Source organism: Arachis stenosperma, chromosome 3 (genome assembly GCF_014773155.1).
Source record: "Arachis stenosperma cultivar V10309 chromosome 3, arast.V10309.gnm1.PFL2, whole genome shotgun sequence".
Lineage (NCBI taxonomy): Eukaryota > Viridiplantae > Streptophyta > Magnoliopsida > Fabales > Fabaceae > Arachis > Arachis stenosperma.
In genome coordinates this window covers 151,823,044-151,895,132 of record NC_080379.1, presented here as the reverse complement: position 1 = coordinate 151,895,132, position 72,089 = coordinate 151,823,044, and the positions used below count along the sequence as shown (strand labels likewise).

General features: G+C 39.1%; 1 protein-coding gene and 1 non-coding gene across 2 annotated transcripts; both read right to left on the bottom strand.

Moving 5' to 3' along the window:
• Positions 1 to 42,822: 42,822 nt before the first annotated feature.
• On the bottom strand, positions 42,823 to 42,930 carry LOC130972540 (small nucleolar RNA R71). Its single transcript, XR_009083702.1, has one exon. It is a non-coding gene; the product is annotated as a small nucleolar RNA R71 (small nucleolar RNA).
• An 11,544-nt stretch (positions 42,931 to 54,474) lies between these two features.
• LOC130966903 (uncharacterized mitochondrial protein AtMg00810-like) lies at positions 54,475 to 55,509 on the bottom strand. The gene has a single exon (XM_057891723.1). It carries the CDS (start codon positions 55,507 to 55,509, stop codon positions 54,475 to 54,477), a length of 1,035 nt encoding a protein of 344 aa, XP_057747706.1.
• Positions 55,510 to 72,089: the final 16,580 nt, after the last annotated feature.

Here is a 72,089-nt window from a genome sequence, read left to right as displayed (position 1 = left end):
ACTCAAAGATTCAATTTATAGCTCACTTAGCCATACATATATCCTCACCCTTGCCTTGACCCCATTACAACCTTGAAAAGACCTCATGATGTGTGCATGGGTATACTAAATATTTGTTGATTGGTTAGATGAAGAACAAAGTTTAGAAAGCATGATTAGGGAAGAATAGAGTGATTGACCCTAGACACTTGAGAGATTAGAGTGATGTACACTACCAGTGAGGGTTCAGTACTTGATTCTATGTTCCCTGCTTTCATGAGCTATCTTCTTACAAGTTTACTTGTTTTCACTGAATGATTTGAATTAGTGGAATTTGAATTATTTTTGTCTTGGAGAACTTATTTAATTTTAACCAAGTAGGTAGAAACATCTTTGCATGTAGTTGCATTCATATAGATAGGTTGCATTTCATACATTCTATCATTCCTCTTCACTCTTTTAGTTCTCTTGAGCTTAGCCTGAGGATATGCTAATGTTTAAGTGTGGGAAGATTGATAAGCCACTATTTTATGGTTTATCTTGTGCTTAATTGAGTGGATTTTATCAATCTTTCATACACTTATTCATACTAAATGCATGGGTTTACATTCTCCTTCCTGATTTTGTGCTATGATTGAAAACATGCTTCTTTGGCCTTATATTTGCTAATATTAATCCTCTCTTATTACCATTAGATGCCGTGATATGTGTGTTAAGTGATTTCAGAGATTACAGGGCAGGAATGACTTAGAGGATGGAAAGGAAGCATGCAAAAGTGGAAGGAATACAAGAAGTTGAAGAAATTGCTAAGCTGTCCAGCCTGACCTCTTCGCACTCAAATGGCCATAACTTGAGCTATAGAGATCCAAATGATGCGGTTCTACTTGCGTTGGAAAGGTAACATCCGGGGCTTCGATTTGATATATAATTCGCCATAGTGGCCGTACAGATAGACGACGTGAACGCGCGCCCCACATGGACGCGTCGCATCTGCGAATCTCACTCCACGCAAATGCGTGGATGACGCCTCCGCGTCACTTTGCCGCGACCTGTATGGACCAGATTTCACAATCAGTGATTTCTGGGCTGTTTTTGACCTAGTTTTCAGCCCAGAGAATACAGATTAGAGGCTATAAAGTGGGGGAATGCATCCATTCATATTCATTCAATCATTACTCACAATTTTATGATTTAGATGTAGTTTTGAGGGAAAGGTTCTCTCCTCTCTCTTAGGTTTTAGGATTAGGATTCCTCTTAAAGGATTTAGGATTTCAACTCTTCATCAGGTTCAATATTTCTTTTACTTTATATTTCTCTTTTACTTTCAGAACTTTAATACTCTCATTTAATTACTTATGTTGCCAGATTGACTTATGAATTCTTTATGTTCAGATTGATTTTCTCTTATTAATGCAATTGAGGTATTTCAGATCTAAGATTCTTATTTAGCTTTTCATATTATTGGCTTTAATTGATTAACTGGAAGCTCTTAAGTTATCAACTATTCAGGATTGATTGTTATGTCGGCTGATTAATTGGAATTCCACTAACTCTAGTCTTTCCTTAGGAGTTGGCTAGGACTTGGGAAATCTAACCAATTGGTTCACTTTACTTTTCCTTGCTTACGCAAAGGTTAACTAAGTGGGATTAACTTCCATTCTCATAGGAGTAACTAGGATAGGACTTTCGAATTTTCATATCTTTCCAAGAGTTTATTTTACAGTTAATTATTTATTTTATTTGTCATTTAATTTACTTGTTCCTCACTTTCAAAACCCCAATTTACAAAACCCATAACCAATAATAAGAATATACCTCCCTGCAATTCCTTGAGAAGACAACCCGAGATTTGAATACTTGGTTATCATTTTAAAAAGGGTTTGTTACTTGTGACAACCAAAACATTTGTAAGAAAGGTTGATTGCTTGATTTAGTAACTATACTTACAATGAGAGTTTACTATAACTTCTAAACCATCAATCTTCATCTCTTCAGTGGTACAGAGTGGCCCATAGGTTTCTATCGCCGGATTCCTTGATTGCCGATCCTAAGGCCGAGGAGATTAGTCAGGATGTTGTTCAGAGAGGGTCGTCACAGGCGCCTTCTAGGGTTCCGATGCTAGACGTGCCTTATAACAGGCGCGTTGAGCGGCGACGACGCATTGGTACCCGGGCTACAGACCGTGAGTGGCGATGGCTGGATGACATGATTTAGGATGACAGATCTGGTGGCGACGGAGTCGGACATGCCGATCACCGTGTCCGGCGTGGCCATCCTCAGCGTCGGGGTGGTTCATCAGGGGTCGCATCCGGTGGTCCTGGTGATTGACCCACTGAGCAGGGAGGGGAAGAGACCCAGGAGGTTCCTCTTACACATGTTTCGAGCTCCCAGATATACCATGAGATCCATGGCCAGATGTATGATGACCTGGCGGGTCCGACTTTCACGATGGATATGGACCACGAGGTTGGGAGTTCACAGTTCTATTCTGAATTTGTAGATCTCATCCGGGATGACGACCCTCTGCATTTTTAGCAGTAGACCCCACAGGATCAGGTGTCTGAGATCCAGCCCTAGATGAACGTACGTTGCGCAGGGGTACCATCCAGATATGGAGGATATGCAGCGGTACCAGCCACAGATGTCTGAACCTCATGGGTTCCAGCCCCAGCTACATGTAGACCTGAATAAGCCTGCTGGCAACTCGTATGATAGTTGGTTGGGCATGGGAGGGACACCTCCATCTGCATATGACGTGGGCATGCCCGTCGATCCTCCAGCACAGCAGCGCCAGAGGCCAGCTAGAGTGAGACGGGCCGCTCGATGTGGTACAGGGTCGCTTCTCCTGGGCGCATTTGGACATGAATCTCACGAGGAGGATGAGGACAGGCAGGAGCCGTAGCTTACTATTTTATGTTTTCATTGATGATACCTATGTATGTCAAATTTGTCATGTACTTTTGTATTATGTGTTTGTACTTAGTTTATTTCCATTGAATTAGCTGTGTGTAATGTATGGTTTTGTTAACCATAGACATACTTTATTTTTTGTTTATGTAAATTGCTCACTAACCATAAACCGCTACACCCCGGTCGCGATTTATGTACATTATTCATCCACATGTAAACCGCGACACTCCTGTCGCGGTTTATGCTTATTTGCCCTAGCACGTAATCCGCGACACCCCTATAGAGAATTACGTGTATTGGTAAACCGCGGAACCCCTATCGCGATTTATATAGATTATAGAAAAAATGCATTTTAGTATCCATTTTTCATTTTATGCATTTTGGTAAATTTGGTTCCATATTATTTATTATAGTAAATTGCCCTCATTAGTAGGTCTTTTTATTCATATTTTTTCTTACTTATTTATCTTTATTTATTTGAAATTATACAATTTGAAAATATAACACATTCATATTCTTCTTACTCTAAGTATGTCTTTACAATTTTTTAGTATTTTTAAGAATCATGAATAAAATTTTTCCCATAAAAAATTACTTCTCTTAATCTTTGTATGTAATAACAATCATTGATTTATAATAAACAGTGACCTTAAATGGCCACATCAAGAGATCATTCTTAATTTTTTTTAATTGTAATATTAGAATTAAACATTTAAAGAAGTATAGTATCATATTCTTTATAATTGTTTTTAACGTTAATATAACTATTTCTAATAATATTCATGCTCCAGATTTAAATGAGATGCTCCATGAATATGATAATGAGAGGCACGGAAAGTGCAGCTAGAACAACTAATGAAGCTATTAATTGTAAATCCTTCTGACTGAGATTCTTATTGAAGCTCTTTTGCAATAGAAATAGCATGAACCATGTATATGCATGTGATATAAATGACTTGAGCAGATCCAAAATATTTATGTCAATTTAGCATAGTAAACAACCATCAAAGATGGCTTCGGCGTCTTTTTGACCAAGCACATCAATCTATGTATTTCTTTAACATATCTAAAAGCTTCCTACAAATGGGTAAGCAAATTATGATGTTATATTTGTTAACAACTTTTTGGTGTCAAACCTAGTAAAAATATAACTTGTGATTCACAACTAACCTACCAATGTTCGAGTTCGGTTGTAAGTTTTAGATGATCAAACCTTGTAACCAGATATAGTCGCAAGCTCTCAGGAGTTGAAAGATCTAGCCTGTCACGTTAATCACGACATTTATTAAGATGGATCAAATGGTTTCTTATAATTTCACATATATAATATGCGGAACTTGTTAGCTTATATTACTTACAAAATAAAAAAAGAACAAGAATACAATTTTCAAATCAGAGTTGTTAAAACTAGACCGAACCGACCGATTTGACTAGAAAATCAATAAATCGAATTTTAAATCGATTTGGTTCGTTGATTAAACCGAATAAAAAATAGAATTGATGTGAACCAGTCCGACCAAATTGCTAGAAGTTAAATTTTTTTAAAATGAGTGGGGTGGATTTCGAACCCCTGTCCTCAATGAAAAACGAATAAGTCAAAACTATTAGGTTGTAACCCTTTTAAATATATTTACAAATTATACTATATATATAGATATCTTTTATCAAATAATTTACTTCTATTTAATTTATTTTAATTTTAGTTATAAAATCATTTATTTTTAAATTAATTATATTTTATTTAACAATAATTATAAATTTACTTATTTTTTATTTTCATAATTATATAATATCTATTAATATTATTTTTTAATAAATACTTGTAGTATATAATAGTATAATAGATATAAATTAATTAATAAATTATTAAAATTTGAAAATAATTATTATTTTAATATAAAAACAAAATAAAATATTTATGATAGAGTAAAATTAATAAAATACTTATTATTCATGTTTTATATTATTTTAGAATAGTTAGATATTCTTAAAATATTAGTAAAAATATGTATTTTAAATTTTAATTTTAAATTTTTTACTATTTTTATTTTTTATTTACATAGGACCGGTTGAACCAATGACCCAATAACCCAGTAACTTGATCGGTTCGATCACCAGTTCGGTTCTGATAACTTTGCTTCAAATTTGTTAGAAATAATAGGCTAAATTGGAGAAAATATTTGTGTATTATTTGAGTTGTTGTTGAAAGTACAATGTACAAGGGATATATATAACAGCTAGAAGAATCAAATTAATAAAAGCATAGAACTATACAATTAATATACAGATATGCTATATAAATATAAGTAATACTAATTGATCTAAATTGATTCTAATAATTATCTAACTGATGAGCGGATAATTTATACACTTTTTGGCATTGTTTTTAGTATGTTTTTAGTATGATTTAGTTAGTTTTTAGTATATTTTTATTAGTTTTTAGTTAAAATTCACTTTTCTGGACTTTACTATGGGTTTGTGTGTTTTTCTGTGATTTCAGGTATTTTCTGGCTGAAATTGAGGGATCTGAGCAAAAATCTGATTTAGAGGCTGAAAAGGACTGCAGATGCTGTTGGATTCTGACCTCCCTGCACTCGAAGTGGATTTTCTGGAGCTACAGAAGCCCAATTGGCGCGCTCTCAACGGCATTGGAAAGTAGACATCCTGGGCTTTCCAGCAATGTATAATAGTTCATACTTTGCCCGAGATTTGATGGCCCAAACCGGCGTTGCAAATCAGCCTCAGAAATCCCAGCGTTTAACGCTGGAACTGGCATAAAAATTGGAGTTAAACGCCCAAACTGGCATGAAAGCTGGCGTTTAACTCCAGAAAAGGTCTCTACACATGAAAGCTTCAATGCTCAGCCCAAGCACACACCAAGTGGGCCCGGAAGTGGATTTTTCTGTCATTTACTCATTTCTGTAAACCTTAGGTTACTAGTTCACTACATATATATAGGATCTTTTGACATTGTATCTGTACCTCATGACACTTTACACGTTTCTTTGTGTACATTCCACGGCATGAGTCTCTAAACCCCATGGTTGGGGGTGAGGAGCTCTGCTGTGTCTTGATGGATTAATGCAATTACTACTGTTTCTTATTCAATCATGCTTGCTTCCATTCTAAGATATTACTTGTTCTTAAACCGGATGAATGTGATGATCCGTGACACTCATCATCATTCTCAACTATGAACGTGTGCCTGACAACCACCTCCGTTCTACCTTAGATTAAGTAGATATCTCTTGGATTCTTTAACCGGAATCTTCGTGGTATAAGCTAGAACTGATGGCGGCATTCAAGAGAATCCGGAAGGTCTAAACCTTGTCTGTGGTATTCTGAGTAGGATTCAATGATTGAATGACTGTGACGAGCTTCAAACTCCTGAAGGCGGGGCGTTAGTGACAGACGCAAAAGAATCACTGGATTCTATTCCGGCCTGATCGAGAACCGACAGATGGATAGCCGTGCCGTGACAGGGTGCGTTGAACATTTCCACTGAGAGGATGGGAGGTAGCCATTGACAACAGTGAAACCCTACATACAGCTTGCCATGGAAGGAGCCTTGCGTGCTTGAAGAAGGAGACAGTAGGAAAGCAGAGATTCAGAAGATGGAGCATCTCCAAAACCTCAACCTGTTCCCCATTACTGCAAAACAAGTACTTATTTCATGTTCTTTTGCTTTTCACAATCAATCCTGATAATTTCTGATATCCTGACTAAGATTTACAAGATAACCATAGCTTGCTTCAAGCCGACAATCTCCGTGGGATCGACCCTTACTCACGTAAGGTATTACTTGGACGACCCAGTGCACTTGTTGGTTAGTTGTGCGGGATTGCAAAAGTGTGATTGCAATTTCGTGCACCAAGTTTTTGGCGCCGTTGCCGGGGATTGTTCGAGTTTGGACAACTGACGGCTTATTGATGAGCGGATAATTTGTATGCTTTTTGGCATTGTTTTTAGTATGTTTTTAGTATCTTTTAGTTAGTTTTTAGTATATTTTTATTAGTTTTTAATTAAAATTCACTTTTCTGGACTTTACTATGAGTTTGTGTGTTTTTCTGTGATTTCAGGTATTTTCTGACTGAAATTGAGGGTCCTGAGCAAAAATCTGATCCAGAGACTGAAAAGGACTACAGATGCTGTTGGATTCTGACCTCCCTGCACTCGAAGTGGATTTTCTGGAGCTACAGAAGCCCAATTGGCGCGCTCTCAACGGCATTGGAAAGTAGACATCCTGGGCTTTCCAGAAATATATAATAGTCCATACTTTGTCCAAGATTTGATGGCCCAAACCCGCGTAGCAATTCGGCCTCAGAAATTCCAGCGTTAAACGCCGGAACTGGAATAAAAGTTGGAGTTAAACGCCCAAACTGGCATGAGAACTGGCGTTTAACTCCAGAAAAGGTCTCTACACGAATTTCCTTCATTGCTCAGCCCAAGCACACACCAAGTGGGCCAGGAAGTGGATTTTTCTGTCATTTACTCATTTCTGTAAACCTTAGGATACTAGTTTACTACTTATAGGATCTTTTGACATTGTATCCGTACCTTATGACCTCATAACATTTTGTACACGTTCTTTCCACAGTATGAGCCTCTAAACCCCATGGTTGGGGGTGAGGAGCTCTGCTGTGTCTTGATGGATTAATGCAATTACTACTGTTTCCTATTCAATCATGCTTGCTTCCATTCTAAGATAACACTTGTTCTTAATCCGGATGAATGTGATGAGCCGTGACAATCATCATCATTCTCAACCATGAACACGTGCCTGACAACCACCTCTGTTCTATCTTAGATTGAGTAGTTATCTCTTGGGTTCTTTAATCGGAATCTTCGTGGTATAGGCAGGACCTGATGGCAGCATTCAAGAGAATCCGGAAGGCCTAAACCTTGTCTGTGGTATTCTGAGTAGGATTCAATGATTGAATGACTGTGACGTGCTTCAAACCTGTAACCTACTGGGCGTTAGTGACAGACGCAAAAGAGTAATTCTATTCCGGTAGGGGAGGGAACCAAACGGTGATTGGCAGCACTGTGACAGAGTGTGTGCATTAGCTTTCACTGCGCGGATGGGAGGTAGCTGCTGACAACAGTGAGACCCTACACGAGCTTGCCATGGAAGGAGACATGCGTGTTTGATGAAGAAGACAGTAGGAAAGCAGAGATTCGGAAGATGGAGCATCTCCAAACCTCAACCCATTCTCCATTACTGCAGTACAAGTAACCATTACATGTTCTTTTGCTTCTTACAATCAATCCTGATAATTTCTGATATCCTGACTAAGATTTACAAGATAACCATAGCTTGCTTCAAGCCGACAATCTCCGTGGGATCGACCCTTGCTCACGCAAGGTATTACTTGGACGACCCAGTGCACTTGCTGGTTAGTTGTGCGGGATTGCAAAAGTGTTATTGCAATTTCGTGCACGAAGTTTTTGGCGCCGTTGCCGGGGATTGTTCGAGTTTGGACAACTGACGGCTTATCTTGTTGCTTAGATTAGGACCGTTTTATTTTTGTTGGTTTAGAGTCTTTTAGTTGAGTCTAGTTTCATATTCTAAGTTTGGTGTCAATTGCATGCTTTTGTTTTTCTTTTAAATTTTCGTTTTTGCATGTTCTTAGTCCCTTTTTGATTCATAAAGATTCTAAGTTTGGTGTCCTCTTTGTGTTTTTCTCTTAAAATTTTCGAAAAATTCAGTGTTTGATTTTCTAAAAATTTTAAGTTTGGTGTCTTTTTGCTGTTTTTCTCTTTCCTCTTTTTAAAAATCAAATCTTTTTCATAAAAATTTTTCAATCATATCTTCTTAATTACTGTTTTCAAAATCTTTTTCTTCACTAATTGATTCAGTTCTCAATTTGCTTTGATCTTATTTTATTTTTAATTTTCGAATTTTCTTTGATTCTCCTTTTATTTTATTTTATTGAATTTTATTTTTTTCGGTTACTTCAAAAAAAAAAAAATAAACAAAATTTATCTCTTTGCAATCATTCTCATTTCCCTTTTGTCCATTATGGACTTAAGTGGAATTAATCAGTCCAAAAGGACTCTGGGGTCTTATGCTAACCCCATTACAGCTGCATATGGGAGTAGCATCTGTATACCTCCCATCAAAGCAAGCAGCTTTGAGCTAAATCCTCAACTCATTATCATAGTGCAGCAAAATTGCCAGTATTCCGGTCTTCCACAGGAAGAACCTACTGAGTTTCTGGCACAGTTTTTACAAATTGCTGACACAGTACATGATAAAGAGGTAGATCAGGACGTCTATAGACTATTACTGTTTCCATTTGCTGTAAAAGATCAAGCTAAAAGGTGGTTAAATAACCAACCTACAGCAAGCATAAAGACATGGAAACAGTTATCAGACAAATTCCTGAATCATTTTTACCCTCCAAAAAGGATGACACAGCTAAGGCTGGACATCCAAGGCTTTAAACAAGAGGATCATGAATCCCTTTATAATGCCTGGGAGAGGTATAGAGGTATGCTAAGAAAATGTCCCTCTGAAATGTTTTCAGAGTGGGTACAGCTAGACATTTTCTACTATGGACTTACAGAAAAAGCTCAGATGTCTTTAGACCACTCAGCTGGTGGATCTATACACATGAGGAAGACAATTGAAGAAGCTCAAGAGCTTATAGACACTGTTGCTAGAAACCAATATCTGTACTCTAGCAATGAGTTCTCTCCAGAAGAGGAAGTCATGACAGTAGTCACTGACTCTAATCCTCAAGAACAGGTAATGGAGCTTAATCAACAACTACTCCTGATGACAGAACAGTTAGCAGAATTTAAAGAGATGCTCAATGAAACTAAAGTTGCTAATAAAAGCATAGAACTACAGTTGAATCAAGCAAAACAGCAAATATCTAAACAGATAACAGAAGAGTGTCAAGCAGTTCAATTGAGGAGTGGAAAGACCTTGAATACACTGTTCAAAAGAGCAAAAAGCCAAATAAGGAACAAATGACAGAGGACAACCAAACCACTGTTCAAAATCCCTCTGAGGACAGTAAGAGCCCAGAGAGGAATATTGGCGTTCAAACGCCAGAAAGGGAAGGAAAGCTGGCGTTAAACGCCCATTCCTTGCCCAGTTCTGGCGTTCAAACGCCAGAAAAGGAAGGGAAGTTGGCGTTTAACGCCCAAACTTCACCCATTCCTGGCGTTCAAACGCCAAGGGAGGATCAGACACCTGAGAGTGCTGACAGTAATCCCTCTAACAAGGCTTCTTCAACCACTTCTGTAAGGAATAAACCTGCAGCATCTAAGGTTGAAGAATATCAAGCCAAGATGCCTTATCCTCAGAAACTCCGCAAAGCGGAACAGGATAAACAATTTGCCCGCTTTGCAGACTATTTAAGGACTCTTGAAATAAAGATTCCTTTTGCAGAGGCACTTGAGCAAATACCTTCTTATGCTAAGTTCATGAAAGAGATCTTAAGTCATAAGAAGGATTGGAGAGAAACTGAAAAAGTGTTTCTCACTGAAGAATGCAGTGCAGTCATTCTAAAAAGCTTACCAGAAAAGCTTCAAGATCCTGGAAGCTTTCTGATACCATGCACATTGGAAGGCACTTACACCAAGGTAGCCTTATGTGATCTTGGAGCAAGTATTAATTTAATACCTGCATCCACCATCAGAAAGCTTGGGTTGATTGGAGAAGTCAAACCAACCAGGATATGCCTCCAACTTGCTGATGGCTCCATTAAACACCCATCAGGCATAATAGAGGACATGATTGTCAAGGTTGGGCCGTTTGCCTTTCCAACTGACTTTGTGGTGCTGGAAATGGAGGAGCATAAAAATGCAACTCTCATTCTAGGAAGACCTTTCCTAGCAACTGGACGAACTCTCATTGATGTACAAAAGGGGGAAGTAACCTTGAGAGTCAATGAGGATGAGTTCAAGTTGAATGCTGTAAAAGCTATGCAGCATCCAGACACACCAGAGGACTGCATGGACGCTGACATTATTGACTCTCTGGTAGAAGAGATCAATATGGCTGAAAGCCTGGAATCAGAGCTTGAGGACATCTTTAAAGATGCTCAAACTGATCAGGAAGAGCCAGAGGAGGCAAAGGAATTTTCGAAAATTCCTCAGGAGGAGGATAAGCCTCCTAAGCCTGAACTCAAACCACTACCATCATCCCTGAAATATGCATTTCTGGGAGAGGGTGACACTTTTCCAGTGATTATAAGCTCTGCTTTAAATCCACAGGAAGAGGAAGCACTGATTAAAGTGCTAAGGACACACAAGACAGCTCTTGGGTGGTCCATAAGTGATCTCAAGGGTATTAGCCCAGCTAGATGCATGCACAAGATCCTGTTGGAGGATAATGCCAAACCAGTGGTCCAACCACAGAGGAGGCTAAATCCTGCCATGAAGGAGGTGGTGCAGAAAGAGGTCACTAAATTACTGGAGGCTGGGATTATTTATCCTATTTCTGATAGCCCCTGGGTGAGCCCTGTCCAAGTTGTTCCCAAAAAGGGAGGCATGACAGTGGTTCATAATGAAAAAAATGAACTGGTTCCTACAAGAACAGTCACAGGGTGGCGCATGTGTATTGACTACAGAAGACTCAATACAGCCACCAGAAAGGATCATTTTCCTTTACCATTCATAGACCAAATGCTAGAAAGACTAGCTGGCCATGACTATTACTGCTTTTTGGATGGCTACTCAGGCTACAACCAAATTGCAGTAGATCCTCAAGACCAAGAGAAAACAGCATTCACATGCCCTTCTGGCGTGTTTGCCTATAGGAGAATGCCTTTCGGTCTGTGCAATGCACCTGCAACCTTTCAGAGGTGCATGCTCTCTATCTTCTCAGATATGGTAGAGAAATTTCTGGAAGTCTTCATGGATGACTTCTCAGTGTATGGAGACTCATTCAGCTCCTGTCTTAACCACCTATCACTTGTCCTGAAAAGATGCCAAGAGACTAACCTGGTTTTAAACTGGGAGAAATGTCACTTTATGGTGACTGAAGGAATTGTCCTTGGGCACAAAATTTCAAGCAGGGGAATAGAGGTGGATAAGGCAAAGGTGGAGGTAATTGAAAATTACCACCACCTGCCAATGTTAAGGCAATCAGAAGCTTTCTGGGGCATGCAGGATTCTACAGAAGGTTTATTAAGGACTTTTCGAAAATTGCTAAACCTCTGAGTAACCTGTTAGCTGCTGACACACCATTTGTGTTTGACACACAGTGTTTGCAGGCATTTGAGACCCTGAAAGCTAAACTGGTCACAGCACCAGTCATCTCTGCACCAGATTGGGCATTACCATTTGAATTGATGTGTGATGCCAGTGATCATGCCATTGGTGCAGTGTTGGGACAGAGGCATAACAAACTTCTGCATGTCATTTATTATGCTAGCCGTGTTCTAAATGATGCACAGAAGAATTACACAACCACAGAAAAAGAATTACTTGCAGTGGTCTATGCCATTGACAAGTTTAGATCCTACTTAGTGGGATCAAAGGTGATTGTGTACACTGACCATGCTGCTCTTAAATACTTACTCACAAAGCAGGATTCAAAACCCAGGCTTATCAGATGGGTGTTGCTTCTGCAAGAGTTTGATATAGAAATAAGAGACAGAAAAGGGACAGAGAATCAAGTAGCTGATCATCTGTCCAGAATAGAACCAGTAGCTGGGGCGTCCCTCCCTTCTACTGAGATCTCTGAGACTTTCCCAGATGAGCAACTCTTTGCCATCCAGGAAGCTCCATGGTTTGCAGATATTGCAAACTATAAAGCTGTGAGGTTCATACCCAAAGAGTACAGTTATGTGCAGAGAAAAAAATTAATTTCAGATGCCAAATACTACCTTTGGGATGAACCATATCTCTTTAAGAGATGTGCTGACGGAGTGATCCGCAGGTGTGTACCCAGAGAGGAAGCACGAAGGATCCTATGGCACTGCCATGGATCACAGTATGGAGGACATTTTGGAAGTGAGCGAACAGCCACTAAAGTTCTCCAGTGCGGCTTCTACTGGCCTACTCTCTATAAAGATTCCCGAGAGTTTGTGCGTAACTGTGACAGTTGCCAAAGAGCTGGTAACCTGCCTCACGGATATGCCATGCCTCAACAAGGAATATTAGAGATAGAATTGTTTGATGTATGGGGAATTGATTTCATGGGACCATTCCCACCATCATACTCAAACACTTACATTCTGGTGGCAGTGGACTATGTATCTAAATGGGTAGAAGCAATTGCTACACCCACTAATGATACCAAGACTGTGCTGAAATTCCTCCAGAAAAACATTTCAGCAGGTTTGGCGTCCCCAGAGTGCTAATCAGTGATGGGGGCACTCATTTCTGCAATAAACAGCTATACTCTGCTATGGTTAGATATGGAATCAGCCATAAAGTGGCAACTCCGTATCATCCACAGACAAATGGGCAAGCTGAAGTCTCTAACAGAGAGCTAAAAAGAATCCTAGAACGGACTGTAATGTCCCGAAGAAAGGATTGGGCAAAGAGCTTGGATGATGCTCTGTGGGCATACAGAACAGCATTCAAGACTCCTATAGGGACCTCCCCATACCAACTGGTGTATGGGAAGGCCTGTCATTTGCCAGTGGAACTGGAACATAAAGCCTACTGGGCAACCAGATTCCTAAACATGGATGCACAGTTAGCTGGTGAAAAAAGATTGCTCCAGCTAAATGAGCTAGAGGAGTTCAGACTCAATGCCTTTGAAAATGCTAAGATCTATAAGGAAAAGGCAAAGAAGTGGCATGACAAGAGATTGTCAACCAGAGTCTTTGAGCCAGGACAAAAAGTTCTGCTCTTCAACTCTAGGCTCAGACTGTTTCCAGGAAAACTCAAATCCCGTTGGAGGGGTCCATATGTGATTACAGGAGTGTCACCATATGGATATGTTGAGCTTCAGGATATCGATTCTGACAGGAAGTTCATTGTTAATGGACAGAGAATCAAGCATTATCTTGAAGGAAATTTTGAGCAGGAATGCTCAAAACTGAGGCTTGAGTGATTCTCAGCAGAAGTCCAGCTAAAGACAGTAAAGAAGCGCTTACTGGGAGGCAACCCAGTCATTAGGAAGGTGTATGATTAGTTCTTACAGAGGCAAGTATCAAAAATGAAGGAATTCACAGAGTTACAGAAGGATTCAGCTCAAAAAGCAGAGAAAATGAGCTTACTGGCGAAAAAACGCCAGTAAGGGGCATTTTGGGCGTTAAACGCCAGAATGGGTACCATTCTGGGCGTTTAACGCCAGGAATGGTGCCATTTTGGGCGTTAAACGCCAGAATGGGCACCATTCTGGGCGTTTAACGCCAGGTGTGCAGCATCCTGGGCGTTTTAGAAAAACGCCCAGTGAGGAAGAATTTCTGGCGTTTAACGCCAGCCAGGGTACCTGGCTGGGCGTTAAACGCCCAAATAGGGCAACAAATGGGCGTTAAACGCCAGAATGGGTGCCATTCTGGGCGTTTAACGCCAGCTTGGTGGGGGGACCACAATTTTGTTTTCAAATCAGATTTTTTCAAACTTTCCTTTTCTCACCCATACTTTTCTACAAAATCACACTTCAATCATTCATCATTCACTTCCAAATCTTCAAAAATCAAAACTTTTTTTTCAAATTTATTTCAAATCAATTACAAACATTGTTCAAAAATTTCACCCTTTTCTCAATTTCTTCTCAAATCTTCTCAAATCTCCTTTCAAATTCCTCTTTGTTTTCGAAAAAACTCCCCTCCCCACCTTATAAATGCACGTTTGTTCCACTCTTCCAACCACACCATTCGAATTTTCTCTTCCTCCCCCTCTCTTCTCTCTTCTCTTTTGCTTGAGGACAAGCAAACCTCTAAGTTTGGTGTGCTTTTCCGTGATCACTAAGCCAAGATTCATCAATATCATGGCTCCTAAAGGAAAACAAACCAATTTAAGAGGCAAGAAAGAGAATAATCCAAAGAATCTTTGGAATGAAGAGAAGTTCTTAACCAAAGAACATGAAGACCATTATCATAAAATAATGGGTCTGAGGTCAGTGATCCCGGAAGTTAAATTTGATCTGAAAGAAGATGAATATCCGGGGATCCAAGAGCAAATTCGAAACAGAGGATGGGAAGTTCTAACCAATCCTGAGACAAAGGTTGGAAGGAACATGGTTCAGGAATTCTACTCAAATCTGTGGCTAACAGATAAGCAGAGAATGACTGGAACTGCTTACCATACCCATAGAACCATGGTCAGAGGGAAAGTTATATACTTCCATCTGGACAAAATAAGAGAAATCTTCAAGTTGCCTCAACTGCAAGATGATCCTGATTCCTTTAATAGGAGGATGGTGAGAGTAGATAAGGGGTTGGATCAGGTTCTAGAGGACATATGCCTCCCTGGAACTAAGTGGATAACCAATTCTAAGGGTGTCCCAAACCAACTCAAGAGGGGAGACCTCAAACCAATTGCAAGAGGTTGGCTAGACTTTATTGGGCATTCCATATTGCCCACTAGCAACCGTTCTGAGGTCACCATCAAGAGAGCAGTGATGATTCATTGCATTATGCTTGGAAAAGAAGTGGAGGTTCATCATGTGATTGCTTGTGAGATCTACACCATTGTAAATAAGAATTCCACTGAGGCCAAACTGGCTTACCCAAGCTTGATTTCCTTGCTCTGTAAAGAGGCTGGGGTGAAGATGGGAGTAGATGAGTTCATACCCATTGAACATCCAATCACCAAGAAGTCAATGGAAGGACAAGTGCAAGACAACTCTATCAAGAGGAGGGCGCATGAGTTCCTCCCTGAATTCCCTGAAATTGGCTACTGGGCCAGCCTGGAAGCATCCATCAACAAGCTGCAAGAGACTATGGAGCAACTGAAGGAAGAACAGCAGAATCAGAACTGCATGATCTGCAAATTGCTGAAGGAACAAGAGAAGCATGGGCGTGAAATCCAAGAGATGAAACGCCAAAAGCTCTCCTCTCAAGCTGAGGGAGCATCCACTTCTCAAAATCAAGGTTGTTGAGTTCTAACTCTGTGAAAACCTCTATCATTAGGAGCCTCTGTTTTTCGTTTTTTTTTATTTTCCTTTATTTTGTTTTTATTATTATTTTTTGTTTCATCTTATATCTATAATTAAGTCTTGTTCTTAATTAATAAAATTAATAAAGTTTATGCCTTAAAGCTATGAATGTCCTATGAATCCATCACCTCTCTTAAAAGAAAAATGCTTTAATCACAAAAGAACAAGAAGTACAGGATTTCAAAATTTATCTCTGAAACTAGTTGAATTAGTTTGATGTGGTGACAATACTTTTTGTTTTCTGAATGAATGCTTGAACAGTGCATATGTCTTTTGAATTTGTTGTTTTAAGAATGTTAAAATTGTTGGCTCTTGAAAGAATGAGGAGAAAGAGAACTGTTATTGAGGATCTGAAAAATCATCAAATTGATTCTTGAAGCAAGAAAAGCAGTGAAAAAAAAAAATTTCGGAAAAAAAAGAAAAAAAAAAGAGAAGGAAATAAAGTTGTGATCCAAGGCAACAAGAGTGTGCTTAAGAACCCTGGACACCTCTAATTGGGGACTTTAGCAAAGCTGAGTCACAATCTAAGAAGGTTCACCCAATTATGTGTCTGTGGCATGTATGTATCCGGTGGTAATACTGGAAGACAGAGTGCTTTGGGCCACAGCCAAGACTCATACACTGGCTATGTTCAAGAATCATCATACTTAACTAGGAGAATCAATAACACTATCTGAGTTCTGAGTTTTTATAGATGCCAATCATTCTGAACTTCAAAGGATAGGGTGAGATGCCAAAACTGTTCGGAGGCAAAAAGCTACTAGTCCCGCTCATCTAATTGGAGCTGTGTTTCTTTGATATTTTGGAGTCTATAGTATATTCTCTTCTTTTTATCCTATTTTGATTTTCAGTTGCTTGGGGACAAGCAACAATTTAAGTTTGGTGTTGTGATGAGCGGATAATTTGTATGCTTTTTGGCATTGTTTTTAGTATGTTTTTAGTATCTTTTAGTTAGTTTTTAGTATATTTTTATTAGTTTTTAATTAAAATTCACTTTTCTGGACTTTACTATGAGTTTGTGTGTTTTTCTGTGATTTCAGGTATTTTCTGACTGAAATTGAGGGTCCTGAGCAAAAATCTGATCCAGAGACTGAAAAGGACTACAGATGCTGTTGGATTCTGACCTCCCTGCACTCGAAGTGGATTTTCTGGAGCTACAGAAGCCCAATTGGCGCGCTCTCAACGGCATTGGAAAGTAGACATCCTGGGCTTTCCAGAAATATATAATAGTCCATACTTTGTCCAAGATTTGATGGCCCAAACCCGCATAGCAATCCGGCCTCAGAAATTCCAGCGTTAAACGCCGGAACTGGAATAAAAGTTGGAGTTAAACGCCCAAACTGGCATGAGAACTGGCGTTTAACTCCAGAAAAGGTCTCTACACGAATTTCCTTCATTGCTCAGCCCAAGCACACACCAAGTGGGCCAGGAAGTGGATTTTTCTGTCATTTACTCATTTCTGTAAACCTTAGGATACTAGTTTACTACTTATAGGATCTTTTGACATTGTATCCGTACCTTATGACCTCATAACATTTTGTACACGTTCTTTCCACAGTATGAGCCTCTAAACCCCATGGTTGGGGGTGAGGAGCTCTGCTGTGTCTTGATGGATTAATGCAATTACTACTGTTTCCTATTCAATCATGCTTGCTTCCATTCTAAGATAACACTTGTTCTTAATCCGGATGAATGTGATGAGCCGTGACAATCATCATCATTCTCAACCATGAACACGTGCCTGACAACCACCTCTGTTCTATCTTAGATTGAGTAGTTATCTCTTGGGTTCTTTAATCGGAATCTTCGTGGTATAGGCAGGACCTGATGGCAGCATTCAAGAGAATCCGGAAGGCCTAAACCTTGTCTGTGGTATTCTGAGTAGGATTCAATGATTGAATGACTGTGACGTGCTTCAAACCTGTAACCTACTGGGCGTTAGTGACAGACGCAAAAGAGTAATTCTATTCCGGTAGGGGAGGGAACCAAACCGGTGATTGGCAGCACTGTGACAGAGTGTGTGCATTAGCTTTCACTGCGCGGATGGGAGGTAGCTGCTGACAACAGTGAGACCCTACACGAGCTTGCCATGGAAGGAGACATGCGTGTTTGATGAAGAAGACAGTAGGAAAGCAGAGATTCGGAAGATGGAGCATCTCCAAACCTCAACCCATTCTCCATTACTGCAGTACAAGTAACCATTACATGTTCTTTTGCTTCTTACAATCAATCCTGATAATTTCTGATATCCTGACTAAGATTTACAAGATAACCATAGCTTGCTTCAAGCCGACAATCTCCGTGGGATCGACCCTTGCTCACGCAAGGTATTACTTGGACGACCCAGTGCACTTGCTGGTTAGTTGTGCGGGATTGCAAAAGTGTTATTTTTCGGTTAATTCAAAAAAAAAAAGAAAAAAAAAACAAAAAAAAAAACAAAATCTATCTATTTGCAATCCATATCAGTTCCCTTTATCCACTATGGACCTAAGTGGAATTAATCAGTCCAGAAGGACTCTGGGGTCATATGCTAACCCCATTACAGCTGTATATGGGAGTAGCATCTGTACACCTCCCATCAAAGCAAGCAGCTTTGAGCTAAACCCTCAACTCATTATCATAGTGCAGCAAAATTGCCAGTATTCCGGTCTTCCTCAGGAAGAGCCTACCGAATTTCTGGCACAGTTCTTACAAATTGCTGACACAGTATATGATAAAGAGGTGGATCAGGATGTCTACAGACTATTACTGTTTCCATTTGCTGTAAAAGATCAAGCTAAAAGGTGGTTGAATAACCAACCTACAGCAAGCATAAAGACATGGAAACAGTTATCAGACAAATTCCTGAATCACTTTTACCCTCCAAAGAGGATGACACAGCTAATGCTGGACATCCAAGGCTTTAAACAAGAGGATAATGAATCCCTTTATAATGCCTGGGAGAGGTATAGAGGTATGCTAAGAAAATGCCCCTCTGAAATGTTTTCAGAGTGGGTACAGTTAGACATCTTCTACTATGGGCTTACAGAAAAAGCTCAGATGTCCCTAGACCACTCAGCTGGTGGATCTATACACATGAGGAAGACAATTGAAGAGGCTCAAGAGCTTATAGACACTGTTGCTAGAAATCAATATTTGTACTCTAGCAATGAGTGCTCTCCAAAAGAGGAAATCATGACAGTAGTCACTGATCCTAATCCTCAAGAACAGATGATTGAGCTTAATCAACAAATGCTCCTGATGACAGAACAGTTAGCAGAATTTAAAGAGATGCTCCATGAAACTAAAGTTGCTAACAAGAACATAGAACTGCAGTTGAATCAAGCAAAACAGCAAATATCTAAACAGATAACAGAGGAATGTCAAGCAGTTCAACTGAGGAGTGGTAAGACACTGAATAACACTGCTCAAAAGAGCAAAAAGCCAAATAAGGAACAATTGACAGAGGATAACTAAACCACTGTTCAAAATCCCTCTGAGGACAGTAAGAGCCCAGAGAGGAATGCTATTGGCGTTCAAACGCCAGAAAGGGAAGGAAAGCTGGCGTTAAACGCCCATTCCTTGCCCAGTTCTGGCGTTCAAACGCCAGAAAAGGGAGAGAAGTTGGCGTTTAACGCCCAATCTTCACCCATTCCTGGCGTTCAGACGCCAAGGGAAGATCAGACACCTGAGAGTGCTGACAGTAATCCCTCTAAAAAGGCTTCTTCAACCACTTCTGTAAGGAATAAACCTGCAGCATCTAAGGTTGAAGAATATCAAGCCAAGATGCCTTATCCTCAGAAACTCCGCAAAGCGGAATAGGATAAGCAATTTGCCCGCTTTGCAGACTATTTAAGGACTCTTGAAATAAAGATTCCGTTTGCAGAGGCACTTGAGCAAATACCTTCTTATGCTAAGTTCATGAAAGAGATCCTAAGTCATAAGAAGGATTGGAGAGAAACTGAAAAAGTGTTTCTCACTGAAGAATGCAGTGCAGTCATTCTGAAAAGTTTACCAGAAAAGCTCCAAGATCCAGGAAGCTTTATGATACCATGCACATTAGAAGGTGCCTGCACCAAGACAGCCCTATGTGATCTTGGAGCAAGCATCAATCTAATACCTGCATCCACTATCAGAAAGCTTGGGTTGACTGGAGAAGTCAAACCAACCCGGATATGCCTCCAACTTGCTGATGGCTCCATTAAACACCCATTAGGCATAATAGAGGATATGATTGTTAAGGTTGGGCCATTTGCCTTTCCAACTGACTTTGTGGTGCTGGAAATGGAAGAGCACAAAAGTGCAACTCTCATTCTAGGAAGACCTTTCCTAGCAACTGGACGAACTCTCATTGATGTACACAAAGGGGAAGTAACCCTGAGAGTCAATGAGGATGAGTTCAAGTTGAATGCTGTAAAAGCTATGCAGCATCCAGACACACCAAATGACTGCATGGGCACTGACATTATTGACTCTCTGGTAGAAGAGATCAATATGACTGAAAGCCTAGAATCAGAGCTTGAAGACATCTTCAAGGATGTTCAACCTGATCAAGAAGAACCACAGGAAACAAAGGATTTTTCGAAAATTCCTCAGGAGGAGGACAAACCTCCCAAACCTGAACTCAAACCACTACCACCATCCCTGAAGTATGCTTTTCTGGGAGAGGGTGACACTTTTCCAGTGATTATAAGCTCTGCTTTAAATCCACAGGAAAAGGAAGCACTGATTCAAGTGCTAAGGACACACAAGACAGCTCTTGGGTGGTCCATAAGTGATCTTAGGGGCATTAGCCCAGCCAGATGCATGCACAAGATCCTGTTGGAGGATAATGCCAAACCAGTGGTCCAACCACAGAGGAGGCTAAATCCTGCCATGAAGGAGGTGGTGCAAAAAGAGGTCACTAAATTACTAGAGGCTGGGATTATTTATCCTATTTCTGATAGCCCCTGGGTGAGCCCTGTACAAGTTGTCCCCAAGAAGGGAGGCATGACAGTGGTTCATAATGAAAAAAATGAACTGGTTCCTACAAGAACAGTCACAGGGTGGCGTATGTGTATTGACTACAGAAGGCTCAATACAGCCACCAGAAATGATCATTTTCCTTTACCATTCATAGACCAAATGCTAGAAAGACTAGCTGGTCATGATTATTACTGCTTTTTGGATGGCTATTCAGGTTACAACCAAATTGCAGTAGATCCTCAGGACCAAGAGAAAACAGCATTTACTTGCCCTTCTGGCGTGTTTGCCTACAGGAGGATGCCTTTTGGTCTGTATAATGCTCCTGCAACCTGTCAGAGATGTATGTTATCCATCTTCTCTGATATGGTAGAGAAATTTCTGGAAGTCTGCATGGATGACTTCTCAGTATATGGAGACTCATTCAGCTCCTGTCTTAACCATCTATCACTTGTCCTGAAAAGGTGCCAAGAGACTAACCTGGTTTCAAACTGGGAAAAATGTCACTTTATGGTGACTGAAGGAATTGTCCTTGGGCACAAAATTTCAAGCAGGGGAATAGAGGTGGATAAGGCAAAGGTAGAGGTAATTGAAAAATTACCACCACCTGCCAATGTTAAGGCAATCAGAAGCTTTCTGGGGCATGCAGGATTTTACAGAAGGTTCATAAAGGATTTTTCGAAAATTGCAAAACCTTTGAGTAACCTGCTAGCTGCTGACACACCATTTGTGTTTGACACACAGTGTCAGCAGGCGTTTGAGACCCTGAAAGCTAAGCTGGTCACAGCACCAGTCATCTCTGCACCAGATTGGACATTGCCATTTGAATTAATGTGTGATGCCAGTGACCATGCCATTGGTGCAGTGTTGGGACAGAGGCATAACAAGCTTCTGCACGTCATTTATTATGCCAGCCGTGTTCTAAATGACGCACAGAAGAATTACACAACCACAGAAAAAGAGTTACTTGCAGTGGTCTATGCCATTGACAAGTTTAGATCCTATCTAGTGGGATCCAAAGTGATTGTGTACACTGACCATGCTGCTCTTAAATACTTACTCACAAAGCAGGATTCAAAACCCAGGCTAATAAGATGGGTGTTGCTTCTGCAAGAGTTTGATATAGAAATAAGAGACAGAAAAGGGACAGAGAACCAGGTAGCTGATCATCTGTCCCGAATAGAACCAGTAGCTGGGGCGTCCCTCCCTTCTACTGAGATCTCTGAGACTTTCCCAGATGAACAACTCTTTGCCATTCAGGAAGCTCCATGGTTTGCAGATATTGCAAACTATAAAGCTGTGAGGTTCATACCCCAGGAGTACAGCAGAGTGCAAAGAAAGAAATTAATTTCAGATGCCGAGTACTACCTATGGGATGAGCCATATCTCTTTAAGAGATGTGCAGACGGAATGATCCGTAGATGTGTACCCAGAGAAGAAGCACAAAGGATCCTGTGGCATTGCCATGGATCACAGTATGGAGGACATTTTGGGAGTGAGCGAACAGCCACTAAAGTCTTCCAATGTGGCTTCTACTGGCCTACTCTCTATAAAGATTTCCGAGAGTTTGTGCGTAACTGTGACAGTTGCCATAGAGCTGGTAACTTGCCTCACGGATATGCCATGCCTCAACAAGGGATATTAGAGATAGAATTGTTTGATGTATGGGGAATTGACTTCATGGGTCCATTCCCACCATCATACTCAAACACTTACATTCTGGTGGCAGTGGACTATGTATCTAAGTGGGTAGAAGCAATTGCTACACCCACTAATGATACCAAGACCGTGCTAAAATTCCTCCAGAAACACATCTTCAGCAGGTTTGGGGTTCCCAGAGTACTAATCAGTGACGGGGGCACTCATTTCTGCAATAGACAGCTATACTCTGCTATGGTCAGATATGGAATTAGCCACAAGGTGGCAACTCCTTATCATCCACAGACAAATGGGCAAGCTGAAGTCTCCAACAGAGAATTAAAAAGAATCCTAGAACGGACTGTGATAGCCCGAAGAAAGGATTGGGCAAAGAGTTTGGATGATGCTCTGTGGGCATATAGAACAGCATTCAAGACTCCTATAGGAACCTCTCCATACCAACTAGTGTATGGGAAGGCCTGTCATCTGCCCGTGGAACTGGAACATAAAGCCTACTGGGCAACCAGATTCCTAAACATGGTGATACGTAAAAATTTTATTTCACGTAATTACCGGCAAGTATACCGGGTCGTATCAAGTAATAAGACTCACTGAGAGTGAGGTCGATCCCACGAGGATTGGTAGATAAAGCAACTTTAGTTAAATGGTAGATTTAGTCAAGCAAATAAGATTTTGATTTTGTGAGTAATGTGACTTTTGAACATAAGTGCAGGAATTTAAATTGCAAGGAATTTAAGAGCAGGGCAATAGAAATAAAATGGAAGTAAATAACTGAAACTTAAATTGCAAGAAACTTAAATGACATCAAAGATAAATGGCAAGAAATTAAAGTGCTGAATTCTAAAGAACATAAGAGTAAATGACAAGAATTAAAGGAACAAAATGTAGAAGGGAGTTGGGTTGTGGGAAATTAAACAACTAGAAGCAACAGAGATAAGAATTGATGGTAGAGAGGATCATTAGGGATCAGAGATGCTAATGTTCATGAATTGATGTTAGTCAAATCCTTCTCAATCATGTGCTTAGATCCATGGCAAGTGGGTAATTGAATCCCAATCTCTTGGTGATTCAATTTCTCTCAACATAGCCAAATGCCACTCTCGTGATCTATTTGTTCATGAGAAGAGATGAAGCTTAATTCTAATCCAGCCATACAATTCCCATAATCTCAACCAAGGAGAGTTACATCTCACATACTAACCAAGGTGTATTGATTAAGGAAATCATGAGAGGATGAACTCTAAACTGAAGTATGTGGCTCATTCCTCAAATTCACCACATAATTCATATAGATTAACCCCTCTCTCGATGGTGGTTGAATCTTTGAAGAACAAGAGTTTCCTCCTTAGATCAACCACTAGAATTGAGGAGGACAAGATGAATTCACCAATTCATTCCAACAAGCAGAGCTCCTCCCCCTAATGAAAGTGGGGTTTAGTGAGTCATTGCTCCAATTTCAACAACAATTTCCATCAACAAAAATTAAACTAAGTGTCAAAGAAAGATGAAGAAGAATAAAGAAATGCTTAAAGCTTCAGAAAATGAAGAAGAGAAGTTCCAAGGAGAACCCCCCAAAATGCTCTCGGGTATACTCCCGGAAGTACCAAAAGAGTTCAAAAAAATAAAAGTCTAAGAGTCTAAAATTCTAATTGTCAAAAGTAAAAGTGAAAAGTGTAAAAAGTCTAAGTGTCAAAAAGTAAAGTAAAAGTCCTCTACAAGTACAAACTCAATCTCTATTTATACTAGTCCTAAAACTCTTTCATAGATCTTGAATTGGGTTAGCAATATGGGCTTCCTCTTTGTTGAATTCTTGGCTCAATTGGAAGAACTTGCTAGCCTTTGTAAGGAATAGAGGAGGCAGAGCAAGTTGGCACCAATTCTGGCCCATTGAGGGGCGTTATTGGCAACAACTCTAGGCTTAATGCACGTTGGCAACGTGCATGGCCTTTCCTGGAAGTGAAGTTTGAGACTTGGGCGTTGCTAGCCCAAGTTGTTGCTAACAACTTGCTATTCCTCTTCTTGGCTCTATTTTCATGCCAAATGTTGCCCAGAATTTGAGTGTCAATCCTCTGCTTCAATATGGACTATTATCCATCATTGGAAAGCTCTTGATGTCTTCTTTCTAATGCCACTGGAATCACCTCATTTGGACTTTCCTAGCTCAAGTTATGCTTCCTCAAAGAAGGTAAGGTCAAGCTGCCAAGTTGTTGCCAAAAACGCACCCACACTCCCAAGTTGGCAACGTGCTCGTGCCTAAGTTCCCAAGGCAGGGACTTGGGGCTGGCGTTGTTGCAAAACACGCCCCCTTTGCTAGCACGTTGGCAACGTGCTCGTGCCCCCCTCCAGGGCTCATCTCTAGCCTTCTTGAATTTTGACTTCATGATCTTGTTTTTAGGGCCTAAAGATGACTCTGGTTTGGCTTCAATTTTGTGCTCCCCCATAGACTATTATATATGGTTGGAAAGCTCTGAATGTTAGCTTTCCAACGCAACTGGAAGCACTCAATTTGGATCTCTGCAGCTCAAGTTATGCTAGTTTGAAGGAGACAGGGTCAGGCTGCCAAAATCGCACACGTTTTTGGTGAAAACGCCCTTGTTTCCAGCGTTGCCAACGTGCTCAGATTCTGAAGCTCTAAATGAAGCCATCTCTTGAAGCTTCAAATGAATGCCAATCCCATACTATGATATATGGTTGGAAAGCTCTGGATGTCTACTTTCAAATGCCGTTGGAATCACCTCATTTGGAGCTTTGTAGCTCAAGATATACTCCATTGAAGGAGGTAAGGTCAGGTTGTCCAGCTCTCCAGCGTTTTTGGCAAACACTCCTTTGTATTTCCAAGTTAGCAACGTGAATGGCACTCCTCCCTGGCGTTAGCAACGTGAATGGTGCCTTGATTGGCGTTAGCAACGTGAATGGTGCCTCTCCCTGGCGTTAGCAACGTGAATGGTGCCTAGCCAAGCATTCTTTCCTGGCGTTGCCTTGAAACACGCCAATGGTTCCTGGCGTTGGCAACGCCCTCGAGCTCCTCTCCAAGGCTTCATTCTTGTTGCTTGGCGTTGCCTAGGAACACGCCAGTGAAGTAGCACGTTGGCAACGTGCTCAAACTCCTCCATGGCCCAAGTTCCTCTGGCTTAGCGTTGCCTTGAACAACGCCCATAGTTCTTGGCGTTGGCAACGCCCTCGAAACTCCTTCATGGCCCAAGTTCCTTGCTTGTGTGCGTTGCCCATAACAACTCACTCCTTCTTCCAAGTTGGCAACGCCACTTCTCTTCCAAGGTTGCCTGGCGTTGCCTCCAATAACGCAGCCTATTCTTCAAGTTGGCAACGCCAACTTTGCTTCTCCAAGGCTGCCTAGCTTGCTTCACAAATTGGCGTTGGCAACGCCCTTCTAGAGTTGGCAACGCCCAAATTTGCTGCTCCAGGGCTGCCTGGCATTGCCCTCAACAACGCCCACTATCTCCAAGTTGGCAACGCCAACTTCTTCTTGCAAGGTTGCCTGGCGTTGTCATGAACAACGCCCACTATTTCCAAGTTGGCAACGCCGACTTCTTCTTGCCCAGCTTGCATCATTCTTGCTTCCATATTTTCTTGTTTCATCACCTATCATCAACAAAGGAAATAGCTTCGAAGTCTTACCCATTCATGCAATAAATTTCATGAGATTCATTCATACTCATTCATGTATGCATTCCTTAAATCATTTGCATGAATTTGGCTAGAATCAACATGTTCCTTGGTATTCTCATGCATGAAGACAAAACTCATAAAATAGCTTGTTTATTTAGAGAAAATGAGTGAAACTAAGCTAAAACCAACTAAACTAACTAGCTAATATAGTAAATATGCACATGCATCACAACACCAAACTTAAACATTGCTTGTCCTCAAGCAACAAAAGAACTATGCACAAAGATTTCTTTTAATTGGAATGAGTTGAGGAATAACTTGTAATACCTTGGTGAGTGAAGTGATTAAGTGATAGTGGGGTGAACTCTGAATTATGTGTTCATGCAAGGGTCCCAGTGCTTATCAGTCCTTACATTTTGGGAGTCTTAGATCTTAGGACTTTCATTCAAATGATATCATGGAAATCTCTCTATAGGTAATCACCTTGAAACAGCACATAGTTTATGTGTCTTGGCCTTGACTCTAAGTGTCATGTCTCAAAGCGGCTCTTTAGATAAGCTTTCAATCAATACTCCCAAACCAGTTGGTTTTAAGGTATTAGGTGTTGAAACACCCCTTAGGATTTACTTGCTCAAGCCTCTCTCTTTGACACAATTCTACCACAAGCATTTAACTAGGATAGTAACTCTTTGAGTTCTCATTTCCTTCTTTTTCTTCCTAGTAATTGATGCTCAGAGCCTTTTGCCATGTTCTTTTTTTTTTCTTTTTTTTGCTGCTTCTTGGATCAATAAGTGTTTGAGAATCTCCATAATACTTCTTTGAACTCTATTTCCTGCCTATGAGCTCCCATGCAAGTTTTCACAAACATGAAACCTCAATACACAATCATACAACTAGAACCACCACTTCTCTTAATCTTTTGCTTGCCTCAAAATAGATTTTTGACTCCTCAATCATTCTTTTCAAAGAAATGTTCTCTGTTTGCATTTTCATAGGTATTGAGTGCAAGCAATTTCAAGAGTATGGTGTTATGATATATCAAACATCTTAGTTATTGAACTACAAAGAAGTTATACTAAGCAGACAAACAGGGGGACAATATCACTTTCAATCATAGTAGTTTGAATACAAGACAATCACTCAACAATACAACCTTTTGGAGTTTACTTGCTTTACTCCTTATCATCATCATTGTTAGTCTTTATATCCCTCTTTGTCTCTTTGGTTGATGATGCTTGATCCTTTTCAAGATTGAAGTGATCGCCTACAATGAACTTTGAAAGTTGCTTGTCCCCAAGCACTTGAGAGATGGTTAGCATGCATGTATGCTTGTGATCTTCTAGACATAAGTTGGTGTGGGGACACCAAACTTAGTTCCTTGCTTACTTTTATATGCAGTGGAATGAATACATGTAAGAAACATCAAATGCTTCTATTAAGGAAATAAAATCTAAATTAAAAGTAGCAATTGTTAAGTAATTTTTCTGATTGTTTGGAGCTAGTGACTAATCATGCAAAGGGTTAAAATGTGTCTTTAATGAAACTTTTTGGTGGAACACCAAACTTAGCACCTCACATTCACCTTTGAATTCTGTTGGTGTGTAACACCAAACTTAGCTCCTTGCAATGCAGATAAATATACTTAACTCTTTTATTGAATTAACTAAGAAAAGAAGACTACCTTTGGTTGGGTTGCCTCCCAACAAGCGCTTTTTTTTCGTCATTAGCTTGACGGTTGTCCCTCTTTAGGGCGGATGATGATCATAGTGCCTTAATCCTTCCCCTCTCACCGTGAGCTTCCTTCCAGTATCATTCTTGATGATTTCCACATGTTCAAGTGAGAGGATTTTGTTCACTGTGTAGTATCCAGAAAAGTGTGGAGATGTCTCTTTTGGTTGGTAAGTTAGCATCACTTTATCCCCTGGTGAGAAGTCTTCAGTGGAGATTTTCTTGTTTCTCCATCCTCTTGGCATTTTCTTCTTGGGACTTTCTTCTTTTCCAGGAGATAGTTCAGGTTTTGGGATCTCAATTTTTGGACGGTCCTTGCTATGAATCTTAAATGCTGACTTTGATTGCAGCTTCTCCTCTATTCTTTGAGTTTGTTGCAGCACCTCCACCTCTTCATTTTCTTTCCTGCATGAGCTTGGAAGTGCCTCATCAGGTGCCTCTTTCAAGTTTGGATCTATGGAATCAATCTTCATACACTCTTCCTCTTGGGTGGAGTCTTGCAAATTCTTGAAGACATGGAACACTATATGCTCATCATGCACCCTTAGCATTAATTCTCCTTTTTCGACATCTATCAATGCCCTGGCAGTAGCTAAAAAGGGCCTCCCTAGAATAATGGGATTGTTGTCATCTTCCTCTATGTCTAGGATGACAAAGTCAACTGGGAGGAAAAATTTGTCCACCTTTACTAATACATTCTCTACAACCCCGAGTGCTTGCTGAATAGATTTATCCGCCATTTGAAGGGCTATCTTTGTAGGTTTCAATTCATGAATCTGAAGCTTCCTCATCAAAGATAGAGGCATCAGATTTATGCTTGCACCAAGATCACAAAATGCTCTCTCAATCATCATGTTGCCTATTGTGCAGGGGATGTGAAAGCTCCCTGGGTCTTTCATCTTCTTTGGCAACTTTTTCTGGATGATGGCACTACACTCCCTGGTCATCACAACCGTTTGTCCCTCTTTCAAGGATCTTTTCTTTGTCAACAATTCCTTCATGAACTTAGCATATAGGGGCATCTGTTCAAGTGCTTCAATGAAGGGGATGTTGATGTGTAGTGTCTTGAATATTTCCAAGAATTTGGAATATTGCTTCTCTTTGTTCTCTTCTTTAAACCTTTGAGGGTATGGGAGTATTGGTTGGTATGCTTTCACTGCCTCCTTCTTAGCTAATTTATCACTTTGTGTATAGGTTTCTTGCTCCTGCTTTTGTTCCTTCACCTCTTCTTTTAAGCCTTCTTTGATGTGCTCTTCCTGAGTAATGGCTTCTGTCTCCACTTTCTTCCCACTTCTCAGGGTGATTGCTTTACACTCCTCCCATTTTATGGCTTTTTCTGTGTCTCTTGGGTTGGGTATCGTATCACTTGGAAGAACATTGGTTGGCCGTTCAGCTTGTTTGGCTAATTGTCCCACTTGTCGCTCAATACTCTTCATGGTGGCCTTATGTTCCTTTTGTCCCTTAGCTAAGGCTTGAGTGGTTTGAGCAAGTGCTTGCAAGGTTGCTTCAAGACTTGAAATTCTGGTCTCATGATGGTCAATTGGGGATATGATGGGGGTTGATTGTTGTTGGAAGTTGTTGGGTGGATTAGTGTGGTAGTTTTGTGAGTTAGATGTTGGTGCAGGAAAGTTGTTTTGGTGAGTTTGTGAATTATTATGAGGTGGTTGATATGTGTTTTGTGTTTTTCTATATTGGTTAGTGTTGGTGGCATGGTGATTTTGGTTATTTGTGTTACAGGTGTGGTTGTGGCTGTTGTTCTTTTGCCAATGGTTTTCACCCCACCTTAGATTGGGATGATTTTTCCAAGAAGGGTTGTATGTATCACCATGAAATTCATCCTGAGAATTTGAAGTATTTTGCATGTATTGAATTTGTTCTTGTGGGTGTTCAACAGTGGTCCCTTCACCTTGGCTCCATTCAAGTGATGGTTGATTTGTTGTGTTCACTAATGCTAGCTGGAAACCATCCATTCTCTTTGTTATCATTTCCATTTGTTGTTGGATTTGTTGGTGCATTAACTTATTTTGTGCCAAGATAGCATCTACACCTTCAAGCTCCATTACACCTTTCTTTGGGGCCGGGTTATGTTGCCTCTCTGATGAGTAATAATACTGATTGTTTGCCACAATCTCAATGAGGTCTTGAGCCTCCTCAGCAGTTTTCATCATGTTGAGTGATCCCCCTGATGAGTAGTCTAGTCCCTTCCTTGCTTCTAAGCTTAAGCCTTCATAGAAGTTTTGGAGTTTGACCCAATCACTAAACATGTCAGGTGGACATCTTCTCATTAGTGCCTTATATCTTTCCCAGGCTTCATACAATGACTCCCCTTCCATTTGCCTGAAAGTTTGAACCTCTGTCTTCAACTTGATGATCTTTTGAGGTGGGTAGAACTTTGCTAGAAATCTGCTCATCACTTCATTCCAATCATTGAGGCTTTCCTTGGGGAATGATTCTAGCCATTGAGTGGCTTTATCCCTCAAAGAGAATGGAAATAGTAACAACTTGTAGACATCTGGATGCACTCCATTTGTCTTCACTGTGTTGCATATCCTCAGAAAAACAGATAGATGTTGATTTGGGTCTTCAAGAGGTCCCCCTCCATAAGAGCAATTGTTCTGTACCAAAGTGATGAGCTGAGGTTTCAACTCAAAGTTATTGGCCTGAACGGTTGGAGTGGCAATGCTGCTCCCACAATGTCTTGGGTCAGGGATGGTATAAGAAGATAGCACCCTTCTAGGTGGTCCATCATTGTTGTTGACTCCTCCAGGATTGTGCATCTCATCCTCCATGACTTGATCTTCTCCCTCTGAATCCTCTTCACCAACTATTCCCTTTCCTCTTTCTGCTCTTCTTCTCCTTCGGAGGGTTCTCTCATCCTCAGTATTAAGTCTATTAGCTCCTGACATACACAAACAAAACCAAGATCACAAGTGAAATATTCTAGAACTAGAGTGGAATTGGAGTTAGTGAAACAAAGTATCAAACAGTTAGTGGGCTTAACAAAAACACTAAAAAAAAATGCTTAATCTAAACCACCTTTCACTTAATCATTGTCAATCTTTTCCAATCCCCGGCAACGGCGCCAAAAACTTGATACGTAAAAATTTTATTTCACGTAATTACCGGCAAGTATACCGGGTCGTATCAAGTAATAAGACTCACTGAGAGTGAGGTCGATCCCACGAGGATTGGTAGATAAAGCAACTTTAGTTAAATGGTAGATTTAGTCAAGCAAATAAGATTTTGATTTTGTGAGTAATGTGACTTTTGAACATAAGTGCAGGAATTTAAATTGCAAGGAATTTAAGAGCAGGGCAATAGAAATAAAATGGAAGTAAATAACTGAAACTTAAATTGCAAGAAACTTAAATGACATCAAAGATAAATGGCAAGAAATTAAAGTGCTGAATTCTAAAGAACATAAGAGTAAATGACAAGAATTAAAGGAACAAAATGTAGAAGGGAGTTGGGTTGTGGGAAATTAAACAACTAGAAGCAACAGAGATAAGAATTGATGGTAGAGAGGATCATTAGGGATCAGAGATGCTAATGTTCATGAATTGATGTTAGTCAAATCCTTCTCAATCATGTGCTTAGATCCATGGCAAGTGGGTAATTGAATCCCAATCTCTTGGTGATTCAATTTCTCTCAACATAGCCAAATGCCACTCTCGTGATCTATTTGTTCATGAGAAGAGATGAAGCTTAATTCTAATCCAGCCACACAATTCCCATAATCTCAACCAAGGAGAGTTACATCTCACATACTAACCAAGGTGTATTGATTAAGGAAATCATGAGAGGATGAACTCTAAACTGAAGTATGTGGCTCATTCCTCAAATTCACCACATAATTCATATAGATTAACCCCTCTCTCGATGGTGGTTGAATCTTTGAAGAACAAGAGTTCCCTCCTTAGATCAACCACTAGAATTGAGGAGGACAAGATGAATTCACCAATTCATTCCAACAAGCAGAGCTCCTCCCCCTAATGAAAGTGGGGTTTAGTGAGTCATTGCTCCAATTTCAACAACAATTTCCATCAACAAAAATTAAACTAAGTGTCAAAGAAAGATGAAGAAGAATAAAGAAATGCTTAAAGCTTCAGAAAATGAAGAAGAGAAGTTCCAAGGAGAACCCCCCAAAATGCTCTCGGGTATACTCCCGGAAGTACCAAAAGAGTTCAAAAAAATAAAAGTCTAAGAGTCTAAAATTCTAATTGTCAAAAGTAAAAGTGAAAAGTGTAAAAAGTCTAAGTGTCAAAAAGTAAAGTAAAAGTCCTCTACAAGTACAAACTCAATCTCTATTTATACTAGTCCTAAAACTCTTTCATAGATCTTGAATTGGGTTAGCAATATGGGCTTCCTCTTTGTTGAATTCTTGGCTCAATTGGAAGAACTTGCTAGCCTTTGTAAGGAATAGAGGAGGCAGAGCAAGTTGGCACCAATTCTGGCCCATTGAGGGGCGTTATTGGCAACAACTCTAGGCTTAATGCACGTTGGCAACGTGCATGGCCTTTCCTGGAAGTGAAGTTTGAGACTTGGGCGTTGCTAGCCCAAGTTGTTGCTAACAACTTGCTATTCCTCTTCTTGGCTCTATTTTCATGCCAAATGTTGCCCAGAATTTGAGTATCAATCCTCTGCTTCAATATGGACTATTATACATCATTGGAAAGCTCTTGATGTCTTCTTTCTAATGCCACTGGAATCACCTCATTTGGACTTTCCTAGCTCAAGTTATGCTTCCTCAAAGAAGGTAAGGTCAAGCTGCCAAGTTGTTGCCAAAAACGCACCCACACTCCCAAGTTGGCAACGTGCTCGTGCCTAAGTTCCCAAGGCAGGGACTTGGGGCTGGCGTTGTTGCAAAACACGCCCCCTTTGCTAGCACGTTGGCAACGTGCTCGTGCCCCCCTCCAGGGCTCATCTCTAGCCTTCTTGAATTTCGACTTCATGATCTTGTTTTTAGGGCCTAAAGATGACTCTGGTTTGGCTTCAATTTTGTGCTCCCCCATAGACTATTATATATGGTTGGAAAGCTCTGAATGTTAGCTTTCCAACGCAACTGGAAGCACTCAATTTGGATCTCTGCAGCTCAAGTTATGCTAGTTTGAAGGAGACAGGGTCAGGCTGCCAAAATCGCACACGTTTTTGGTGAAAACGCCCTTGTTTCCAGCGTTGCCAACGTGCTCAGATTCTTAAGCTCTAAATGAAGCCATCTTTTGAAGCTTCAAATGAATGCCAATCCCATACTATGATATATGGTTGGAAAGCTCTGGATGTATACTTTCAAATGCCGTTGGAATCACCTCATTTGGAGCTTTGTAGCTCAAGATATACTCCATTGAAGGAGGTAAGGTCAGGCTGTCCAGCTCTCCAGCGTTTTTGGCAAACACTCCTTTGTATTTCCAAGTTAGCAACGTGAATGGCACTCCTCCCTGGCGTTAGCAACGTGAATGGTGCCTTGATTGGCGTTAGCAACGTGAATGGTGCCTCTCCCTGGCGTTAGCAACGTGAATGGTGCCTAGCCAAGCATTCTTTCCTGGCGTTGCCTTGAAACACGCCAATGGTTCCTGGCGTTGGCAACGCCCTCGAGCTCCTCTCCAAGGCTTCATTCTTGTTGCTTGGCGTTGCCTAGGAACACGCCAGTGAAGTAGCACGTTGGCAACGTGCTCAAACTCCTCCATGGCCCAAGTTCCTCTGGCTTAGCGTTGCCTTGAACAACGCCCATAGTTCTTGGCGTTGGCAACGCCCTCGAAACTCCTTCATGGCCCAAGTTCCTTGCTTGTGTGCGTTGCCCATAACAACTCACTCCTTCTTCCAAGTTGGCAACGCCACTTCTCTTCCAAGGTTGCCTGGCGTTGCCTCCAATAACGCAGCCTATTCTTCAAGTTGGCAACGCCAACTTTGCTTCTCCAAGGCTGCCTAGCTTGCTTCACAAATTGGCGTTGGCAACGCCCTTCTAGAGTTGGCAACGCCCAAATTTGCTGCTCCAGGGCTGCCTGGCGTTGCCCTCAACAACGCCCACTATCTCCAAGTTGGCAACGCCAACTTCTTCTTGCAAGGTTGCCTGGCGTTGTCATGAACAACGCCCACTATTTCCAAGTTGGCAACGCCGACTTCTTCTTGCCCAGCTTGCATCATTCTTGCTTCCATATTTTCTTGTTTCATCACCTATCATCAACAAAGGAAATAGCTTCGAAGTCTTACCCATTCATGCAATAAATTTCATGAGATTCATTCATACTCATTCATGTATGCATTCCTTAAATCATTTGCATGAATTTGGCTAGAATCAACATGTTCCTTGGTATTCTCATGCATGAAGACAAAACTCATAAAATAGCTTGTTTATTTAGAGAAAATGAGTGAAACTAAGCTAAAACCAACTAAACTAACTAGCTAATATAGTAAATATGCACATGCATCACATGGATGCTCAGTTAGCTGGTGAAAAAAGATTGCTCCAGCTAAATGAGCTAGAGGAGTTCAGACTCAATGCCTTTGAAAATGCAAAAATTTATAAGGAAAAGGCAAAGAAATGGCATGACAAGAAGTTGTCAACCAGAGTCTTTGAGCCAGGACAAAAAGTTTTGCTCTTCAACTCTAGGCTCAAGTTGTTTCCAGGAAAACTTAAATCCCGGTGGAGGGGTCCGTATGTGATCACAGGAGTGTCACCATATGGATATGTTGAGCTTCAGGATATTGATTCTGACAAAAAGTTCATTGTTAATGGACAAAGAATCAAGCATTATCTTGAAGGCAATTTTGAGCAGGAATGCTCAAAACTGAGACTTGAGTGATTCTCAGTAAAGGTCCAGCTAAAGACAGTAAAGAAACGCTTGCTGGGAGGCAACCCAGTCATTAGTAGGTCATATGTTTTGTTTTTACAGAGGCAAGTATCAAAAATGAAGGAATTCACAGAGTTACAGAAGGATTCAGCGCAAAAAGCAGAGAAAAAGAGCTTACTGGCGAAAAAACGCCAGTAAGGGGCATTTTGGGCGTTAAACGCCAGAATGGGCACCATTCTGGGCGTTTAACGCCAGTAAAGGTGCCATTTTGGGCGTTAAACGCCAGAATGGGCACCATTCTGGGCGTTTAACGCCAGGTGTGCAGCATCCTGGGCGTTTAGAAAAACGCCCAGTGACAAAGGGAATTCTGGCGTTTAACGCCAGCCAGGGCACCTGGCTGGGCGTTAAACGCCCAAAAGGGGCACCAAATGGGCGTTAAACGCCAGAATGGGTGCCATTCTGGGCGTTTAACGCCAGAAAGGTGGGGGACCAAGATTTTGTTTTCCAATCAAATTTTTTTCAAACTTTCCTTTTCTTACCCATACATTTCTACATAAACCCATCTCAACCTTTTATCATTCACTTTAAAATCCTCACAAATCAAAATCATTCTTCAAATCCCTCTCAAATCAATCCCAAATCTTATTCAAAAACTCACCCTTTTCTTAAATTCTCTCCATATCTTCTCAAATCTCTTTTCAATTTTTTCGAAATCTCCTTCCCCCCTTATAAAAACACGTTCGGCCTCACCATTCCCCCACACCATTCGAATTTGCTCTTCTCCTCTCTCTCTTCTTTCCTTTCTTTTGCTTGAGGACAAGCAAACCTCTAAGTTTGGTGTGCTTTTCCGTGATCACTAAGCCAAGATTCATCAAGATCATGGCTTCTAAGGGAAAACAAACCAATTTAAGAGGAAAGAAAGAGAATAATCGAAAGAATCTTTGGAATCAAGAGAAGTTCTTAACTAAAGAACATGAAGACCATTATCACAAAATAATGGGTCTGAGGTCAGTGATCCCGGAAGTTAAATTTGATCTGAAAGAAGATGAATATCCGGGGATCCAAGAGCAAATTGGAAACAGAGGATGGGAAGTTCTAACCAATCCTGAGATAAAGGTTGGAAGGAATATGGTTCAGGAATTCTACTCAAATCTGTGGCTAACAGATAAGCAGAGAATGACTGGAACTGCTTACCATACCTACAGAACCATGGTCAGAGGGAAAGTTATGTACTTTCATCTGGACAAAATAAGAGAGATCTTCAAGTTACCTCAACTGCAAGATGATCCTGAATCCTTTAATAGGAGGATGGTGAGAGCAGATAAAGGGTTGGATCAAGTTCTAGAGGACATATGCCTCCCTGGAACTAAGTGGATAACCAATTCAAAGGGTGTCCCAAACCAACTCAAGAGGGGAGACCTCAAACCAATTGCAAGAGGTTGGCTAGACTTTATTGGGCGTTCCATATTGCCCACTAGCAACCGTTCTGAGGTCACTATCAAGAGAGCAGTGATGATTCATTGCATTATGCTTGGAAAAGAAGTGGAGGTCCATCATGTGATTGCTTGTGAAATCTACACAATTGCAAATAAGAATTCCACTGAAGCCAAACTGGCTTACCCAAGCCTGATCTCCTTGCTCTGTAAAGAGGCTGGGGTAAAGATGGGAGTAGATGAATTCATACCCATTGAACATCCAATCACCAAGAAGTCAATGGAAGGACAAACACAAGACAACTCTATCAAAAGGAGGGCGCAGGAGTTCCTCCCTGAATTTCCTGAAATTGGCTACTGGGCCAGCCTGGAAGCATCTATCACCAAGTTGCAAGAGACTATGGAGCAACTTAAGGAAGAACAGCAGAATCAGAACTGCATGCTCTGCAAATTGCTGAAGGAACAAGAGAAGCAGGGGTGTGAGCTTCAAGAATGGAAACGCCAAAAGTTCTCCCCTCAATTTGAGGGAGCATCCACTTCTCAAAATCAAGGTTGTTGAGTCCTAACTCTGTGAAAACCTCTATCATTAGGAGCCTAGTTTAAATTTTTGTTTTCTATTTTTTTTTTCTATTTTTGGTTTCATTTTATATCTATTTTTGAGTCTTATTCTTAATTCATAATTAATAAAACTTAAAGTTTATGCCTTAAAGCTATGAATGTCCTATGAATCCATCACCTTTCTTAAATGAAAAATGCTTTAATCACAAAAGAACAAGAAGTACAGGATTTCGAATTTATCCTTGAAACTAGTTGAATTAGTTTGATGTGGTGACAATGATTTTTGTCTTTCCGAATGAATGCTTGAACAGTGCATATGTCTTTTGAACTTGTTGTTTTGAGAATGTTAAATTTGTTGGCTCTTGAAACAATGAGGAAAAAGGGGAACTGTTATTGAGGATCTGAAAAATCATCAAATTGATTCTTGAAGCAAGAAAAAGTAGTGAAAAAAAAAATTTTCGAAAAAAAAAGAAAAAAAAGGAGGAGAAGAAAAAGAAAAGGAAAGAAAAAGAAAGAAATAAAGTTGTGAACCAAGGCAAAAAGAGTGTGCTTAAGAACCCTGGACACCTCTAATTGGGGACTCTAGCAAAGCTGAGTCACAATCTGAAAAGGTTCACCCAATTATGTGTCTGTGGCATGTATGTATCTGGTGGTAATATTGGAAGACAGAGTGCTTTGGGCCACAGCCAAGACTCATACACTAGCTATGTTCAAGAATCATTATACTTAACTAGGAGAATCAATAACACTATCTGAGTTCTGAGTTCCTAAAGATGCTAATCATTCTGAACTTCAAAGGATAAAGTGAGATGCCAAAACTGTTCGGAAGCAAAAAGCTACTGGTCCCGCTCATCTAATTGGAACTATGTTTTTTTGATATTTTGGAGTCTATAGCATATTCTCTTCTTTTTATTCTATTTTGATTTTCAGTTGCTTGGGGACAAGCAACAATTTAAGTTTGGTGTTGTGATGAGCGGATAATTTATACGCTTTTTGGCATTGTTTTTAGTATGTTTTTAGTATGATTTAGTTAGTTTTTAGTATATTTTTATTAGTTTTTAGTTAAAATTCACTTTTCTGGACTTTACTATGGGTTTGTGTGTTTTTCTGTGATTTCAGGTATTTTCTGGCTGAAATTGAGGGATCTGAGCAAAAATCTGATTTAGAGGCTGAAAAGGACTGCAATGTATAATAGTCCATACTTTGCCCGAGATTTGATGGCCCAAACCGGCGTTGCAAATCAGCCTCAGAAATCCCAGCGTTTAACGCTGGAACTGGCATAAAAATTGGAGTTAAACGCCCAAACTGGCATGAAAGCTGGCGTTTAACTCCAGAAAAGGTCTCTACACATGAAAGCTTCAATGCTCAGCCCAAGCACACACCAAGTGGGCCCGGAAGTAGATTTTTCTGCCATTTACTCATTTCTGTAAACCTTAGGTTACTAGTTCACTACATATAGGATCTTTTGACATTGTATCTGTACCTCATGACACTTTACACGTTTCTTTGTGTACATTCCATGGCATGAGTCTCTAAACCCCATGGTTGGGGGTGAGGAGCTCTGCTGTGTCTTGATGGATTAATGCAATTACTACTATTTCTTATTCAATCATGCTTGCTTCCATTCTAAGATATTACTTGTTCTTAAACCGGATGAATGTGATGATCCGTGACACTCATCATCATTCTCAACTATGAACGTGTGCCTGACAACCACCTCCGTTCTACCTTAGATTAAGTAGATATCTCTTGGATTCTTTAACCGGAATCTTTGTGGTATAAGCTAGAACTGATGGCGGCATTCAAGAGAATCCGGAAGGTCTAAACCCTGTCTGTGGTATTCTGAGTAGGATTCAATGATTGAATGACTGTGACGAGCTTCAAACTCCTGAAGGCGGGGCGTTAGTGACAGACGCAAAAGAATCACTGGATTCTATACCGGCCTGATCGAGAGCCGACAGATGGATAGCCGTGCCGTGACAGGGTGCGTTGAACATTTCCACTGAGAGGATGGGAGGTAGCCATTGACAACGGTGAAACCCTACATACAGCTTGCCATGGAAGGAGCCTTGCGTGCTTGAAGAAGGAGACAGTAGGAAAGCAGAGATTCAGAAGATGGAGCATCTACAAAACCTCAACCTGTTCCCCATTACTGCAAAACAAGTACTTATTTCATGTTCTTTTGCTTTTCACAATCAATCCTGATAATTTCTGATATCCTGACTAAGATTTACAAGATAACTGATGAGCGGATAATTTGTACGCTTTTTGGCATTGTTTTTAGTATGTTTTTAGTAGTTTTAGTTGAGTTCTTAATATATTTTTATTAGTTTTTAGTTAAAATTCACTTTTCTGGACTTTACTATGAGTTTGTGTGTTTTTCTGTGATTTCAGGTATTTTCTGGCTGAAATTGAGGGACCTGAGCAAAAATCTGATTCAGAGACTGAAAAGGACTGCAGATGCTGTTGGATTCTGACCTCCCTGCACTCGAAGTGGATTTTCTGGAGCTACAGAAGCCCAATTGGCGCGCTCTCAACGGCGTTGGAAAGTAGACATCCTGGGCTTTCCAGCAATATATGATAGTCCATACTTTGCCCAATATTTGATGGCCCAAAATGGCATTCAAAGTCACCTACAGAAATTCCAGCGTTAAACGCCGGAACTGGCACCTAATTGGGAGTTAAACGCCCAAACTGGCATAAAAGCTGGCGTTTAACTCCAAGAGAAGTCTCTACACGAAAATGCTTCATTGTTCAGCCCAAGCACACACCAAGTGGGCCCGGAAGTGGATTTTTATGTCATTTACTCATCTTTGTACACCTTAGGCTACTAGTTTTCTATAAGTAGGACCTTTTACTATTGTAATAGATATAGAGAGTCTTTTGATCATGTTTTGATGATTGAACTCACTTTGGGAGGCTGGCCATCCGGCCATGCCTAGACCTTGTTCTTATGTATTTTCAACGGTGGAGTTTCTACACACCATAGATTAAGGTGTGGAGCTCTGCTGTACCTCGAGTATTAATGCAATTACTATTGTTCTTCTATTCAATTCCGCTTGTTCTTTGTCCAAGATATCACTTGTTATTCAACTTGATGAAGGTGATGATTGACACTCATCATCATTCTCACCTATGAACAAGGTGACTGACAACCATTCTTGTTCTACAAGCATTCGAGGCTTGGTGAATATCTCTTGGATTTCTGATTGCATGATGCATGGTTGATCGCCTGACAACCGAGTGCTCGCCTGACAAACGAGCCAGCCATTCCGTGAGATCAGAGTCTTCGTGGTATAGGCAAGAACTGATGGCGGCATTCAAGAGAATCCGGAAGGTCTAACCTTGTCTGTGGTATTCTGAGTAGGATTCAATGATTGAATGACTGTGACGTGCTTCAAACTCCGAAAGGCGGGGCGTTAGTGACAGACGCAAAAGAATCACTGGATTCTATTCCGGCCGGACCGAGAACCGACAGATGATTAGCCTATGCTATGACAGAGCATCAGGGACGTATTTTCACTGAGAGGATGGGAGGTAGTCATTGACAACGGTGAAACCCTACACGAGCTTGCCATGGAAAGGAGTAAGAAGGATTGGATGAAGACAGTAGGAAAGCAGAGAGACAGAAGGGAAGGCATCTTCATACGCTTGTCTGAAGCTCTTACACCAATGATATACATAAGTATCCCTATCTTTATCTTTTATGTTATTTTCGTTCATCACCATACCCATTTGAGTCTGCCTGACTAAGATTTACAAGGTGACCATAGCTTGCTTTATACCACCAATCTCCGTGGGATCGACCCTTACTCGCGTAAGGTTTATTACTTGGACGACCCAGTGCACTTGCTGGTTAGTTGTGCGAAGTTGTGTTTATGCCATGGTATTGAGCACCAAGTCTTTGGAGCCATTACTAGGGATTGTTTGTGTTTTGAAAAGTATTGATCACAATTTCGTGCACCAAGTTTTTGGCGCCGTTGCCGGGGATTGTTCTTGTGTATGGACAACTGACGGTTCATCTTGTTGCTTAGATTAGGCATTTATTTTTTTCGAAATTCTTGAAGATGAATTCTAGAGTTTCATGATGATTTGCTGAAATCTGGCTGGCTGTAAAGCCATGTCTAATTTCATTGGACCGAGGTTTCAACTTATCATCACAAGAGCTTGTTGATCTTGCTTTTGGAGCAGTGATCTGCTAAGGCTTGGCTGGCCTTTGGCCATGTCTAGTGTTTTGGACCGAAGCTTTCTTTGAAAGTTTGGCTGGCTGTGAGGCCATGTCTAATTCCTGGACCGGAGTCTTAGACTAGCATTGCACTGATTCCTGGAATTCTCATAAGAATTTTGATGTTTTCACTTAATTTTCGAAAAAAAAAAATTAGAAAATCATAAAAACCAAAAATATTTCTTGCTTGAGTCTAGTGTCTCATCTTAAGTTTGGTGTCAATTGCATGCATTCATTCTTGTGTCTTAAGGATCTTCAAGTAATTCTTGATGATTTCTTACTCTGATCTTTGAATTCTCTTGACTTGAGTGTTTATGTGTCTCATGTAGTGTCAATAGTATACAAACTGCTAAGTTTGGTGTCTTGCATGCATTGTTATTGATTCTTGTTGCATTTTGATTATTAAAAATCCAAAAATATTTTTAATTTGTGTCTTTTCAAGTCAATAATACAGAGAATTGAAGATTCAGAACATACTGCAGAGGAATTATACAGAAAAAGCTGGGCATTCGAAAATGCCCAGTGAAGAAGGCAGACTGGCGTTTAAACGCCAGCCAGGGTACCTGGTTGGGCGTTTAACGCCCAAAAAGGGTGCATTTTGGGCGTTAAACGCCAGAATGGATACCATTCTGGGCGTTTAACGCCAGGATGGTGCTAGGGGGAAGATTTTGTTTTCAAAATCAATTTTTTCAAGTTTTCAAAGTTTTTCAAAATCAAATCTTTTTCAAATCATATCTTTTCAATCAAATGTTTTCAAAATCAATTTCTTTCCTTCTTCAAAGATACTTACTAACAATTAATGATTTGATTGAACATCTCAAATTTGTTGCCTTTTCTGTTGAGAAAGGTTTAATGTTTGAATCATATCTTTTCTTGTTAGGCAAGTCATTAATTTTTAAAATCAAATCTTTTCAAAATAGTTTTCAAATCAAATCTTTTTAAAATGTTTTTCAAATCATATCTTCTCAATCACATTTTTTAAAACCAATCATATCTTCCTAATCACATCTTTTTTAAAATAAGTTTTCAATCAAATCTTTTTAACTTCTAATTTCAAAATCTTTTTCAAAAATCACTTTACTTCTTTCCCACTTTTGTTTTCGAAAATCAATTGGTGTTTTTCAAAAATGTTTTTCAAAATATTTTAATTAATTTCGAAAAAATTACTTCCCTCCTTCCCACATCCTTCTATTTATGGAGTACCACTCCTTCTCAATGCACAATTCGAACCTTAGTTAATTAAAGTTCGAATTCTCCTTCTCCTTCTTCTTTCTATTTCTCTTTTCCTCTGACACCTCAAGGAATCTCTATACTGTGACATAGAGGATTCCACATTTTCTTGTTCTCTTCTCTTTCATATGAGCAGGAGCAGAGACAAAGGCATTCTTGTTGAAGCTGACCCTGAACCCGAAAGGACCTTGAAGAGAAAGCTAAGAGAAGCCAAAGCACAACTCTCTTTAGAGGACCTGACCGAATTCTTCAAAGAAGAAGAAGACATGGCAGCCGAAAACAACAATAATGCAAACAATGCAAGGAAGGTGCTGGGTGACTTTACTGCACCTACTCCTGATTTTTATGGGAGAAGCATCTCTATCCCTGCCATTGGAGCAAACAACTTTGAGCTTAAGCCTCAATTAGTTTCTCTAATGCAACAGAATTGCAAGTTCCATGGACTTCCAATGGAAGATCTCATCAGTTCTTAGCTGAATTCTTGCAAATCTGTGACACAGTCAAGACTAATGGGGTTGACCCTGAGGTCTATAGACTGATGCTATTCCCTTTTGCTGTAAGAGACAGAGCTAGAATATGGTTGGACTCTCAACCTAAAGAAAGCCTGGACTCTTGGGAAAAGCTAGTCAATGCCTTCTTGGCAAAGTTCTTTCCACCCAAAGATGGAGTAAGCTTAGAGTGGAAGTCCAAACCTTCAGACAGAAGGATGGAGAATCCCTCTATGAAGCTTGGGAAAGATACAAACAATTAATCAGAAAATGTCCTTCTGACATGCTTCTGAATGGAGCATCATAGGTATTTTCTATGATGGTCTCTCTGAACTGTCCAAGATGTCTTTGGATAGCTCTGCTGGAGGATCTCTTCATCTGAAGAAGACGCCTACAGAAGCTCAAGAGCTCATTGAAATGGTTGCAAATAACCAATTCATGTACACTTCTGAAAGGAATCCTGTGAACAATGGGACAAGTCAGAAGAAAGGAGTTCTTGAGATTGATGCTCTGAATGCCATATTGGCTCAGAACAAATATTGACTCAACAAGTCAATTTGATTTCTCAAAGTCTGCTGGAATGCAAAATGCACCAAGCAGTACTAAGGAGGCTTCATCTGAGGAAGAAGCTTATGATCCTGAGAACCCTTCAATGGAAGAGGTGAATTACCTAGGAGAACCCTATGGTAACACCTATAATTCTTCATGGAGAAATCACCAAAATCTCTCATGGAAGAATCAAGAGAGACCTCAACAAGGTTTCAATAATAATGGTGGAAGAAACAGGTTAACAATGGCAAACCTTTTCCATCATCTTCTCAGCAACAGACAGAGAATCCTAAGCAGAACCCCTCTTAGCAACCATGGTCTCTGATCTAATTAAACCACTCAAAGTTTCATGAATGAAACAAGGTCCTCCATTAGAAATTTGGAAGGACAAGTGGGACAGCTGAGCAAGAAAGTTACTGAACTCCCTCCAAGTACTCTCCCAAGCAACACAGAAGAAAATCCAAAAGGAGAGTGCAAAGCCATCAATATGGCCGAATTTGGAGAGGATAGAGAGGAAGTGAACGCCACTGAGGAAGACCTCAATGGGTGTGCACTAGCCTCCAATGAGTTCCCCAATGAGGAACCATGGGAATCTGGGACTCAAAATGAGACCATAGAGATTCCATTGGACTTACTTCTGCCTTTCATGAGCTCTGATGAGTATTCTTCCTCTGAAGAGGATGAGTATGTCACTGAAGAGCAAGTTGCTAAATACCTTGGAGCAATCATGAAGCTAAATGACAAGTAATTTGGAAATGAGATTTGGGAGAATGAACCTCCTTTGCTCACCAAAGAGCTGGATGACTTGTCTAGGCAGAAATTACCTCAAAAGAGACAAGATCCTGGGAAGTTTTCCATACCTTGTACCATAGGCACCATGACCTTCAAGAAGGCTCTGTGTGACTTAGGGTCAAGTGTAAACCTCATGCCTCTCTCAGTAATGGAGAAGCTAAGGATCTTTAAGGTACAAGCTGCAAAAATCTCACTAGAGATGGCAGACAACTCAAGAAAACAAGCTTATGGACTTGTAGAGAATGTTCTGGTTAAGATTGAAGACCATTACATCCCTACTGATTTCATAGTCCTAGAGACTGGGAAGTGCATGGATGAAACCATCATCCTTGGCAGACCCTTCCTAGCCACAGCAAAAGCTGTGATTGATGTTGATGGAGGTGAATTGATCATTCAAGTGAATGAAGAATCCTATGTGTTTAAGGCTCAAGGATATCCCTCTGTCACCATAGAGATGAAGCATGAAGAGCTTCTCTCAATTCAGAGACAAAAAGAGCCCCCACAGTCAAACTCTAAGTTTGGTGTTGGGAGGCCACAACCAAACTCTAAGTTTGGTGTTGAACCCCCACATTCAAACTCTAAGTTTGGTGTTGGGAGGTTCCAACATTGCTCTGAGTATCTGTGAGGCTCCATAAGAGCCCTCTGTCAAGCTACTGACATTAAAGAAGCGCTTGTTGGGAGGCAACCCAATGATTATATTTTATATATTTCTCTTTTGTTATTTTATTTTATTTTGTAGGTTGATGATCATAAGAAGTCACAAAATTAATTGAAAAAGCAAAAACAGAATGAAAAAACAGGAAGAAAAATAGCACACCCTGGAGGAAGATGCTGCTGGCGTTCAAACGCCAGTAAGCCTAGCAGTTGGGCGTTTAACGCCCAGTCTGGCACCATTCTGGGCGTTTAACGCCAGAAAGGGGCACCAGACTGGCGTTAAACGCCAGAAAAGGGCAAGAACCTGGCGTTAAACGCAGGAATGGGCACAGCCGGCGTTTAACGCCAGCAATGGCTCAAAACGTGAATTTTGATGCCATTTGGTGCAGGGATGACTTTTTCTTGACACAGGATCTGTGGACCCACAGGACCCACCACCACTCTCTTTCTTCTTCCCCCATTCACCAATCACCTCAACACCTCTTCCCCAAAAACCCTTCACCTATCAAATCCCATCTTTCTCTTCACCACTCACATCCATCCTTCATAAAACCCCACCAACCTCACCCTTCAAATTCAAAACACTTACCCTCCCAAACCCACCCATAATGGCCGAACACCATCTCCCCTCTCTCCTATAAATACCCTTCTTCACTCCTTCATTTTCACACAACCAAAACACCACTTCTCCCCCTCTTTGGCCGAATACACCACCATCTCCCTCTTCCTCATTTCTTCTTCTTCTACTCTCTTCTTTATTCTTTTGCTCGAGGACGAGCAAACATTTTAAGTTTGGTGTGGTAAAAGCGTTGCTTTTTCATTTTTCCATAACCATTATGGCATCCAAGGCCGGAGAAACCTCTAGAAAGAGGAAAGGGAAGGCAAAAGCTTCCACCTCCGAGTCATGGGAGATGGATAGGTTCATCTCAAGGGTGCATCAAGACCACTTCTATGAAGTTGTGGCCTTGAAGAAGGTGATCCCCGAGGTCCCCTTTTTACTCAAAAAGGGTGAATATCCGGAGATCCGCCATGAGATCCAAAGAAGAGGTTGGGAAGTACTTACCAACCCCATTCAACAAGTTGGAATCTTGATGGTTCAAGAGTTCTATGCCAATGCATGGATCACCAAGAGCCATGATCAAAGTATGAACCCGGATCCAAAGAATTATCTTACTATGGTTCGGGGGAAATACTTGGATTTTAGTCGGAAAGTGTGAGGGTGGCGTTCAACTTGCCTATGATGCAAGGAGATGAACATCCTTACACAAGAAGGGTCAACTTGATCAAAGGTTGGACCAAGTCCTCACAATCATATGTGAAGAGGGCGCACAATGGAAGAGAGATTCAAGAGGCAAGCCGGTTCAATTGAGAAGGCATGACCTCAAACCCGTGGCTAGAGGATGGTTGGAGTTTATCCAACGCTCAATCATTCTCACTAGCAACCGGTCCGAAGTTACTTTAGACCGGGCCATCATGATCCATAGCATCATGATTGGAGAAGAAGTGGAAGTTCATGAGGTTATAGCCCAAGAACTCTACAAAGGTGGCAGATAAGTCCTACCTTGGCAAGGTTAGCCTTTCCTCACCTCATTTGTCACCTCTGTTATTCAGTTGGAGTTGACATAGAGGGAGACATCACCATTGATGAGGATAAGCCCATTACCAAGAAAAGGATGGAGCACACAAGAGACCCTCTCATCATGAGATCCCTGAGATGCCTCAAGGGATGCACTTCCTCCACAAAACTATTGGGAGCAACTAAACACCTCCCTAGGAGAATTGAGTTCCAACATGGGACAACTAAGGGTGGAGCACCAAGAACACTCCATTCTCCTCCATGAAATAAGAGAAGATCAAAGAATCATGAGAGAGGAGCAACAAAGGCAAGGAAGAGACATTGAGGAGCTCAAGCACTCCATAGGACCTTCAAGAGGAAGGAAGAGCCGCCATCACTAAAGGTGGACCCGTTCCTTGATTTCCTTGTTCTTTATTCTTCTGTTTTTCGAATTTTAGTGCTTATGTTTATCCATGTTTGTGTCTTATGATCATTAGTGTCTTAGTGTCTATGCCTTAAAGTTATGAATGTCCTATGAATCCATCACCTTTCTTAAATAAAAACGTGCTTAATTGAAAAGAAAAAGAATTGCATGAATTTTGAATTTTATAACAGTTTAATTATTTTGATGTGGTGGCAACACTTTTGTTCTCTGAATGTATGCTTGAACAGTGCATATGTCTTTTGAATTTGTGGTTCATGAATGTTGGCTCTTGAAAGAATGACGAAAAAGGAGACATGTTACTGAGGATCTGAAAAATCATAAAAATGATTCTTGAAGCAAGAAAAAGCAGTGAACACAAAAAAAAAAAGAGAAGCAAAAAGCAAACGAAAAAAAAAGGAGAAAAAAGAAAAGAGAAAGAGAAAGAAAGAAATAAAGTTGTGATCCAAGGCAATAAGAGTGTGCTTAAGAACCCTGGACACCTCTAATTGGGGACTTTAGCAAAGCTGAGTCACAATCTGAAAAGGGTTCACCCAATTATGTGTCTGTGGCATGTATGTATCCGGTGGTAATACTGGAAGACAGAGTGCTTTGGGCCACAGCCAAGACTCAATAAAGTAGCTGTGTTCAAGATCATACTTAACTAGGAGAATCAATAACACTATCTGGATTCTGAGTTCCTAAAGAAGCCAATCATTCTGAGTTCCAAAGGATAAAGTGAGATGCCAAAACTATTCAGAGGCAAAAAGCTAAAAGCCCCGCTCATCTAATTAATACTGATCTTCATAGATGTTTTGGAGTTCATTGCATATTCTCTTCTTTTTATCTTATTTGATCTTTAGTTGCTTGGGGACAAGCAACAATTTAAGTTTGTGTTGTGATGAGCGGATAATTTGTACGCTTTTTGGCATTGTTTTTAGTATGTTTTAGTAGTTTTAATTGAGTTCTTAATATATTTTTATTAGTTTTTAGTTAAAATTCACTTTTCTGGACTTTACTATGAGTTTGTGTGTTTTTCGTGATTTCAGGTATTTTCTGGCTGAAATTGAGGGACCTGAGCAAAAATCTGATTCAGAGACTGAAAAGGACTGCAGATGCTGTTGGATTCTGACCTCCCTGCACTCGAAGTGGATTTTCTGGAGCTACAGAAGCCCAATTGGCGCGCTCTCAACGGCGTTGGAAAGTAGACATCCTGGGCTTTCCAGCAATATATAATAGTCCATACTTTGCTCAAGATTGATGGCCCAAACCGGCGTTCAAAGTCACCTACAGAAATTCCAGCGTTAAACGCCGGAACTGGCACCTAATTGGAGTTAAACGCCCAAACTGGCATAAAAGCTGGCGTTTAACTCCAAGAGAAGTCTCTACACAAAATGCTTCATTGCTCAGCCCAAGCACACACCAAGTGGGCCCGGAAGTGGATTTTTATGTCATTTACTCATCTTTGTACACCTTAGCTACTAGTTTTCTATAAGTAGGACCTTTTACTATTGTAATAGATAAGAGAGTCTTTTGATCATGTTTTGATGATTGAACTCACTTTGGGAGGCTGGCCATCCGGCCATGCCTAGACCTTGTTCTTATGTATTTTCAACGGTGGAGTTTCTACACACCATAGATTAAGGTGTGGAGCTCTGCTGTACCTCGAGTATTAATGCAATTACTATTGTTCTCTATTCAATTCCGCTGTTCTTGTCCAGATATCACTTGTTATTCAACTTGATGAAGGTGATGATTGACACATCATCATTCTCACCTATGAACAAGGTGCTGACAACCATTCTTGTTCTACAAGCATTCGAGGCTTGGTGAATATCTCTTGGATTTCTGATTGCATGATGCATGGTTGATCGCCTGACAACGAGTGCTCGCCTGACAAACGAGCCAGCCATTCCGTGAGATCAGAGTCTTCGTGGTATAGGCAAGAACTGATGGCGGCATTCAAGAGAATCCGGAAGGTCTAACCTGTCTGTGGTATTCTGAGTAGGATTCAATGATTGAATGACTGTGACGTGCTTCAAACTCGAAAGGCGGGGCGTTAGTGACAGACGCAAAAGAATCACTGGATTCTATTCCGGCCGGACCGAGAACGACAGATGATTAGCCTATGCTGTGACAGAGCATCAGGGACGTATTTTCACTGAGAGGATGGGAGGTAGCCATTGACAACGGTGAAACCCTACACGAGCTTGCCATGGAAAGGAGTAAGAAGGATTGGATGAAGACAGTAGGAAAGCAGAGAGACAGAAGGGAAGGCATCTTCATACGCTTGTCTGAAGCTCTTACACCAATGATATACATAAGTATCCCTATCTTTATCTTTTATGTTATTTCGTTCATCACCATACCCATTTGAGTCTGCCTGACTAAGATTTACAAGGTGACCATAGCTTGCTTCATACCACCAATCTCCGTGGGATCGACCTTACGCGTAAGGTTTATTACTTGGACGACCAAGTGCACTTGCTGGTTAGTTGTGCGAAGTTGTGTTTATGCCATGTATTGAGCACCAAGTCTTTGGAGCCATTACTAGGGATTTGTTTGTGTTTTGAAAAGTATTGATCACAATTTCGTGCACCAAGTTTTGGCGCCGTTTGCCGGGATTGTTCTTGTGTATGGACAACTGACGGTTCATCTTGTTGCTTAGATTAGGCATTTATTTTTTTCGAAATTCTTGAGATGAATTCTAGAGTTTCATGATGATTTGCTGAATCTGGCTGGCTGTAAAGCCATGTCTAATTTCATTGGACCGAGGTTTCAACTTATCATCACAAGAGCTTGTTGATCTTGCTTTTGGAGCAGTGATCTGCTAAGGCTTGGCTGGCCTTTGGCCATGTCTAGTGTTTTGGACCGAAGCTTTCTTTGAAAGTTTGGCTGGCTGTGAGGCCATGTCTAATTCCTGGACCGGAGTCTTAGACTAGCATTGCACTGATTCCTGGAATTCTCATTAAGAATTTTGATGTTTTCACTTAATTTTCGAAAAAAAAAATTAGAAAATCATAAAAACCAAAAATATTTCTTGCTTGAGTCTAGTGTCTCATCTTAAGTTTGGTGTCAATTGCATGCATTCATTCTTGTGTCTTAAGGATCTTCAAGTAATTCTTGATGATTTCTTACTCTGATCTTTGAATTCTCTTGACTTGAGTGTTTATGTGTCTCATGTAGTGTCAGTAGTATACAAACTGCTAAGTTTGGTGTCTTGCATGCATTGTTATTTGATTCTTGTTGCATTTTGATTATTAAAAATCCAAAAATATTTTTAATTTGTGTCTTTTCAAGTCAATAATACAGAGAATTGAAGATTCAGAACATACTGCAGAGGAATTATACAGAAAAAGCTGGGCATTCGAAAATGCCCAGTGAAGAAGCAGACTGGCGTTTAACGCCAGCCAGGGTACCTGGTTGGGCGTTTAACGCCCAAAAAGGGTGCATTTTGGGCGTTAAACGCCAGAATGGATACCATCTGGGCGTTTAACGCCAGGATGGTGCTAGGGGGAAGATTTTGTTTTCAAAATCAATTTTTTCAGTTTTCAAAGTTTTTCAAATCAAATCTTTTTCAAATCATATCTTTTCAATCAAATGTTTTCAAAATCAATTTCTTTCCTTCTTCAAAGTACTTACTAACAATTAATGATTTGATTGAACATCTCAAATTTGTTGCCTTTTCTGTTGAGAAAGGTTTAATGTTTGAATCATATCTTTTCTTGTTAGGCAAGTCATTAATTTTTAAAATCAAATCTTTTCAAAATAGTTTTCAAATCAAATCTTTTTAAAATGTTTTTCAAATCATATCTTCTCAATCACATTTTTTAAAACCAATCATATCTTCCTAATCACATCTTTTTCAAAATAAGTTTTCAATCAAATCTTTTTAACTTCTAATTTCAAAATCTTTTTCAAAAATCACTTTACTTCTTTTCCACTTTTGTTTTCGAAAATCAATTGGTGTTTTTCAAAAATGTTTTTCAAAATATTTTAATTAATTTTTGAAAAAATTACTTCCCTCCTTCCCACATCCTTCTATTTATGGAGTACCACTCCTTCTCAATGCACAATTCGAACCTTAGTTAATTAAAGTTCGAATTCTCCTTCTCCTTCTTCTTTCTATTTCTTTTCCTCTGACACCTCAAGGAATCTCTATACTGTGACATACTTAATAGAAATCGCTGGGGGAGTTTTCTAGGCCTCCAGATCCCAATTTTTTGACTTTCTGAAGCTGATTCTTCCTATATCTAAGCGGGCCTCACTCCATGTGAAGGGGGGAGGAATTAGGGTTAGTTTAGCATTATGTAGGTTATTTTCTAGAGAGAAAAGCTCCCCCTTCTCTCTAGAAATGAGGGTTTTTAGTTTATTTTCTTTGTAACTCTCCTTTTTAATTCTTGTTTTAATCTAATTTATTTTACCTTTCCTTGTTTTCTTGTCTTAATTTCATTACTTTATCTTGTCATTTTCTCTATTCTCGCCATTTTTATGTATTTGCACTCTTATTACTTTAATTTACATTTAATGCAATTTTATGTTTCATGCCTCTTTTATTGCTTTATTGAGTTGCTATCTTTATTTTCCTTGCTTGGTAGTTGTAGTATTTACTATTTCCTGTCATTTACTATGCTTTCTTTTCATACCCACCAAGTGTTTGATAAAATGCTTGGTTGGGTTTTTACATAATTTTTCTCACTCTTGGTTGGGAAATTGTGTTGTTTGGGTGAACTTGAGTGGTGGATGTCCATTCCACATTGTGTGAGGGTTGTTAATTAACTTGGTTTCCACTAACGCTAGTCTTTCACTAAGTTAATTAGTGAGTTGGCTAGGACTTATGGATTGAGGTTAATTATGCCCTTTTGACTTATTCTCGATGTAGGGTTGACTAATTGTGATTAATCCACACACAATTACCATGTTTGTGATCCACAACTTTGATAGCAAGCCCTAATTGCCTGATTCTCACCAAGAGCCCTTTTTGCTATTTATTGCCCTTTTATCACTTTAGTTGCTTTTCCTTTAATTTCTTGCATGCTTATTTACATTCCTTGCCTCTCTTGCTTTCCCAATTCCTCACGCCCTCTCATAGCCAATAATTGTACATTTCATTGCAACTCCTAGGAAAGACGACCCGAGGTTTAAGTACTCTCGGTTAATTAGAAATTGTAAACATTTGATTGATGATTGACTGTTGGGTTTGGACTATACTTACAACGGACAAATTCTATTTTCTAGTGTGAAAATCCAAACCCATGCTTTCGGTCAGTATCTTTGTGGCTGAATTTTGTTCGGAGTGACCTTAGAGCTATGGAATTTTGAGGATCGGAGACCTTGAGTGTCTTTGGGCTATACGTGAAAATTGGCTAAGGTATGGTTCTGGTTTCTCGTATATAATATATAATATCTTGTAAAAACTTAGGCTAGATGACCATAGGATAAGTTTGGATTGACTGTTTGGTTATGGAGGTGATTAGAGGACTAATATGTATATGTGTGCAATGAATTTGAGAATTGATATATGTATGTGAATGTTGAAGATTGATTATGAGTTCTGTTGTGTTGGTTGAATGTAAAATATTGTTATGTAGGTTAATGATATGAATGTAGTGGATGTTTGATGAGATTAATGATTCATGATGTGAATACGGTTGTGGTTGATAAAAATGATTGATGAATGATAATTTTAATGATGACAAATGAGAACGAGGGTTATGGATATATGAATGTTAATATATTGATAAATGTGTTGGTATAATTGAGAATCTTGGTATGAAGTAGTTTATATTGAGGTGAGATTGATTATGAAAGGATGTGGGGCTGTGTTGGTTGTGATAGGATGCGTTTTATTTCAGGGTATGGCTTGTAAATGTGGTTAGTGAGTTATAAATTTGGTGGAAATACAGGTTTGAGGAACTTTGTGAAAAAACTGATTTTGGCCAAAATTCGGTGAGCCATAACTCTGCTTCTGAATCCCCAAATTCTTTCAAACTTATTTCATATGAAAATTGGATCCGTGAAGTTTACGCCGTTTGAAGAACGGATGAAAAATGTTTTAAAATGAAAAAGTTATATGCGTCGGAAGTTTGGAGTGCAAAGTTGAAAATTCTGCAGCATTAAGCATTTTTGCTGTTCTGCATAACTTGCGTACGCGACAACTGTACGTGACGCGACCAACCTATCCGGGTTGGGTTTCTCGCGTACACGAGCAGGGTGCTTGCGTACACGAGCATAGAAGATTTTACGCCCACGCGTGCGTGTGACCTTTCAGTAATGTACTCCCACTCGTACGCGTCGCCCAGGCATACGCGTCGCCCACGCGTACGCGTGACCCCTGTTTTCAGCAAACTTAAACTTATATTTTAAAACCTAAATTCGAATCTCTAAACGTCTATTTTTACTCTTTCAGCTCCTAGACCTTAGTGATATGCTTAGTAATGAGATGAAGTTAGGAAGGAGAAGTAACTTGGAGTTGAAGAAGGGGCTACTTAATTTGATGAGGGTGATGGAGTAAGGATGATTTGTAATTAAATGAGATATATGTGACTGTATAGTAGGCAGTGGCATTGTCCACTTGCTCTGGGTATGAGATGAAGGAGAAGAATTATGAACACCGAGTTTAATTATGGATTTTTGAATGAATATGAAATAATTCAAATGATAACGAAAATGACAATGAATGAATGTGATACCTGGGTAGTAGCAAGGATGGTGGTTCATCCCACTTGCTCCGGGTCTATGTCTGAGATGTGATAATAATTGATAATTGATTAAGAATGATTGAAAGTATGCTTGAGATACCTGGGCAGTAGCACGGATGGTGGTTCATCCCACTTGCTCCAGGTCGATGTTTAAAATTTAATAATAATAATGATGATTGATTTAGATTGAATGAATATGTTTTTGAGATACCTGGGTAGTAGTAAGGATGGTGGTTTGTCCCGCTTACTCTAGGTCAGTGATTGTAACGCCTGGTTAGTAGCAGCAGTAGTGGTTATTCCACTTGTTCCAGGTTGAGCTTTTAAACACCTGCGTGAGTAGTAGCCGTAGTGGTGGTTATTCCACTGGCTCTAGGTTAAGTGGGTAGTAGTAAGGGGGTTGTAGCTCAAACTCACTTGTTCTGCATGGGTGTTTCAGTCCATGGTTAGCTACCAGGACGTGTCAGGTTGGCTATATAACCGACAGATGATATCATCAGCTGTAGGACAGGCATGCATCATATGTATATGTTTGATTTGCTTGTTTGTGCATTGTCTTGACTTGCTTAATTGTTTATTCATGTTAATGGCTAACTGCCTACTTGTTATATATGCTTTCTATATGTGCTTGACTTTTCTGCTTATTTGTTTGTGGTTTAACCAGAGTAGGAAGATTGGAGGAAAGGCAGAGAATTGAGGGTTTTAGATAATATTTGGTTAAGTTTAGGAATCCTTAGAAAACCACCCCTTTTATAGTTGTTGTTTTAGTCCTTTAAGTTTTATAATCTGAGTGTCGGCATTCTAGGATTGCTTCTGGCATTCTCAGGAACTTATATCTTATGTGCGTGGCACCTTTACCATGCTGAGAACCTCCAGTTCTCATCCTATACTATGTTGTTGTTTTTCAGATGCAGGTCGAGAGGCACCTCGATAGGCGTCTGGAGCTTCTACAGCAAAGTGGATTCATTTTGGAGTTTTACTTTTGGTTCTTTTGCTATATATGTATAGACTCTCCTCATATATATACTTGTGTTATTTTGTACCTCTTAAAGGTTTATGGAGAACTAGGGCTTTACCCATTATTCAAGGCTCCTAGTATACTACATTCTTTCGACTTTTGTACGTATTTATATTTTAGTTTTAGAGGTCGTAAAACCACACCACCTATGTTTTATGGCTTAAGCGTAAAGCTCTATGTGGTAGGGTATTACAACTGCGGTTGTCACAAAAAACTTTAGTAGAGGATGACTGAGGAGCACCCAAATATTTGAGACGTGAACAAATCGAGACAACCTCAGTAGTGGTGTCAACGAAATCACGGTACACAGTTTCTGTGCTTGATCGAGCAGTGAACGTTTGCTTCTTAGCACGCCAAGAGATGAGAGCGTCACCAAGAAACAAATAGAAACCAGTAGTTGAGCGACGATAACTGGGATCATCAGCCCAATCAGCATCGGAGTATGCTTGAATGGATAAAGATGAATGTGTAGAAAAATAAAGGCCATGAAATAGGGTGCCTTTGATGTAGCGAAGAATGCGAAGAACTATCGCATAGTGAGTAGTACGAGGAGGTGATAAGAACTGGCTAAGTACATGAACTGGATAGGCAATGTCTGGTCGGGTGATAGTTAAGTAGACGAGACCTCCAACTAACTGTCGATAAAGAGTAGGATTATCCAAAACAGTACCATCCATAGGGGTAAATCGAACATTAGGCTCAAAGAGAGTAGACTTAGTGCGACTATCAGTAATCCCAGCGCAACCAAGAAGATCTAAAGCATACTTAGCCTGAGAGAGATAGATGCCATCATCTGTGGATATGACCTCGAGACCAAGAAAATAGCTGAGAGAACCAAGATATTTCATCTCAAAGGTACAGTGAAGGGAGGCTTTAAGATCAGAGATACCATCAACATCATCTCCAGTAATGATCATGTCATCAATATACAAAAGTAGAAGAACAACTCCACATTCACTTTTACGAATAAAAAGTGCATTCTCATGAGGGCTGTAAGTGAAACCGAGATTGCAAATAGTGGTGCTGAACTTATCAAACCATTCACGAGGAGCTGGCTTAAGACCATAAAGTGTCTTGCGAAGGAGACATACTTTGCTAGAAGGACAAGGATAACCCGGAGGTGGTTTCATATAGACCTTCTTTTTCAAATCTCCATTAAGAAATGCATTCTTCATGTCCATCTAACTAAGAGACCATTTTTTTACCGCAGCAATGGCAAGAAGAGCTTGAACAGATGTGAGACGAGCAACAAGAATAAAAGTCTCTTTATAGTCAATACCAAACTCTTGTGCACAACCTTGAGCAACTAAGCGTGCCTTATAACGGTACAGAGCGAGTCTTGATCTTGTATACCCATCTACTACCCACAACTTCCTGATTAGAAGGAGGATCAACCAAATACCAAGTGTGTGCTTTTCAAGTGCCTGTATTTCTTCCTGCATTGCTTGTTGCCAATTTGGATTTGTGGAGGCTTCTCAAATAAATTAGGTTCATGTTGATGAAGAATAGTAGAAAATCAATGATAATCAAGAAGATGAAGAGGTGAATTTCTTACCCTAGAAAAACGAGTGAAAGGAGGAGGCATGACGGTAGGATTTAGATTGTCGTCCGGTATGGAATCATCGGGAGATGGAGAAGGCGAAAGAGCAGGAAGCTGTAGAGAGTGACCTGAGATAGAACTTGTAGAATCATCACTAGAAAAAAGGTCAGCATTGGGCTTAGTAAAGAAAGGTGACTGAGTAGGAAGAATGGACTCAAAGGAGGAAAATCGAGAGAACATGTGATGCTCCCAAAATACAATATGACGAAATATACGAATACGTTTAGAGAGAGAATCCCAACAACGATAACCCCTATGTTCAGTGCCATAACAAAAAAAAACAACACATGCGAGCCCGAGGTTCAAGTTTATTGTGTTCATGAGGCTGAAGAAGAACAAAACAGACACAACCAAAAACTCGAAGAGAACTGTAATATGGAGAGGTATGATAATGACGCTCAAAGGGAGTAACATTACCAAGAACAAAAGAAGGAAGTCTGTTGATAACATGAACAACAGTAAGAACAGCTTCACCTCAAGTACGCTCAGGACATGAAGAGGAAAGAAGCATTGCACGAACAGAGTCAAGATTGTGACGGTGTTTGCGTTCAGCTCGGCCATTTTGTTGAGACGTACCAGGACAAGAAAACTCAGACAAAGTACCCTGCTCTGCAAGAAAGGTTAAAAGTTTGGAATCACGGTATTCCATAGCAATATTGCGGCGAAAAACCTTAATGACCTTGGAAAACTGAGTTTTAATCATAGTGGCAAAGTTAATATAAATTCATGGCGATTAATCATCAAATAAACCTAAGTAAAGCGTGAATAATCATCAATGAAAACGACAAAGTATCGAGCTCCTCCCATAGAAGTAGTAGGAGCGGGACCCCAAACATTAGAATGGATAAGATCAAAAGAAGAACAAGCAAGAAAGGAATTATTATAAAAAGATAAAGTAGGTTGTTTGATAGTTTGACAAAAAATGCAATCAAAAGACTCATTAAAAAGTGCAAGTGTATAATATGAAATGACAATCAAAATTATCATTCTTTATGGGCAAACGTACAATATGAAATGGCAATAATATCAAGTATCATCAATCAAGAACACTTCACGCTGTCAGATATACAAATTATTATTATAGATGAAGGTGTGTAAATACAAATTCAAATATAATAGAGAATAAAAAAAATATATTTATAAAATAAATAAATAAATTACTTAAAGATATATTTATTTTTTTTAAATTAGCTCTTTTCTCTAAATATTATAAAAATTAATTTTTTAAAATAATTTTCATATTAATAGTCCTTTTTAATAATTAACTATTTCTATGGGTCTTTTATAATAAATTTTTTTATTTATTTTAAGAATTTAATTTTGATGTACGGTCAGTATAAATAGTTTTACACGTGCATTTGGAATAATCTCAGCATACAAGCAATTAACACTTACAAGTGTTAGAAGTTCTTTACCCTCAAACGTGCCTCTTTTGGCATGTGTATTTCACGCGCCTCCTTAACAGACTTTTAAATCAATTAATGCGCGAATATATAACTTCCTTTTTTCAAAGGATTTGGTTTCCTTTTTCGAATTTCATGCCTTCTTTGTTCGATCTCATTCATGTGTTTCTCTTTGCCTTTTCATTCGTTGTTTACGTGCGTTTCTCACTGGTTTCTCCTTCGTCATTTACGTGCGTTTCTCTATCTGTTTTCTTGCTTCGTTTTTCTCGATTTTCATGGTTTCTGAAATCAAGCTTTGAAATTGTTTTGAAGATAATGGATGATTCAATTTCAGATTGTCAGGTGAACCCAGACGAAGTAGATTTTGAATTTGAATCGAATGAAATTCCTGAGCTGTGATTTAGTTTCAGTTAATTATTAAATCAAAATTTGATGCAGTTAGTCGTTTATGATTGTCTAGCTAAATAATGCGTGAACATTGATTGTGTATTGAATCTAATGTACTAGTTTTGATTAATTTTGTGCATTTTATACCAGACGTTCGGGTGTAGGTCAGAACTATTTGGGTGTATTTTAGGGAAGTTTAGGTGTATTTACAGTTTATGGATTTTCTTATTATTTTAGTTGAGTTATTATCGTTCGGGTGTAGATCAGGAATATTTGGGTGTATTTTAGTTGAATTGTTATTTTTTTACGACGTGCAGAAACTCTATAGTATATCCTTGTTTTTAACATGGTGTATTTTTGGGTGTATTTTGCAGCCCCTCTATGTTGTTGATGACCAGTTTGTTCCTAAGGTTGGAATGACTTTTAACACCCTTGAAGATACTGCAAAATTTTACAAGAACTATGTGAAGGCTGCAGGTTTTTCTACAAGAGTTCAGAGCACAAATAAGAAGGGAAACAAAATTAAGAATCAATTGATTACATGTAGCAGAGAGGAAAAACAAAAATCTAAAATATTTCCAACCGAGAAGACAAATCCCACAACTGGTTTAAATTGTCCTGCAAGAATTTATATACACACAATGAAGGATGTTGGTGCTTGGATCATTTCGATGGTCGTGTTGCATCATTCACATCCTTGCTGTCCAACTCAAGCAGAGATGCTTAAATAGCACAGGGAACTAAGCATGTCCATCTATCGTACAATAGAGAATAACGAGGAAGCCGGTATCAGACCAGGCAAAACTTACCAATCATTTGTTGCGGCAGCCGGGGGTCACCTTAAGTTAAATTTTATTGAAAAATATGTGAGGAATTACATCACGAGAGAAGTGCGGAATATTTCGGAACAAGAAGATGCAAAAGAATATTTCGACAGAATTTCTTTTTTGAGCTCGAACTTGAGGACGATTAGTCGATTAAGCTGGTTTTTTGGGTTGACGCAAGGAGCAGAGCTGCCTTTGAGTATTTCGGAGATGTTATTTCATTCGACACCACCTACAATACAAACAGGTAATATGATGTTCTTGTTCATGATGCTAAATTAATGTTGTTTTATGAATCTGTTGCGGAGGCGTATATTGGATATTTTTGGGTGTATAAAATCATTATTTGGGTGTATTTAATGATTTTAATTCTGTTTTGTGTGTTGCTTTATGAATCTGCTACAAAAGCGGTGTATATTAGATATTTTTGGGTGTATTTAATTATTTTAATTCTGTTTTGTGTGTTATTTTATGAATCTGCTACAAAGGTGTATATTGGATTTTTTGGGTGTAAAAAATCATTATTTGGGTGTATGTAATGATTTTAATTCTGTTTTCTCGTAATTTGTTTCAAGTATAATTTGGTTTGTAGTTCTTTTGTCGGGGTGAATCACCACAGTCAGTTAACACTTTTTGGATGCGCTTTGATGAAAAATGAAGATATTGAATCATTCAAATGGTTATTTCAATGTTGGCTTCATTGCATGGGAGGAAATGCTCTGAAAGGGATTCTCACCGATTAATGTGCGTCAATAAAAAGGGCTATAGAGGCTTGTATTCCTACAACAATTCACCGTTGGTGTATCTGGCACATCACGAAGAAGATTCCAAGCAAATTAAACGGTTCCAATTTGTTTGGAACTCTCATACCAAAGAATCATTTGATAGGAATTGGAACGCTTTTCTACTGAAGTATGGTCTTGTGGACAACAAGTGGCTTTCAGGTAATGATGTTTAAAATCTACAGCAGAGGTGTAAATTGCATGTTTTTGGGTGTAATATAGTCTGATTTGGGTGTATTTTGCAGATCTTTACGAATACTGTCATATATGGCTGCCAATTTATCTGGATCATCACTTCTGGGCCGGGATGAGAAGGACACAAAGGAGCGAGAGCATGCAGTCATTTTTTAACAAGTTCATTACCTGGAATGGATCACTTATCCAATTTGTCAAACAATACGATAATTGCCTCGGAAGCAGGGAGCAGAGAGAGAGAGAGAGAGAGAGAGAATCCGATGCTGCAGATTTTCACACCGTCATACCGTGTGAAATAAAATCCTCCATTGAAGCTCTGTTTCAATATGTGTACACTCACCAAAAGTTTAAAAAAGTCCAAGCACAATTTAGAGGAAAGGTGAATTGCAGCACAAGATTAACAAACTCTGCTCAAGCCTATTCAGTATACGAAGTTAGTGAAGAAGTTTCCAGCCCAATATTCAACAAGTTTGCGGTTACTTACGACTCAGTAACAGCCCAAGTGAAATGCCAGTGCTTATTATTCGAGTTAAAAGGGATATTGTGCCGTCACGCCCTAAGTGTGTTAATCTTTGAACGAGTAACCCAAGTGTCACCGAGATATATATTGGAATGATGGAGCAAGAAGGTAAAGCGGTGACACACACACATCAAGAGCAGCCACAACGAGCCACTGTTGGAGCCAAGAAGCAAGAGGTTTGACGAATTGGTGTTTCGTTCGCAAAATATATGTAAATTTGCATCAGAATCCGAGGAGTTGACTACCATTCTGCACCGTGTCTACGATAACATCATGGTTGAGATGGAAGAACTGAAAGCCAAAAGGAAGGGGACATGTTCGTTATCTCATGAAGATGCAAACTTGGAATCCGTTAACGAGCTTCAAAGTCCTCCAAGGGTTCGAACAATAGGATGTTCAAAAAATAGGCTAGGTTCAAAGTTGGACAAACAGATTGTAAATGCCTCAAAAAAGAAGAAAACGAAAGCTCTAAGCGAGGTAAAAGTGATGTTCTTTAAATAGGTGGTGATTGAGTTTAATTTTCTTGTTAATAGTTTTGCTAATATGTGAGTTTATTATTTCTAGTTAAACCTTTTTGATGCTGCATCAGTGCTGCAAGCAAATTCCAGCCAATATCACAGACATGTTATGAATTATCAGTTTAGGGAACCATCAGTACGGGATAGTTTTTTGGGTGTATAGTTACAGGATATTAGTGTAACGCTCAGTTTTTTTAGTGTATTTCTGAATTTTCTTGTGTTTAATATTTTACTTTTATATTTTTCAGATGCTACTGTTTATGTTAGAAATTAATGTTTTGTTTAGTTTTTATGGTTTAAGGTTTAGGGTTTAGGGTTTATGGTTTATGGTTTAGGGTTTAGTGGTTAGAGGTTTAGGATTCAGTGTTTAAGGTTTAGGGTTTAGGGTTTATGGTGTAGGGATCTATGGTTTAGGGGTTTATGGTTTAGGGTTTTAGGGTTTAGGGTTTTAGGAATACAGCAGCAGGGGATAGAATTTTGGGTGTATAGTGAAAATATGTGGGTGTAAATTTTAATTTTTTTATATTTTTCAGATGCTGTTGTTTATGTTAGAAATTAGAATTTTGTTTAGTTTTATGGTTTAAGGTTTATGATTTTAGGATTTAGTGGTTAAAGGTTTAGCGTTTAGGGTTTAGGGTTTTAGGGTTTAGGGTGGAGGAGTTTAGGGTTTATGGGTTTAAGATTTAGGGTTTAGGATTTTAGGGTTTAGTGGTTAGAGGTTTAGGGGTTTAGGGGTTTAGGGTTTAGGGTTTTAGGGTTTTAGGGATCCAGCAGCAGAGGATAGAATTTTGGGTGTATAGTAAAAATATTTGGGTGTAAAATTCAATTTTTTTGGTATAAAATTCGATTTTTTTATATTTTTCAGATGCTGCTGTTTATATTAGAAATTAGTGTTTTGTTTAGTTTTATGATTTAAGGTTTAGGGTTTAGAGTTTAGAATTTATTGTTTTAGGGTTTAGGGTTTAGGGTGTTAGGGTTTAGGGTTTAGGATTTAAGGGATCCAGCAGCAGGGGAATTTTGGGTGTATAGTGAAAAATATTTGGGTGTAAAATTCAATATTTTGGGAGTAAAATTCAATTTTTTTATATTTGTTTGTTTTAGATTTAGTATAAATATACAATCAAATCCTAAAAAGGTTAACACTTTAAATTTTTGAATTCTCATACATCTTTGTTGGTTTTTCAATTGAAATATGCGAGGACTCATTTTGGGTGTATACCAGTTATAATTGGGTGTATTATTAAAGTAATTGGACGTATTAGTAGGTTTCGTGTTGAATACAGCAGAGACAGTTAAATTTTGGGAAAAAAATTATAATAAAACTGGATTATAGTCGCAAAATTTTACAAGAAGTATTTGATGAGTTTGGAAAACTCTAAATTAAATTAGTGATGACTAAACATTATTAATATGATTAATTGCAAAATTATTAATTTTATTTTAGTTCTGCTGTGCAGATTTTGATAATGGGCCAAAAAATACTATAAGAAAAATACCCATTCAGCCACACTTTTTTTAAGCTACATTTGAAAAGCGTAGCCTATTCTAGGAATAGGCTATGCTTTTCTCCGTGTTTCCTTTTTGCAGGAGAATAGGAATCACATTTGTGGCATCACTTGAAAAGCGATGCCTTAGATATTATAAAGATCACTTATAAAGCGTAGCCTATTTGTCATATTTCAGGTGCATTTTAAAAGTGTTGACTAATGTATTTCAAGTCAAATATGTCAACACTTAGTAAATTTTTTTCACCTTTCACCAAATATACAAGCACGCGTACAGTAGACACTTAGGCAAATAAAAACAAAAAAACATGGCTACTGAAAACATCACTCGCGATCCTTAGCTACCATTCCCTTCATCACCCCCAAATCAAAGAAGACCACTGACGGCGTCACTGCTCACGGCGTCACCGCTCACGGCGTCACTATCTCCACCACTCACTCATCTTCATCACTCACCTCTCACCACGCCGCCACTCATCTTCATCACCGGTTCTCTTCGCCGCGCGCTGACATCAGGAAGATCGACTCTGGGCTCGACTAAAAGCTTCTCTTTATTCACTCACCGTCGTCAAGAAAGGTATGGATCACCTTCATTTGGTTTCTAAAATCTGAGAGGGTAGGGTTCCGATTTTCGGGTTGCAATTTGGGAGTTTGGTACAAAATCCTTTGAATTCGTGAATTGATGAACATGCATGCTAATCTTGAAGCACAGGAGAACTCAGAATTTGCTGGTTTCATTCCGTTATTGCTGCGGCGCAGCAGAACTCGTGAATTTGGGATTGTTGCGGCACAGGAGATCGAACTCGTGAATTTGGGATTGGGGTTTCATTCCGTTTACGCAGGTGAGTGATGTATAGTTTGTAAGCCAACTTTCATTTTAATTCCTTGTTCATATACATTATCTTTCAGTATAACAGAGGAACAACTTCACATTGTTTTTACGATTTTAGTTCCTAAGTTCCTAACCGAATCTACATTATAATAATTCTTATAAGTCAGAATTTCAATTGGATCCCAATTTTTTTAAGTATATAATATTTACTAATAAATGTAAACAAAATATTTATATTATTTGTTGTGTCATACCCTGTTGAACATGAAACGAATCTACCAGTAGATTTTGCCATTTTGATTATATCCGGTAGAAAAAATTTACTTTTGGTAAATGGTTTTTGATTGGTGAGCTTGTTCTGAATTTTGGATGATGTTGTAGTAACTATGAGTTTGGGTTGGGAAATTTTTTTTTGTTCTCTTCTTGCATACTTTTAATTTTTTTCCCCTTAAGTAGTCACACTAAACCTTTTGGTTCAGTTATTATTGTCTATTATGAATGGATTTTGAGTGAAAAGCTTTGTTGTATATGATGATTGATGAAGAAGCTTCCCTTTCCATCCATAATTACTTGTTCTATTAGGAATACACAAGCTCAATTACATTCCAGCACTTCCTTTTTATTTTTTTCCTCTGATTTCTCCAATTCAAATCAATTTGCACTTTTTAAAACTTGAATAATTAAAATCCTGTGTGTAGAGCAGTGTCAAAATTGGGAAATAGATTTTATATATAATAGATTTTGATATGTCAAAGTAGTGGAGTTAGCTGTGTTAGCTTTTAGGGAAGTTTGAAGTTAGAGCCGTAGTGGCACTTAAAAGGCATATCTAGTTCTAAAAGACATGCAAACTTTTAACTATTTAAAAGGAAACTGTGATTTTTTAGAGATCTATTGTCATAAAAATAAAATTTGAGTTTCGTAATTTAATTGATTTGTAGTGTTTTCTAGGGAATATAGTGTTGTAGTGCGTTTTATATTGTAGAGCACTTTGATTTGATTTGATTTATAATGTTGTACTATATAAATCAAGAAGTTAGGGAAAGGACACTTCAACTAATGAGAACTATGGGCTCTTATCCCTGAAGGTGGACCCTCACAGATAAAGCACCCACTTATTTCCTCTGCAATTGGTTTTCTTCTCAGTATCATAACATCAACTTACTATATAGATAAGATAAGAAAATAGTTTTTAGTTTGATTGAGATTGTTCAATATTCCAAGCAAACTGCATATACTCCTTAATAAGAAATTTGAAGCGTAGCAGTGAGCAGTGAAATCTAAAATGAAATCACAGATATTGATATTGTTAGGGACAAGTACTAACTTGCCTTGTTTTGAGAGCATCAGTGGCACAAATCAATAATAAAAAAGCCGCCTCAGAGAAATCTCATGAATTTTGGTCTCTTTTAAGTGGTAGTTTTGTTTGTTTATTTCTTTTGAGAATAACTTTGATTAGAAAACATAATAGTAGTAAGTAGTAACAGAGCAGAGCAACACATGGAGGCAAAATCTTGGTAGCATTTATTAAGGTAATGGTAATAATGTGTTAAAATATAAGTCTTCACGTTAAGCAGTTCAAGGGAAAGATTAAGCAGAAGTACTTTGTTCCCTTTGATACCATCAAAGATATGGTGAAAAATCGACCGACACAAGTTCCATAAAGTCAATTCATAAAATTGATCTATTATTGGAGTCATCCTACAATCCAGGTAAAATAGTTGGTACTTTAATTGCAAATATATTACTGTTGATAATGTTGGAATCTGTCCTCTCTCATGCTGTACAAACACATATCCATTCTGATGTAGGTTCTTGAACTGAATTGAATTTTTTTAGGTTATATTGCTGCCAGTTCCATTCTGAACTTCTGAATTTCTGTATTTACAATTCTATTTTTTGGTACTTTGTTTGCTGTAATTTTAAGTTGCTGCAATTCTATTTTCTATAGTTCTGTTTTGTGCAATTTTATTTTCTGTAATTCTATTCTGTGCAATTATACCTGCTACTATTCTGGTTGCTGTAATTTTGTTTGCTGAAGCAAAATTTAATTATATTGTTCTCTGTTTCTATATGCTAACTTTTTATTCAATTATAGTCAATAAGTGAAAAAAACAAGAAACATAAAGAACAGCAAAAGTTTCCACATCGCATGGGGCCAATCAATTTCGGAAGAGTACGAGTGGCTCTGGTATACTTATTTCATATTTGTGCTGGGATTTGTTTAGTTAATTTTAGTTATGTTGTTATAGACTTACTTATTTAAGGCTTTATTTTGTAGCGCGCGACAAAGGAAACAAATGAGGAACCAAAAAGGTTTGAAATGTTCCTTGCTACTCGAACAAGTCGGAAAAGGAAGGAAGTTGATCAGGAAACACAAGATGCAATTGTATGAGAATTCATTGAATTACTAATGATTATAAATCAAATTTAGGATACGGTAACTAATTCTATTTCAAATGTTTCTTTTAATTAGGATGAATTCCAAAACCGGCAAGCTGCTGGTGAAACAGATGAGGAAGCTTTTGAGTCTTTATTTGGAAAAGAACAACTAGGTCGGGTTAGGTGCTATGGAAGATCTATTACACAACGTGACTTAAAAAAGCATGCAGAAATTTCTGAACTCAAGCAACAACACCAGGAGGAAGTCACATCTTTGAAGGCTGAACTTGGAGACATGAAGGCCAAACAGCAGCACTGACCTTCATGGATTGCGAAACATGATTAAGTTACTAGTTCAGCGATCTGAACCTGGAATGAGGGCGGAAGAAATTGAAGCTTTGTTACAAGATGCCCAACACTCTCCAATTGATGCAAATAGCGCTCATGGATCAACACATATTCCAAACATAAATATGGTATGACCAGTTTTTTCTTATTCCCTAATATTTGTTTATATATTGTTAATTGTTAATTAGGATTTTGAGTTTAAAATTTTTATTTGTTAGAACTTAGGAGGATGCCATATCTTTTTAATTTGAACTGAAATTGAAGATGGAAGCTGTGATTTGGTTTTTTTGGTTTTGTTTTTTCATTATGTAATTTTAATATTATTGTTATCAGGGTGAAAGCTGTAATTTTTCTGGTTTTTCTGGTTTTTCTTATTTTTCTGGTTTTGATTTTCTGATTTTTTTTATTTTAGTTTCCATTTAGTATGAAGTTGTGTTAGTTCGTTTTTTAGTTGTTCTTTATGGTGATTTATAGTATCCCCCTGAATGTGATTGTTATTTTAAAGCAAAAGACTTTGGTGATATGAAAAGTAGAGTAGTTTCAATTATCCTATGCCTCTCGGATATTGTATGTGTTATTAGTTTGTTAATTACTTTTTTCTTGTTGTACTTTTTCAAATTATAATTATTTTTCTATATAATTATGCAGGATAATTCTGAAGATGCAAATGAAGATTGAGATGCTTATCATGATGGTTTATTGACAAAGATGGAAATTGAAAGATGTATGGTTGATGATGATGTCTTTTATTAGAAGCTAAGATACATTTATATGATATAATATTTTGATTTTTCCTAGTTTATTAGTAGTAAACTCTAAGTGCATTATATGAGTATACTTATTCTAATTTGAGATGTATGAATGCTCAAAATTATGATCATTCCAATATTTTTGGTTCATTGTATAATTATATTTTGTTTCAGTATAATTTTTATTGTTTAAAGATTATTGTATGGTATTATTATATATGTATACATTTTTATTTTATAATAATTAACTAATTTAATTAACAATACAGGATTATATATATAATTATATTCTCAAATATTAGAGTTTAGATAAAAAAAATTGTTAGAAATTTCTGTTTATATATATATAAACAGAAATTTTTAAAAAAAAATGAGGGACAAAAGGCTACACTTATATAGAGTAGCTATAGGTATAGTATTTGCTACATTTATAAAGTGATGCAGTAGCCCTGAAAAGTGTAGCCTATTCTTTAGAATTATGGTAACTATTAGTGCTGAAAAGCGTAGCCTTAGGTCCTGAACAGCATCAGTTAAAAAGCGTACCCTATTCTCAAAGGCGAGAAGCGTAGCCTTTGCTACAGAAAAGCGTAGCCTTTGAGAATAGGCAACACTAGTATAGGCATCGCCTACAAAAGTGTCTCCGAAGCCTAAAAAGCGTAGCCTTTTCCTAAGGCATCATTTTTTTCGTTTTTGGCTACAGTTTTCAAGTGTACTTGAATGGGTGTTTTTCTTGTAGTGAAATAGCAAGCCCAAGATGTTGAAAGAGAATCAGCCTTGGTTATAAAAATGTTAAATGTTGTGGCTGAATTGTTATGCTTGTTGGGCCAGGAAAACCAATTTAAAGCCCAAACAAGGTGGCTGGACCGAAATCAAAGAAAAGGAAATGGGGCATAATATTTTTCTCTACCCATTCAACATGATGAAATCCTTTTCTTCAAATGTTTTGCTGCATGCTTCCAACGGATCTCATTTCCATCATGTGGTGGAATTCAAATTTCTATTAAGAGGAGTTAATGCAGACATTGGGACCATGAAAGAGAAAGAGAAATTGATTTGATGGCAACTTAATGATGATCCACGCCACTCAAAGCAAAAGGGAAGTAAAATTAATTCATTTTAATTCATTTGTTCAAATCCATTGAATGCTTTTCTTTCTACTCTCTCTTCTCTCTTCAAACTTTCGATCACTTCTCTGTCAGAAAGAAAAATAAAGAAACAAGCTATTAGAGAAAGAAGTGATGAAGCTAGACACAAGCAAAGAGCCATTATGCTGATGGCATCAAGAAAAAAAATCTGAGGTATGGAGTGGCTAAAGATTTTTACCACAAAAGGTAAGATGTGGTGAAGTAAGCTCAAGCCTTCCATAACCTAAAATGGAAGAAGATCCATTCGGTCAGAGGAAGAAGATCCTTGGAGGCATGGCTTGTAAGACCCAGAATCTTTGAAAAGTCTTATTATGATCAAGTCTCAAATCCTACAGTTATTTATAGCCTTAATTTCATAGATTATTTTGTTAAAGATAATTAAGGCAAGTTTTGATTTATTGGATTTGAGATAAGTTGTAATTATTATCCAATTTTATAATTATTGGATTATTTTCTATATTTAAAGTATAAGGTTGATAGTTATGAAATAATATGGATTTTACATGATTTTGATTAAATGAGTAATATTTTAAATATTAGTACTGCTATTTTGGAAAATGAAGAAATTAAATATATTATTTCTAATTTTTAGATTTGGGCATTTTATTGAAAATAATTTGTAAAACGGAGGAGCAAATAGTATTTCTATACATTAATTTTGTTGGATTAGAATTTATTTCTAATTTCTATATTATCCATATTTTAAGTGAAATTACCAAAATGCCCCTAACCCTAATTTTTGAAAATGAAACCCTAACCCAGAAAAACCCTAACCCGACCCATTTCCCCCCAAGACCCAGCCGTAGCACCATAGTGTTTCCCTCACTCAGCAGCAATAGTATGTGCAGCCTTCTCCTTTTCTTGAATGAAAGGGATGAAACAGGAAAGAGGAAGAAGGAAGGGGGACCGAGGGAGGAAGGAGAGGGAGGCGGCGCGGTGGATGCCACTGCCACCGCCGCCGCCGTTGCTAACAGAGGGAGAGAGAGGAATGCCGTCGCACATCCAAGGGTGGAGATATATAGAGAGAGAGAGCAAGCCGCGTCACTGCCACCACGGGTCACCGTCGCTAACGCCCGTGCCGCCACCGATCATCCTTGCGCAGCGTCAGAGGCAGAACCGCGACCTGAAGAGAGAGCACGAGCCATAGCCATCGATGGAGAAGAAGGAGCACGACCCGCTGTGCCGTCATAGGTCCCTCGCCGACGAGTTCGAAGGAGCAGGGGAGAACGACGCTGGGTTTGAGGGAGGCAGAAGTGGTGTGGTGCGAAGTGGGAGGTGAGCTGTTCGCGTTGCCGTAGCGCCACTGCCGCCGGGTCTCTCACTGCTGTGTGTCGCCGTCCAAGGCAGAGGGAGAGTCACGATGGAGCTCCGCTTCTGTTTCTCCAGTCGCGCAAGAGGGAGGCGCGCCGTGAGGGAGAGCCGTCACGTTTTTGCCGTCGCCGGTTCACACGCCGCCGCTGTGCTCCTTGCCGCAGCGCCGCCACTAGAAGAGAAGGGGGCTCGCCAGTTCTGCCTCTCACTATCACCTCCATCGGAACTGCCGCCATGGCCGCCGGAGCTCCGGGCTGAGTTTTTGCCACGAGACCCTACTGCCGCCGCCGGAAAAGTGTGTCGGTAAGGGTTTTAATTTGTGGTTTCAGTCATTTTGGATTTTGAGAAGGTTTTGATGTTGCGCGGTTTTATAGTTGATCCACCGGAGCTTCTGGCCGCCGCCGGAGTTGTGCCGGGGCCGGTTCGAAATCGCAGCTGCCTCATTGTGTTATTCCGGTAAGAAATTATGTTTCGAATGATCTCACGTTAGTATTCTGTTGTGTTCGGTTAAAGAATATGAGTTTTGATAACATGGCGTCGAGTCCTAATTGTTATATGTTGCGATTAGTGTTGCTATGGTTATTGCGAATGTGGCTTGAAGCTGAGGTTGCGGTTGTTGTTGATTTCGGGTTGAGGCGGAAAGGACTCTGTGACGCGTTTGGGTTATGGAATTGCGTTTTGAGGTAGGGGCGCTTTTCAAAAACTATGTTTTATGTATTGGAATTATTACATATGGATACTGATGTGAGATATTGTGTATTCAGTGATTGTATCTGCCTTATGTATTATTTGATTGACTCGAATGATTATGTATGTTGGTTTGGCTGAATTGTTGTGCGGCTTGTAAAATGTAATGTTTGAGGTTGATTCTTTAAAGATTTGAATCTGAGTTTAATCCGTCGAGGATTGATTTGATTTGAGTTAATTATTTTGATGATTTAAAAAGTCGAATGCACTTTTGAATTCAGCCTGGTTTACTTTAATTGACTTGGTTTGGACAAATGATTTATTACTGAGCTGTTTCTTTAAGGCCTTGGGAATGAATTAAAACGGTTGATATTGAGTTGATTTTGAAATGATTTCCTTGAGATACGCCACTGAGGCGATTGTTGGATTTAGCTTGCTTTAAATTGATTTCTGGTTTTGAGCTGTTGAAAAGGAATAAGAAATGGTTTAGTTGGGACCCGAACCGGGTGGCAAAAGTCCAAGTTTTAGGGGAGGTGCTGCCGAAATTTCTACAAAATCCTACAATTGTTTGTAAGGTTATTTAAAAAGGGTTGGATTTGAGAAATTGTATTATTTGATTTATTAAAAGGATATTTATGTTTTTAAGCTTAATTTATTTGATGAACCTTATACGTTGAGTTCGGCTTATTTAGAACTGAACTATTTTTACCGTTTGAATCACTGAAGGAAAGAATGATGCTTTAATATTGATTTCAATATAAAAAGGAGTTTTTAGTGATTTTTAAAGGAACCTAGACTTTTGATTGAATAATTAAGTTTGAGGCATTTTGGAAGAGCTAGAAAAATGACTTCCAAAAAGAAACCTGAAAGTGGTTTGATTCAAATGAACCGGTTCCGTTTTAAATGAGTTGATTTTTGGACCGGGTTGGAATTTGTGATTTTGTATGATCGGTTTCATAAAAAATTCAGTTTTATTTACTTGAATCGAGAATCTATGATTTTAAGAGTTTCAATGAATTTTAAGGAAATTATATAAGTTGACCTTCCCTAAAGACTTGGGACTCTGCCGAGAAATTTTATTATGAAATCCCATTGTTAGGTGGGTGATTTTGAATACTTTGAAATAAATCTTTACCTTTCCATGGTTCTGGAAGTTTTGGAAAGAAAATGCCGAGAGTGGCTTTGTTAAAAAAAAAAGGGGACTCACTTTGAGTAAATTTGGCTTATGAGCCTGAGATGATTTGAGAAATGAGATTTCTAAAAGCCAAGGCTAAAAAGAGTTGAAACTTGATTTCAAAGGGAAATGATTTGAGAAAAAGTGATTTATGGCTTAAATGCCGACTTTACAAGTTGATGATGTTGAATGTGGAAGTGTTGTTTTGTTGTGAGCCGGAATGGCTGTGTATGTTATGAATATTGGCTGGTTCTGGATTGAACCGTGAGCCGGAATGGCTGTGTATGCTATGAATATTGGCTGGTTCTGGACTGAACCGTGAGCCGGATGGCTGAGATGGATGTTGATCCACGGATGAGAATGAATGCATGTATATGCTGAATTATTGATAATTGTGATTTGCACTTCCACTATCCGAGATACGAGTTTCCCTGGGTAGTAGCAGTGGCTAGCCACCACGTGCTCCAAGTTGAGACTTGATACTCTGTTAACCCTATGTCGTAAGTGTGGCCGGACACTGTGAAAGTCCCGGATGAGCTCGCCCCCGAAATATTCACTAGTGAGGGTGATGGATATGGATCATGTTTATGATCAAATTTATGATGAGTATAACTCGAGTTGGGGATGCGCGACAGAGGGGCAGTCCAATGGTTAGCTACCAGGACTTGTCGGGTTAGCTCTATAATCGACAGATGATATCATCAGCCACTAGGGACAGGCATGCATCATATGCATCTATGTGACATTGTTTGGGTGTGCATATTGTACTTGGTTTGCCTATGTGATTAACTGCTAATTGTTCTACTTGCAATAACTGTTTGTTTGTGTTTGCATCTTTCTACTTGTGTTGTGTTTGGAACTCTGTTGGATTGTGGTGGATTGGTTGTGGTTGGATTGTTTGGGCCTAGGGCCGTGGTTGAATGAGATGGACCGATGGTTGATTTCGGTTTTGTGGTTCTGGTTTGGAATAAAATATGAAATGCTATTTTGGTTCAGTATAGATAAACCTTTTTGAAAGGCTTTGATGTTTTGAGAATTGAACGGCACCTCTTTCAGAAAAGATTTCCGACTTTATTTTTATTTGAAAACCATTGTTTTTGAAACGAGGCATAAGACGGTTATTAATCACTGGTACGGTTTATCTTCACGTATCCTATTACAGTAATTCCCAAAAACCCTCTACTGAGAACCCTTTCGAGGATGATGTTCTCACCCCCCTACATTTTTCCCCTTTCAGGGTATGGACGCAGAAGTTATGAAGAGTTTCATTATTTGTTATTGAGATGCTATGTATTGCTTTAGATTATTATTTTTGTACCCTCGCCTTTATCTTGATATATTCTGTGAGAGGGATAGGAATTGTACTGGGTAATGTTCTTAATATTATTTATATATATGTATG

Excerpts from the sequence above, each read along its gene's own strand:
- LOC130966903 (XM_057891723.1), bottom strand. The coding sequence starts at position 55,509 with ATGGACATGAAGAATGCATTTCTTAATGGAGATTTGAAAAAGAAGGTC.